Source organism: Eurosta solidaginis, chromosome 3 (assembly GCF_040869045.1).
Source record: "Eurosta solidaginis isolate ZX-2024a chromosome 3, ASM4086904v1, whole genome shotgun sequence".
Taxonomy (NCBI): Eukaryota; Metazoa; Arthropoda; class Insecta; order Diptera; family Tephritidae; genus Eurosta; species Eurosta solidaginis.
The window spans coordinates 81,170,525-81,242,613 of record NC_090321.1 but is presented as its reverse complement, the minus strand read 5'-3'; positions in this window follow the sequence as shown (position 1 = coordinate 81,242,613).

Genomic DNA, 72,089 nt, shown 5'->3' with positions numbered 1-72,089 from the left:
AAATAAAAAAAAAACTTTAACTGAAATTCGACATTTAACTTTCACAAAAAAATTGTTGAACGTGAGTTACTGCGCGAAATTAATTTTTAATTCCAAAAAAATTCAGCCAAAACCAAGGGAAAATTCCAACCAAGGCACTGTTGAAAGTCGTCGACTACTAAATTTCTAAATCGACTTAGAAGTCCCTTGAATACAGACTAAAAAGAATTTTCCACTTAACTCAAAATATTTGTAGATTTCAGTTTTTATATATATGCATGTATTTATATGAAAAATGTGTTTATATGTAAATATACGTGTATTCAAAAATGGATATGAATATATGTATATGTTTAACTACAGATACGTACAACAAAATTATATGATGAATAGAAATATGAAGAAAATATGTCTCCTTGTGGCTTCAAAAAAGAATTTTTAACTACTATTTCCTATCCCTCCAAAAAGGAAATGAAAAAAATTTAATTTCTAATTTCTTGAAAAAAAAATATATTTATTTGCTTTGGTGTGTAATGGGTGTTGCAATTGGTGAGGTCATTGTGGGAGTGATTCGTAAGTCCATATGTCTATAGCATCTAGTCAGTCTTCATGCAGTCCGTGGATGCCACATTTCCCTACTTCTCTCTTTCGTGGTGAGTGTGGATATAAGTATCTTTAATACAATGTATATTAAAAAGATTCCATATATATTAAAAAGGTTCTTGCAACAAAAAAAAAAATATCAGATTTAACTATCCTTCCTGGTTTACCTATAACTGTTTATATTATTACTATTGGTGCGTACGGTATAGCTCTGGGCTTAAGAGGGGACGTAGGGGTGATGGCCTAATAGGCTGGTAGACAGACAGACTTTAGTCAGGTTTGTGGGCGCCGTAAAATTAGAGGAGTCAGCACGGCGCCCATGGCTTCGCGTAAGATACGCAAAGAGGGTGGGTAGACTCCACCTGACTAGACAGGCCTCCACCTTTTTCCCTCTTTTTTTGCTTTCCCCCTCCTTTCTCTCTCTGTTATCCTTACGTCTATTTTATCTCTTTCAACTTTCCCATTTTTTTTAGCAATTAGGCATGAACTCTATTTTTTTTTGTTAGTGTAGTTGCTGGAAAGGCTGGTGCGCAAAACCCCACCCCATCCGACGAGCTAGCAGGGCTTGCCACCATGCCACACGCCACCCCTGTCTTACCACTGAAAGCCAGCTACATAACACAAAATAAAATAAAATAGAACCAAATAAAATGAAATAAAATGTAATTAAATTAAAAAAGTTAATTAAATAAAATTATATTAAATTCAATTTAAGTAAATCAATATAAAATCGACGAGCTATTCGTTTGCTATCGAAAGTATATCAATATGTACTTGCTAACTTTGCAATTTGTTATTGGCGTTCTATCGGAAACTTATCTATATCTTGTGGGAGTGTTACCAATTGCCATCAACATATTATCGATTTGTTAACGTGGACTCATTACTTTGTTATAAACCAAATACCTTCAAAGCTTCAATATGAAATCGATGACACACATATAACCCCTAGTCACATTAAATAGTTCAAAGATGGTCGGACTTGTACTTTAATGGTGCCTGTTACCGGAACGTACCGGATCTATATCCGGCAAAGGACCCTCAGCATCGATAATGCTCCCCAAAACCGTCGCGGAATGCTTCATCGCTACAACAACAGCTCACTCTTGAACAAGGAAGTTTACTCGTTCATCTTATCTATGACTTATATATTATTATGGAACGGAAGCCACGACAATATGGTACACTTTGGAAATTTTACCCCACATAAAACAGAAATTTCGCTTTTTCAACTCACCTTGATGCGCCCATGCTTATTACCTTTCATATTAGCTCACCACCTCTCACCACAACTTGTATGACTTGCAATTGCCTAGTAAATAGCTTTTACAGCACGTCGTTAAATCCTATTCATGTTCGATGTCATGGTGTTGTTGTTTCGATGAAAGGATGGATTGGTTGTTTGGGTTTGTATGTTTGTACAAATATTAAAAGCGTTGCTTTTGTTGTTTCAACAAAGGGTTACATCATTGGTGGCTTCATCCGGAGATTATTATATCAAAAAGTTATAAAAGTTATCGTCATCTAACAATCGCGGCCATGAAAGCAATCCGTACATTCACATTCAAACAATAAAAATATATCGAAAGCAAGAACAACAACAGCAACATCATCATCATTAATACTGTCAACGGTTTTCAACTACATATCACTGCCAATAACAACTACAAATTTCACACAATTTACACAAGCATGCCACGTTATGAATGTTTTTGTGTTGGCAGTAGTGATTATCAAGTTCTCCAGCGTGTAGGTTTAATTTTATATTTGTTTTATGAAAACTTTGATATCTGCTACTGGAATTCATTAATTGTCTATGCTCATATCAGACCGACTAAGAAAAATTAAATTTCTTCGTTATACTTCGTTATGGCCGCCTTTAGCAAAAGGTTTCCGTGTGCCTCGTAAACGCTCTTCAGAGTTGGCAGAATTTGTTTAGCTCAAAGTGGCATACCAAGATAAGCCAAGTCTAAATCTCCTCGATGGTATGTCACACCAAGTTGTTAATGTTGTTATTCCTGGAACATCAAGTGCATAAGCCGTGAGTTTTCCTGTTCTCAAATAGAACCACGTTAGAAGTTGGTTGATGACTAGGGGATAGTACGCCACTTTGTGGCATAACCATTGTGAACAAGTCTTCTTGCAGCTTAGCATGCTGCCGATTCAATATATTAGATTATCTAAGAAGACATCTGCGGTAAAAGCTCCAATATTTTAAAGCTTTTTTCGTGGTAGCTTCAGATTTTTCGAATTCTCTGCCATAAGAAAACTCTCAGCAAAAATTCATATGCTCACGCTTTTTAATTTGTTTATTCCATAAGAAAAATGGTCCTCTCTACCAATTATCTCCTTACGATTTCTCTTCCGAACAGCACTTTATCCCCTTCACAATCACTTGAACTAACCACTCCCGCTTGAGTGTCACACCTTCTTTTCGAAAATTACCGATAGCTTATTTAAAAAAGCTATTTAAAAAATATAAATACTTGGCGCGATTTACCTCCGATGAGATCTAGGCCGATCTCTTATAATTTTCTCATGCTCCCGTTTTATGCCGACTCCAAACGGCAGCTGCAAGGTAGATGAATTTTTACTGGGGTGTTTTAACCACATGACTGCCGAGGCTCGAGCGCGCTCAGAACAACCTTTTTTTATAATTTTTATTGTTTCTTTTCCCTAAACTTGAAACCAAGATCTTCAGTGTAATAAAAGGACCATGCTAATACCACACCACGACGCCCGCTTAACTTGTATGTTTTCTGTTAAAATTTTCCTAAATATCGTTTGAGCACTTTGAGCGTCTATAAGCAACCCTCAAACAAATACATATTTATTTATACGCACTATCGTACCCGGCAGACGTTGCCTTGTCTATAAATTGATTATATTAAGAAAGTGCCTCTCCAATCCTCTTTCCATCACCTTTCCCTTCCTCGGCTACTTTATATTCCATTTCGCCTACTTATTCCTGTCCTTCCATTATTACCCTTACTACATTCCCCTTCCGCAACTTCTCCCTTTCACTCTCACTAACATTTCCATTCCCACACTCAATCTCAATTCCACTTTCACTCCAACTACAACTCCCACTACCACTGTAGTTTCCTGTCACTCCCTCCACCTCCTCTACCGGTTGTCCACGTGAACTCAATGTGAAAAATTTCATCAGAATCGGCCAAGCGCTATGGACGAGCATAGGACACACACACATCCATCCGCTTTAGTCACCAAAATGCAGCCAATAAAAGACTACAGTGCCTAAAAGTATGCTTCAAGTCATGACAACGCATTCCTGCCGGATCTGATGTGAAACATTCCCAAACCAAAAAAGGTAAAAGGTATGACGGAACTTCGGTTATTGGACTTACCACAGCTTGTAAGCTAGCTAAAGTTCTACAAGCCAAAACACTATTGAATTGAGGATTTTCTAAACTCTTTTTTTTTGTTGTAAATGAACACTAAGTCCGGCCGAAAAAACGAAACCAAAAATTATTCAAATCAACAGTTTTTCAGAAAATATTAAAGAAAAATTTATGAAAATCGGTCTAACCGTGATTGAGTCGGCTAACGCGCCGAAACTCATTATTAATATATCATCATCATAAATTTTCGCGTAACCGCCTAAGCGATTTTAGCCATTTCGTAACAACCCACAACAGCCATTCCTGCTTCAAGATAACTGACGCCAATTGGGAGCATCAAATAAGGTCAAGTCTTCCTACACCTGCCTCTGCGGTGTCAACTGAAACAACTAATTTGCCGGAGCGTCTTTTTCCATTCGCCTTTGGGTTTTTAGTCGCCCGCACTATAGTCATATCTTCGTAAAGCTCTTACAGCACATCATTATACGTTCTTCGATGCTCACCGTCAGCACCACGGACGGGGCCATAAGTCTTCCGTTGAACTATTTTTTCGAACCGTCCATGATTACGGGCCATACACCAGGACAGGTATGATGAGCGACTTGTAGAGTGTGATTTTTGTTCTTCGAGAGAGCACTTTACTTTGAAATTACCCATTCATCCCAAAGAAGCACTTGTTGGCAAGGGTTATTATTCGTAGGATTTCTAAGTGATTTTTTCTGCTACTGTTGGTTTCCAAATAGAAAATTATTTATATATAGATGGATATACATATGTATTTTTAAACACCAGACACACGGAAGTACATACCGTACGAAAATAAAATAGTGCTGAAATAGCCTCAAAACGATCTCAAAATAATCCTGAATTAGAACCGGATTCATCCTGGAAATATACGAAATTACTTATATATAGATGTCTATTTTTTAGACTCCGACAGAGGTGTCGCTCAAAACGTTTCATGTTTTTAGCTATTATAAACTTTTAATCTTCCGTTACTTTTGCTTGTCTTTTGTGATCTGTCCAATTGTCAAATATAATAAGATGTGCCAACAGTCTCCGAGTTGATAACCCATTTTTATTTTGCGGTTATGTTTTTAGAAAACGTAGAAAACTTATGGCTCATATCCAAGAGACTACTTTTATTTGAAAGATATATTTCTATAGAAGTTTATAAAAGCTTTATTCATTTACATATGTAGTTTTTAAGTTTAGTTATCTGAATTAACGCACTCTATTTGTTATGTTAAGTGAGGTAAGCAGATAGACCAAAGTCATGCCGGACATATACCGCGGAATCACTCCTGTCAACAAATGCTTCTTTAAACTGAGTAGGCAAATAAAACTGCCGATATCAGACCAAATCGGATAGTCTCAACCACCACCAGCAATGTTGTTCTGATATGCGCTCCCTAATCGTTTCACAGTGTTACTCTGAGCATTCAGGTCATGGGTCTCAAAAAATTTGAAGTAATTGCCTCTTCGCATAGGCACGTTTGTGCTATGGAATGCATAACCCTAATGTAGGTCCATAGGATGCGATATTCTTATGGAAAGAAAATATAAATATTTTGAAATGTGACAGTCGGTAGTTAGTAAATTAAAGCTACCATACTTTTGTGCTAAGTAGAATAATTTGACTCTATACATCCAAACTTCAATTTAAGTATCAACGTAACTTGTAAGTTTTGCATAAACTTGAGCTAAAGTAAATATTTGTGATCATCTGTCACTTGTCGTCGGTTAAAATATTATCTTATAAGAGGTGGTTTCACTCGCTGCCCGCGCTGCGGTCTCTTTACACTCTCCATTTACCAGCAACTAATTTCACTTGTGCAGCACTCAAATCGGCACACACACACATGCAACAAAGCTTGTCGCCTACCACATTACATATCCTAAGAGCGTCCTTCTAGTGTTGGCGTTTGTGGTTGTGTTAGCGTTGTCGTTGGTGCTGGCTTAAGCTGACAACCAGCTTTGAGCAAGTCTTTGCTTTGTTAACACTTAAGTATTTTACAATTGTGTTCATATTCATAGAGTTATTCATGTTTTGCTTACCTTGAAGTGTGTAGTTCGTGCTTAGTTTTTAGCAAAATGTGTAATGTTGTTGTTAAATCCCGAAGATATTTGTCTTTGTTCCACTTTCTAATGCTTGTAACGAAACATAAACAATCCTTTATTGCTCCTGAAAATCGTTAGGTCTTGTAAGTTATTTTTTTTTTTTTTTATTCAAACTATGTATCATTATTTAACCTTAGGAATAGTTATATACTAGCTATTGCCCGGTGTTTTGCTGGAACGGAAAACCCGACATTTATTTATTAAATTCAGTTTATTTAGTTTTGGCCCCTAATTAATACTACCCTTCTTTCTTCAACTCCTTTCCTTATCCTTTTTCCTAGTTGTAATAATATACGTCTAACTACCGCTGTGCCTGGTCCTAACTCTCTTTTTTTTACATTCTGCATCTCTCCTCACTCATCCCTATCCCTATCACCTTTTTTGTTTTTACTCTTTCTCTTTCTTCTCTGTAAATTTGTCTTTCCCTTTACCTATCCGTTCCCCCCCCCCCCCCCCCCCTTTCCCTTTTCTGTCACTCTCGCCCTCGCTATTGAAACATATGTGTGAATTTGTCTAAAATATCCCTCCCTGATGATGGCTCAAATAATCCCGAGGTGGTCCCTTAACAGCCTTAAAATTATTTCGAAATAATCTCGAAATGATTCAGAAGCTATCTACAAATGTTGCTTCATGTTACCCCGAATTGATCCTCAAATTGTTTCAACTCGGTCTCGAAATAACCACAAGATTATTCCGAAAATAATTCAGAAGTGATTCTGAAATCTCTCCAAATTTTTACGGGAGTAGTCTCCAAATGATCTTTAAAAAAGTACTCAAGTGTTCTTAAAATCATCCCAGAATTCCAATGAAACAATCCAGGAATAGTCCCAAAATAGTGAATAGTGGCACTCACGTAGCTTCATTTTACTCCCTTTACTGAATATCATGACGTGTCCATTTTAAATTGCGGGATTTGGTAAATATCATGACGTGTCCATTTTTAATTGCGGGATTTGGTATGTTCTCTTTTTATGGAAATGTTGGGTCCCTGGTTCATTGTATGAATCGATGTGCCCTAGTTTGAATTGGAAAAAAGGTGAGACCCGTTTTTACTGGACCATCAGGGATATGTTTATAACTTTCCATTTTATTCACTATGAGAGAAACAGAAGTCCCGTTTTTACCGTCGACCGTTCATAGTAAAATTATCGACCCTCAGAAACTTTTTTCTGACAGAAATTTGGCACTCCTTTGTCCTCCTCCTCCTTTTTTCAGCTATTTGTGGGAGATACGAGCAGACCCGGTCTTTGGCATTCATGTTTCCCCTTTCTCCCAACTACTTCCATAATTCACCCTCACTGCGAGCGCCGTGGTGTAGTGGTTGTGTGCTCCACCTACCACACCGAAGATCCTGGTTTCAAGTCCCGGACAAACCGATATTCATAGATATAAGTAGAATTAGAAGAAAGTTTCCTAAGCGGAGTCGCCGGCAGTGATTTGGCAAAGATTTTGAGTGTGTTTGCACATTCTTTCGAAATCGACATAATTTGTCCGGGCCTACAAATTTAAAAGAAAGAAAGAAGAAGAATTAAAAGGAACACGACGCAAATTGGAGTAGAAGCTCAGTCCAAATCACTTCGGATATTATCGTGCCTTGCATTTTTTATTCCTTTCATATACCCATTCCCAAATCTAATATGAAACTTAAATCGTTTTTTCCCAAATTGCGCTAATCTAGATTTCATAAATTTTTAGCATAGAATGCTACACTTTATTAACAGATTTTTAAATTGTTAAAAGTTAGCACAGTTTTCTCATTTAATTCCAAAATTTATCTGCCATATAAATCCAAACTTCGTAAAAGAATCTTTTAACCGACAGATAAACCTTAAAATTTACTTGAGAGAACGTCCCTTAGTCTATTTCAACTAACGATATTTCCATATCGAGTACAATTCAATCTATCCGCACATTTCTCGTTTGGCTCCCAAAAAGATTTTTGTCTCATACTACCAATCTTTGATCTTGATAAGACAACTCGGATCAAGCCTTCTAATAATTTAAGACTAATAAAAGTTTTTCGGATTTCTTTACCATTGAGACCCCGTTTTCTTTAACCATTTCCTGTTTAGATCAAGTTTTTTGAAAGAGCCCCTAGGTGGCTGGATTATATAAATTTTATGAAAACCTTGAGGACATTGTAGTCGTTAAAAGTCGTTAACGACACGGCAAAATAGGGAATGATATTAAATACTTACGTCAAAGATATCTGACAAAAGGTGATGAGCAGCAATTACATGGTAGCGAATTTTAAGAAAATTCTTGATTATTGTTCGCCTTCTGTTACCGTTCCAATCACTGAACTGTCTCACTAAATAACTTAAATATTCAATATAGCAAAATCTTCTTTATTTGCAACACTACTATGGTAGTAGTACATCTCAGTGAAAATACTCACGTACTTCACTGGCAATGTTTTAACATCAAACTGATTGCTATTCCCTACCTTACGCTCCATTTGTACTCTCGGTTGCCTTGTTCGCCTATTTCGCCCAGGGACAGGATTTTTCGCGAATATCCTTCTCGACAAGTTTCTTGTTTATTTCTCGTTTCTCTCCTTATTCTCTGTTTTGCGCTCTTTACTGCTGTATACATGTATGTGTGGCTGTTTACTATGTCATCTGCTTGCCTTGCTGTTGTTGTCCCGATCAAACAAATCTCTCATTTCAAACTCTACTTGGCTTTTCAAATATACCTTGCATCATCAGTGTCAGTTTAATGCTTCACAACAGTAGTGAGTAGTGAGGGCTTGGAACCGTCCTTGCTTTCTTTTTGAGAGGTTATATCCTTATTTGCGACGCGTCTATTTTGGGTTTTGCCAATTTAGTGTTTTTCGCGCAGGTACATTCAGTTTTGATTTGTTTGTCCTATTATTTCCATTAATAGTTGCCTTTGACTTTTGTGGTCTTTTTCGAATCTCCTCCACCAGCACTCGCTTACAGCTAAGCCCCTTACCACAACCAAATTTTAGTGGCACATCCTTGCTCTTATTTACTACGCATAATCCTTCTTTGCATGTCTATCTGGATGCCATGGTCGACTAAGCAGCCCACTCCTAATATGAGTTCATCAACAATCTCAGCCACAACAAACTTTTGTAGAACCGTGACGTTTCCAGTTACGAGTTCACTTACCTGGTTGTATTCTTGCTCCATGCAATGGCCTTATCTTCCTTTTGACTAGTTCAGGTCGAATTATCAAACAAAATGAATCTACCCATATCTATTGTAAGTAAGCGCTCCTTTTTAATGACGAGAGCCAGTCCTCACGCCTTGCATCGGGATCGATCAAGCTCATCTCTTTCAACTTTGCATATAAGTCCACGTTGGGCTACTAAGTCCATTGTCACACTGACGTGCAATGGGCCCTGGCTTCCCACACTTGAAATATTCGATTACCCTGTCACTCTGCTGTTGCGATCCTTTTAGTGCTTCCAGTATTGCCTCCACCCTGTCTGGCCTTTCTACTTCCACTAGGTCGGATGTCAAACGCATAGTATAGGATGAGGTTCAAAATCGCTGTAAATACAAGTTTAAATAAATAAATAAAATTTATTGAAAGAAGGTGGGGCATATTGTCCTAGTAGTAGCGAAAGGGCTACGAAATATAAAATTAATTTATTTATAATAATCTGCAAGGAGTTCAATTACAATTACATACAGACCAACACATGGACGTACAATCATTACTTACGCGTAGAATTTACAAAGTTGCCAATTTTACGAGAAGCTATTTTGCACTTTACATGCATAAGAACTTTTAATATGTATGTATGTATTAAAAAGTTATATATATTTTTAGTTGAATATTACAAAAAAGTGGTTATATCTTTTACGCTCACTTTGACTTGAGCCAGCGCGTTGTGGTTTGTAACGCTGTTGGTTGAACGGTCTGTTGGCTCGGCGAACTGATGCGGACCGCGGCGCGGTTATGATAAGGCGCCTGAAGGATTTATGGGTACGCGGAAATAAATTAAGTTTTTTTATTATTATTTTTCTACCAACTTGTTTTACATCTTTCGTTGCTTTTATTCGTTATACTGTTTTGAGCTATTAATATTGGAGGTACACATTTACGAATGTAAATGCAGTGAAAGCTAGTCTTATGGACACATCTATTAAGACTATAACTTCTATAAGAGAAATTAAGTTTGCAAACCATGTATAATAGTCGGACTACCTGATATCCGTATGGTATTGTGGTAATGCACTGTGTCCAATACACTAGGTCCCAGATTCAAGTGACGAGACAACTTATATCAAAATATCTTAGCTGCATTCTGCGAGAAGGAGCTTCTTCGTGTGTGAGCTTCCCTTCTTTTGCTGATGCTCTACTTACCAAAACTTTACTTCCCACGATCCACGCATTTTCCGCGGATTTCTTTAGAATTGCTTTAAATACGAAGCACACTACGACAGCTCGTTGGCTATTCTTATGCTATTGAGCATAGCAATTGTCTCCCAGTTCCACGAGGAGTACGTTCCTCAAGGATTTGGTTATCATATCCCATCTGCCGTCAAAGCAGGCCATCGTACGTGCCTCTTCTGCCTTCCCTCGTTGATGCTTTAAGTAATTGCATTCAAAAAGAGTGTAGCGTGCCTCGACTATGAGTCCACAATTTGAGCAGCACGAATTTTCCACCTTGACAATTCAGTTGAGATATTTTCGAATGTAGCCGCATCGGCTGCTCCTTGTGGTGACTTAGTTACATTGTCCATTGCTGTTTCCACTGCCTTCACCTACTTCTACGCGAAGGTAGTAAATTGATTTGCGCAGCGAGATGGTGTGTTGGTATAGTCTCCGCAGTGACAGCTTCAGGGCCGCCGAGGGAAAATCCGGGCACGGGAGCAAAAAAAATGCGGGCCCCCATACTTAAATTAATGAATTCTCAAAATCAAAATTACCAAAAGATATCTGGTTTTTTTTCAAAAAACTGTCCAACGTTTTTACATACAACATTTATATCGCTGTATAAGAATTTGCATCATACCGAATTTTTCTGCTGGAACAGAAAACGAATTCAACTTTATGCTACAAAGCCAACGCCAAAAACCAACAACACCTTATCCGGGGTGCAGACACGTTAAGAGATTTTTAAAATTTGTTGAAATTTAAAATGATTGCTATATACGAAAGGTGTTTTGTTTATTTTCTGTAAGCAAAAAGTTTGGATAGCATTTTGAGATTCCCGGACCCCTCCAAAGCTCGGGCCCGGGGGTAATGACCCCCTCAGCCTCCCCTCTCGTCGGGCCAGGACAGCTTAATTCTCACCTCTCCAAGTGCCTCTTTTGCTGTAACGTCACTCGCTTCGGTATTATCGACTAACAGTAGGGCGCTTGCCATGGTGTGAAGATAGCGTACTCTCCTACCACACCGAAGGTCCTGGACACAAGGAAAAGTTACATCAAAATCTTGCAATTATTAAAATTTTTTCGAAGCGGTGCCTACCCTCGGCAGTCATTTTGCAAACATTCAGTGTATCGCATCCTTGAAAAGCTTTTTTGTGAAATCGGTCTCTATGTCATTTCCCTCCAATTTGTAGGAAAAATGAAAAGTAGCGTGATACAAATTGGAAGAGAAGCTCTGCCTTAATCTCTGCCTTAAAAACTGTATAGCCTTTTGTTTTTTTATACAGTCAGGCGCCGGGTTGTACAAAAGTGAAGATCCTCATAGTATATACCTGAGATGCATCCCTTCTTGTTTTACTGCACAGAGCTGACTGCCCTTTTGCATGTTATTAAGATGGAAGCTTACGCAGTTATATTCATTACCAGTAGGATCCGTCATCGCCCGCAATCCAACCAAATATCATGCAACCAAAGCCTGGCTCTCGAACTTTTTTTCTCATGATTTAAGTCTGCGACCTTTGTGTGTATCTATTAAGCATTTACTGGGATGCTTCCCATTGTACATATCTGGCGTGGAATTCTCGAGCTACGACCAGGTTACCTTTTTGGTTATACATATCATTTTTATGTAGCTCAAACATTTCTTTTAACCCTTGAAATGAATTATTCGTGGACAGATAACAGTAGGTAGGCGCTTCCATTCTTTTTTGTTTTTTTTTTTTTTGTTTCCTTGTGATAATGAAAAACTTCTCGTCCTTTACATCTCCATTTTTGTTTCTTTTACCCTTCTTGTGTACAGAAAAAGTGAATGGCGATTGTTTTAGTTATCACCTGTACAGCCGGTTCTGATACCCTGCGGAAAACAAAGTTGGTCTTAGAGATGCTACTCGCTGCGCAGATGTTAAGGCATTACGCTGTTCTTCAGCTGAAGAGTTTTCCCCAAGAGTTTGGAGTTATACTGTAGAGTGTAAAAGTAAAGTCCGACGGCAGTTTTCTTTCTTTTTTCCTCGGTGGTTAAAAACAAAGAGCCAAGCGTGCTGAAATGCAATACCTGCCGCATAGTGAAGTCATTACCAGCTGCCGGATTCTTAAGGAGTTCACTAGTCTTCCTGCGGATATCTGCTGTCAGTATTTAGTCTAAAAAATAACAATATCCAAATTAGAATTGTGGAACCTTCTGTGTCCGATTTTATGATGTTTCACTGTATTTCGAATCTGCTTTCTTTGTGGAATATGTCAAGATTATCTTTATTGGCCCTTAAAAAGTTTGTCCCTCTGCCGGACAGAGAATATATTCATATATTTAAAGATCGTTACACCGTGGACAGTGAAATGACGTCGTTTATAATAAAAAACAATAAAACGCAAATCATGAATGAAAAAGAATGGTTTTCAGAAATAAAATTAATATAATGTAAAAGAAACAAATGCGTTACTTCGAAAAATCATAATTCCTTTTGTTTTGGTGACCACGGAAAAACAGCTGGTACTACGAAGAATGTCGCCCAGCAACCGAATGAAAGGGCGCTGCTTACAGGGCTACTCTGAAAGCGAACGCAACAAGAAGAGCTTTTGAACGCTACTGCGAGTTGGAAAGGGAAGCGAGACTCTTTTACTAGAAAAAAAGGAAAACCAGAAAGGCAGCAGACAGATGGTTTTAAGCCTGAGACAAGCTCCTCCAAAAACGAAAACGGCCTGATAACCGATGTCCAAAAATTGTTTAGATTACCGAGGAAACCCTTCACTGTGCTCTTAAATGGAGAGGGCGATGAAACACTCAGGGAAGACGACGAATGCGAGTCCGCAATCGATGTTGATGGAATTAATGTTCTCCCCACCCGATTATGACGAAGTAATAATAGTAACTGGCGACGAAGGCTTTTCTCTTCACAATGTAAACCTTCTCCTGATCAGATTTTCCAGCAATTTCTCCTCGGAATACTACTCCACACAACATCTCAGCATAGAGAGTATGCGTTCTAGGATAAAACAGAAGTATAATCCAAACATTTTCTGCATTCTGCGTATGTACTGAGAAGCGTTAAAAATGCTTTATTTTCATTTCTTTCTAACAAGACTATATTCGGCCTGTTGTGGGGTATACTTCTGTCTGTAATACGGCCCATACATGACACAAAAGCCATGCGCAAATATAAACCGACGAAATTTGTTCAAGTGAGAATCGTATCAAAATCGTTTTGATTTTAGCGCAGTTCTCTGCGCAAATAGCGCAACCAGTGCACATACCGGGCAGATCCTTGTGCAAATTGGTAATTGGCACAAGGAGACTTGAGTCGTGTAATTGGCGTATAAGTATAGTGCGGTCCCCGCATATCATATATTCGCTACTTTCTAGCATTGTTAATTTCAGCACGTACAATTATCTACATAAACGAAACAATAATTGCGTCTACACATATGTAACATGTACGTATACGAGCAGCGGAGAGTCAATGCACAAGCACATGCATATATCTGAGATACTCCTATAAGTATGCAATGAGAAAAAAAACTATAAAATTGTGCAATTGTATTTACAGCTGAGAAGTTTGAGAGCTACTGGACTAGTAGATTCTGGAAGCACCTAGAAGATGCGAAGGTTGAAATCAAAGAGTATAAAAGGCGGCAATTGTAGAGGCGCTGGAATTCAATTTGATTTGAGTTGTCAAGCAGTTTCGACTAAGACGCTATCTGGCGAGCAAGAGCAGTATTATTTTGAATAGTAGAGTTTCATTTGAGCTATCAATCAGTTTGGTTATTAAGCAAGCTATTCGTTGCACAGTTTGAGTGTTATTGTGAAGTACTTTAATAAAGGCCATTTTGCATTATTACAAATTGGAGTTATTTATTGATTGTTTAGTGTTTCGAACTTAGCAGAGGATTGCAAATAAGAGGATTTGCAAGTAAATTCGTTACAATTAGTGTCAGAAGAGAATTGTTGAATAAATTCCGGAGGACAACAAGGACATGGCAAAGTTCAGTGAATTGAAGATCCAGCAACTGAAGAAGGAGTTGGAGAGCCGTGGATTGAATACAAGCGGCGTTAAACTCGAACTTCAGGCACGGCTACGAGAGGCAATGGAAGCAGAAGGAATTGATGTGGACGAGTATGTCTTTTATCCTGATGGGTACGAGACAACAACAAAAATTGAAGAGAAAAACGAAACATCGCAGACAGTTACGAGCACAGACTTGAACATGATATTGGCCGCAATAGCTGCTCAAACATCGACAGTAACATCAATGTCGTCGCAAATATCATCCCAACTAGAATCACAGGATGTACCCATGTCAGAAATGTCGTCACAAATGTCATCACAACTGTAAGAGCAGAAGACATATATGGCATCACAACTAGAATCGCAGGAGAACCGTATAACAGCGAAGATTGAATCACAGGAGACACGTATCTCAGAAATGTCATCGCAAATGTCATCTCAACTGGAGGAGCAGAAGACATATATGGCATCCCAGCTGGAATCACATGAGACACGTATTTCAGAAATGTCGACACAGATTACATCAAAGATGGAAACACAACTGAAAGGGCAAGAGGCGCGTATATCATCAAAACTCGAAGCGCGTATGGACGAGAAAATAACGAAGTTTGAGGAAAAAATCGAAGCCGAGGTGGATGCTTTGAGAGGTCGTATACAAGAGTTGCAATTAAATCGCCCAGCTGTTTCAGCAAGCAATCCAAAGGTAAAAAAACCATCCTTTGACGGTTCTGTTCCTTTCCAGGTCTTTAAGCTACAGTCTGAGAAGACCGCAGCAGTGAACAACTGGAATGCTTAAGATAAAGTCGCAGCTCTATTCGTAGCGTTAAAAGGACCAGCTGCGGAAATCTTACAGACCATCCCAGAGTACGAGCGGAACAACTACGAAACATTGATGAGCGCTTTAGAGAGACGTTACGGAAGCGAGCATAGAAGACAGATATACCAAATGGAGTTGCTGAACCGCTTCCAGAGGCCTGGTGAAACATTGCAAGAGTTTGCGTCGGATATTGAAAGTCTAGCACATTTAGCGAATGCGGACGCACCCGTGGAATACACTGAACGGGTAAAGATTCAGAGCTTTATAAATGGCATACGGGACGTCGGAACAAAGCGAGCTACATACGCAAACCCAAAGCCAACATTCGCAGAAACGGTGTCACAAGCTCTGATTCAGAAAACAGCGTCGCTTCTGTGTAAGCCAGCGTACAAAGCCCATCGCGTGGAAGTGGAAAAGCCAGACTGTGTAGACGCAATTTTGGAAGCATTGAAGGGTACGCAGCAGAAGAATAATGGTGCAGTCAAATGCTTTAAGTGTGGAAAGCCAGGGCATATTGCGCGTTATTGCAACACCAACCCTAACATTTCCAACAATGTGGGTGGCCGTAAACGCAAAGCTGGCGGAAATGAGCAAGAGCGTGTCGGATGTAAAGAACGTAAACTTGCCCCGGCTATTGAATGCCCTGTGACATCTGTGTTGCAAATTGGTAGAAAATCGAGCAGTCTTACTGTCAGAGGGAATGTGGATGGTAAAGAACGTGTACTGACTGTAGTTACGGGCGCATCTCATTCCTTGATACGATCTGACTTGGTCAACAGGAGAATAAAAACGTTACCTGGAGCAAGGTTGCTTTCGGTCACTGGCGAGTATAACCAAGTCCAAGGAGAAGTGATATGTGAGGTATTAATTGGAAAGGTCATGGTTTTACACAAATTCATTGTGGCGGAGATTGTTGATGAAGTCATATTAGGAGTGGACTTCTTAGATGACCATGACATCAGGATCGATATGCGGTGAAAGATTGTGCTCCAATAGAACCAGGATATACCACTAACTTCAGTTTGGAGAAAGGGTTCAGCAGTAATCAAGTGCTGGTGGAGGAGATTCGACAGAGACCACGAAAGTCAAGGAAAGTAGATCGAGCAAAGGTTGATGGATCGAATGGGCCAAATAACCGAAATCAAAGGTACCTGCGAGAAAAGAACTGGCATTGGCAAACCCTAGTGGAAGCACTAAAACGACTGAAAGTATTTTCCAGGAAGAATGCAAGTGTGATTTTAAGACAGCGCGCACTACTGTTGTGAAACGTGGGAACGATACTGATTATGCGAAGCCAATCCGTTAAGCGCAAGCTCTATGAAGTAGTTCATTGGCCAAGCAACAGAGTGCGAGGGAACGATCCAGGATAATGAGCAGTAAGATGAAACACAGGTACGACAAGGAAAATAATTTGGAAGGTTTCCGGGAGGGAGATTTGGTACTACTATACAACCCTCACCGGCGGAAAGGTGTTCCATCCAAATATCGATGCAGTTGGGAAGGCCCGTACAGAGTTGTGAAGACGATCAGTGATGTCGTCTACCGCATACAAGCAACTGGGAAAACGCGAAATAGAAGAGTGGTACATTTAGCGATGCTAGCAGTATATAGATCGAGAGATTTGTCTGATCGGGACGATCAGACTTAGGTGGGGGGCAGTGTTACGAATATTAGCAAAACTAAGGGGTGCTGCTATCTCTAAGCCGATGCTAAGCATTGACGCGAATTCACATCAATAACTCAATCATTATTTATCTACATAAAAGAAATAATAATTGCGTCTACACATATGTACCATGTACGTATACGAGCAGCGGAGAGTCAATGCACAAACACATGCATATATCTGAGATACTCCTATAAGTATGCAATGAGAAAAACTATAAAATTGTGCAATTGTAGTTACAGCTGAGAAGTTTGAGAGCTACTGGACTAGTAGATTCTGGAAGCGCCTAGAAGATGCGAATGTTGAAACCAAAGAGTATAAAAGGCGGCAATTGTAGAGGCGCTGGAATTCAGTTTGATTTGAGTTGTCAAGCAGTTTCGACTAAGACGCTATCTAGCGAGCAAGAGCAGTATTATTTTGAATAGTAGAGTTTCATTTGAGCTATCAATCAGTTTGGTTATTAAGCAAGCTATTCGTTGCACAGTTTGAGTGTTATTGTGAAGTACTTTAATAAAGGCCATTTTGCATTATTACAAATTGGAGTTATTTATTGATTGTTTAGTGATTCGAACTTAGCAGAGGATTGCAAATAAGAGGATTTGCAAGTAAATTCGTTACAATATCATAATGAATAGTCTCGTTTGTAAACACTTTGAACATCAGCAAAGAAAATTACACATTTACTCATGTATGCTGACTCTCGTGCTATACTTTCAACAAAACTATCATTGACGCATTTTTCGTTCATTCGTTCGCGAGATCAAATCTGAGTTCGTTTGCATGAGGCCCGCTGGGTTTTTCAAAACAGCAACATCAAACAGCTGATGCATTCATAGTGTGAGTGCAGATATTAATAATACGTATTTTTAATTGATAGTGGTACCATTTTTATACCCGCCGTGCTTTGCACACAGAGTATATTTACTTTGATTGGATAACGGTTGGTTGTACAGGTATAAAAGAATCGAGGTAGATATAGACTTACATATATCAAAATCATCAGAGCCGAAAAAAAATTTGATTGAGCCATGTCCGTCCGTCCGTCCGTCTGTCCGTTAACACGATAACTTGAGTAAATATTGAGATACCTTCACCAATTTTGGTGCACGAGCTTATCTGGATCCAGAATAGATTGATATTGAAGATGAGAGAAATCAGATGATAACCACGCCCTCTTTTTATTTATATAACATTTTGGAAAACACAAAAAACCTGATTATTTAGTAAATAATACACCTAGAATATTGAAATTTGACGTGTTGACAGATATTGAGACCCTTGATAAAAATTTGAAAAAAATCTTTAAAAATGGGCGTGGCACCGCCCACTTGTGATAAAATCAATTTTAAAAATATTATTAATTATAAATAAACAATCGTTAAACCTATCGTAACAAAATTCAGCAGAGAGGTGGCCCTTACTATAACGAATGCTTTGAAGAAAAATTAACGAAATCGTTTAAGGACCACGCCCACTTTTATATAAAATATTTTTAAAATTGTCGTGGACGAAATAAATAAGCTATATCTTTGCAAAAAAGCTTTATATTAATGGTATTTCATATCCCAAGTGGATTTATAACAATAAATAGGAAAAACTTCAAATTTTAAAAAATGGGAGTGGCGCGGCCCCTTTTATGACTAAGCAATTTTTTATGTTTCGGATCGTAATAAAATTGGGTACACAGATTTTCCTCTAGCAGGAAATATTTCTAGAAAAAATGGACGAGAACCGTTAAGGGCCACGCCCACTTTTATATAAAAGATTTCTAAAAGGGTCGTAGACGAAAATAACAAGCTATATCTTAGCGAAAAAGTGCTTTGTATAAATAAAATTTTACTTTTTAAATTGAATTATAACATTAAATTAGAAAACACTAAAATTTTTGAAAATAGGTGTGGCACCGCCCCTTTTATGACTAAGCAATCTTCTATGTTTCGGGAGCCATAACTCGAAGAAAAATTTACGGATCGTAATAAAATTGGATACACAAATTTAAACTTAAAAGGGTCGTAGACTAGAATAATAACTTATAGCTTAGCAAAAAATAGTTTTGAATCAATGATATTTCACTTATCAAGTTTTATTGTAAGAGGAAATGGGGAGAAATTTTTTTTTAAGGGCGGTGCCACGTTATATGTAGAAAAGTAATTTATCTGAAATGAAATGTGCAACTGAAGCTCACGCTGAGTATATAATGTACGGTTACACCCGAACATAGACACCTTTACTTTTTATACTCAGTTGAGCAGAGCTCACAGAGTATATTAACTTTGATTGGATAACGGTTGGTTGTACAGGTATAAAGGAATTGAGATAGATATAGACTTCCATATATCAAAATCATCAGGATCGAAAAAAAATTTGATTGAGCCATGTCCGTCCGTCCGTCTGTCCCTTAACACGATAACTTGAGTAAATTTTGAGGTTTCTTGATGAAATTTGGTATGTAGGTTCCTGAGCACTCATCTCAGATCGCTATTTAAAATGAACAATATCGGACTATAACCACGCCCACTTTTTCGATATCGAAAATTTCGAAAAACGGAAAAAGTGCGATAATTCATTACCAAGACGAATAAAGCGATGAAACTTGGTAGGTGAGTTGAACTTATGACGCAGAATAGAAAATAAGTAAAATTTTGGACAATAGGCGTGGCACCGCCCACTTTTAAAAGAAGGTAATTTAAAAGCTTTACAAGCTGTAATTAGGCAATCGTTGAAGATATCATGATGAAATTTGGCAGGAACGTTACTCCTATTACTATATATATGCTTAATAAAAATTAGCCACGCCCAGTTTAAAAAAAAAATTTTTTTAAGTCAAATTTTAACAAAAAATGTTATATCTTTACAGTATATAAGTAAATTATGTAAAAATTCAACTCCAGTAATGATATGGTGAAACAAAATGCAAAAATAAAAGAAAATTTCAAAATGGGCGTGGCTCCGCCCTTTGTCATTTAATTTGTCTAGGATACTTTTAATGCCATAAGACGAACCAAAATGCACCAATCCTTGTGAAATTTGATAGGGGCTTAGATTCTGGGGCGATAACTTATTTATGTGAAAAGGGGCAAAATCGGTTGAAGCCACGCCCAGTTTTGATACACAGTCGATCGTCTGTCCTTCCGCTCGGCCTTTAACACGATAACTTGAGCAAAAATCGATATATCTTTTCTAAACTCAGTTCACGTACTTATCTGAACTCACTCTGTATTGGTATAAAAAATGACCGAAATCGGACTATGACCACGCCCACTTTTTCGATATCGAAAATTACGAAAAACGAAAAAATGCCATAATTCTATACCAAATACGAAAAAAGGGATGAAACATGGTATTTGGATTAGTTTATTGACGCAAAATATAACTTTAGAAAAAAACTTTGTAAAATGGGTGTGACACCTACCATATTAAGTAGAATGAAATGAAAAAGTTCTGCAGGGCGAAATAAAAAACCATTGAAATCTTGGCAGGAATACTGTTCGTGGTATTACATATATAAATAAATTAGCGGTATTCCACAGATGATGTTCTGGGTCACCTTGGTCCACATTTTGGTCGATATCTGGAAAACGACTTCACATATATAACTACCACCACTCCCTTTTAAAACCCTCATTAATACCTTTAATTTGATACCCATATTGTAGAAACGCATTCTAGAGTCACCCCTGGTCCACCTTTTTGGCGATATCTCGAAAAGGCGTCCAACTATAGAACTAAGGCCCACTCCCTTTTAAAATGTTCATTAACCCCTTTCGTTTGATACCCATATCGTACAAACAAATTCTAGGGTCACCCCTGGTCCACCTTTATGGCGATATCTCGAAACGGCGTCCACCTATGGAAATAAGGATCACTCCCTTTTAAAATACTCATTAACACCTTTCATTTGATACCCGTATCGTACAAACAAATTCTAGAGTCAACCCTGATCCACATTTATGGTGATATCCCTAAATGGCGTCCACCTATAGAACTATGGCCCACTCCCTCTTAAAATACTCTTTAATACCTTTCATTTGATACACGTGTCATACAAACACATTCCAGGGTTACCCTCGGTTCATTTTCCTACATGGTTATTTTCCTTTATGTTGCCACCATAGCTCTCAAATGAGTATGTAATGTTCGGTTACACCCGAACTTAACCTTCCTTACTTGTTTAATTAATATTTTAGCACTGTATTCAACTTTTTTGAAAAGTTTTTAATTTCCGATACTTATAGTATTGTTTATACTTTAGAATTATAGCTTGGCCGTGAAAGACAAGTGAAATTTTCCACTTGTCTATTCATATGTAGAGAAAAAATTTTAATTTTTGAGATATTATCAGCATTCCCTCAATTTCTCTCTACAGAGCTACGAAAAATTATGCATTCAATGGGAGTTGAATAAATTTATTCACCCATGTAATTTCTGCTATGATAACCAGAGGAAGGGGAACAAAACAAATTATGGGGTCCATTAGAGCCCAATATATTAGCAAAAGAAATTGTAACAGATAAAATGTTTCGCCGTTTGAAATACTTTCAAAAATTAACTTTGCATAATTTCATGCGCCCAAATCACTCACACAAATGGACAGCACCCACAAAGTGGCATGTAAAAAATAAAATGGAAATGAGTAAAAAGCAAAACAAACAACTCAAATAACCGCAAATAAAAGCAGTAGGTAAACAATCTGACGCAAAAATGGACAAAAACAAAAAACCGAGTAACAAAACAAAAGCAAAAACAAAGAAATAAACCACGCATAAATAGCCAACCTTCGACTGTCGTGTACTAAGGTCCTCTTCATTCATTATTTGCTTCCTTTATTTTTATTTATTTTTTTTATTTTTTTTTTGCTTCCACTACAATGTGCGGCGCGGAATTTCAATGTACAAAAAACATGGGAGCTGTTTACCTATCTACATAGCTTTCACCTTCACGAGACGCATTGTTTCCTATTTGTGAGTTTCAATTAAAACAACAACAACAACCGTAAGCAAAAATAACTGAAATCAGAAAATTGTGTACATGAAATACATACAAATTCGTTGTGCGCTATAAAAAAAGTTGAGAGTAGCCCTTTCCTATATTTGCAATGGTCCAAGCACAGGTGACCACCAAAAATAAATACCAAAGTAAACAAATAATATTTTCTGTTAACAGCATTGGGCTTTTTATTCCAGCGAAATCCTATTTCAATGACGCGTACTTGAATTTAAGCACATACCACTGCAGTGCTGCCACACATAGGCATTTTTTTTTACCAAAACTGGTAGTTTTTCCGACACATTTAGTTGGTTTGCTACAGGACAGGTGCTTTTAAAGATTTGTTAGCAACAATATGGAAGGAGGCTAGCAGGCTAAGCAAAGTCCTTTCAAGGAATCCTATCACGCCTTCGATATAGAGTAGCCCAATATCCAACGGATAACGAAAAGTTGGAAGTTTGATTGGAAACGCACCACCTTAGAACCACCGACAGCTGACAGCCCTGTTCAACTACTATTCCATTCACCATATTGTAACGAATTTACTGCAATTCCTCTTATTTCAAATCTTCTACTAAGGTTCGAATCACTAAACTGTTGAATAAATAACTCCAATATTCGATAATGCAAAATGGTCTTTATTAGACTGCTTTTCAAAATAACACTGTTGCTGCTTTTATAATGTGTGATTTCCTCGTTGCATCTTCTAGGCGCTTCCAGTTACTGGTACTACTTAGTTACTGGTATATAATTATAACTACAGATGCACTTGTGTAGCTCTCATATGCGCGTGTATTAGTGGGCGACACTTCCACAGTTACAATTGCATACTTTTGGGAGCATCTCAGATAAGATATCTGCATGTGTTTGCGCGTTGCTACTCCGCTGCGTGTACGTACATATGTGTAGACATAATGATGGATTCGTTTATGTAGATACATAATGATTGATTTATGGATGTGCATACAAGTCACTCTTAGCATCGGCTTAGAGATGATAGTATCCCTTAGTGTTGCTAATATTCGTCTCAATATAATCCCCCCATATAATTTCGAATGCGGGCTTCAAACACAAAGCCGAACAACCTTACGTCCTTTCACTCGAAAAGCCTGGGGAGACTGCTGAATGTGCACATTAGGAATAATATGCAAATGAAAAATCTTTCTAGTTCGCAACACGAATACTCCAACCGCAAATCCATCGGGAGAACTATCTACGCTAGGATAGAGAAACCGACTGCCTTCAAGGACTTCACTTTAGGCTTCTTTCTCTACAAATCATAATTGAGCCCTTACTACATGTGGGGTTTGATTGACCATTTGTGAAATTCGTGCATTAGCTTCTAATGAGAACAACTATCTTATCCAGTCTGACAGACTTCTTCATACTACGATAATGGCTAGCCTAACTGCAGACACTTTACTATTGCAACTATAGGGATGTGGTTGTCAAGTATTTGAGCATGCTCATATCATACTCTAGGCAAGTCATGGTCAGCGGGATAACAAAATCGTGGTGGTTAACCTTGATTCTTCTAAAAAATGCGCTAAAATCCACACCCACAAGAGCTTTGAAGGTTAAGCTCAACTTTTTATTGATGGTCCCATATGTAAAAGGCAACGAGAGTTGACATGGCCACACCATTCTAGGTATCAGTCCCGAAAACTTTCGTCAACTAAATTATACCACTCCATATCTCTCACTTGGCATTGATAGTACGATACCTCTACTTTGGTAATATCATGGTAGCTCAAATCTCAGTGGAAATGGTATCTGTCTAGAAGGTCTTCTTTCCCCTTTCTTTAACGAGCCATTGCAGTGTCATTCAGGCAAGACTAAGAGCCATAAAAGAGGCTGCTTGATGGTTTATATCTTATAATCCCACATCCATTGCAGTTTATCCTGATAGCCGCGATCAAAACATTTCAGGGCAGGAACACTTAATCCAAGCTAGCAAACGATTTCAATTCCAAATGAAAAGCTTTACATCTCGACTATTTTTTCTTGTGGCAAGGTAGCGTTGTGTAAAACTAGCTATGCTTTGGTTGATTTTTGTAAGCTTCGGTACGAAAATATTTTACTCATGGCAACACTGATCTCGTATGTGCTTGATATTTTAATGTTAAGCAGCCAGAGAAGTCTGTTGTATGTATTTATTACTTTTATATACTTTAAATGAAGTTTCAGAATGTTTCCATTTCTGCAAAAAAAGGCTCAACTCTTCTTTTATTTGCATACGGATTTAAATAAAGTCAGGAGATCATATGAATGGTAGGGAAGTGCTGTTACCGATCTGGCTACGAATGTAAAACGAACAGAGACATTAAGCATTCCTCGAGTCGACGGTTCCAAAATACCAGGACAGTTGTCAAACTTAGAGAACAAAATTAGGAGTGAGCTAATACACGTCACTAAGGTCTATAGGTCAATGTTTGTCTTACTGGTGATTGCGCGATGTTTTTAGAAACTTTTGTAATCGACCATCTTAAAAACTGTATAGAAAATACGTCCGGCTATGTTTTGTATAGGAGTTGACGCACGCTTATAAGACTGGGTCGCTAAATAACAAAGTTACTACATTTTTCAAATAACCTCAGCATAATTTAGGTACAGACTTTTCCAACTTTTTTATTTCGTTTGAGAACCAAAAAATTATAATGCTCACCAACCCCCTATCTCCATGTTTGGAAAGCTGTTTTAGAAAATAAGTATTTCACGAGGCTTTCTTATTTTCCCTAAAGATTCTTCCTGTTCTTACTTATTTGGAGCGCTGAGTTCGTTATCTTGATTGGTATTAAAGAAGCAAAGAGATACTTCCCCCGAAATTTCCTTTTGTTTGGCAAAATTCTTGGTAACATCTCCGCTCATTTCCAGTTAGCCATTCGAATTCCTCGCCGTGTGGCCAAAGTACAGATTAAACTCGAGTAAACTAAATCATTTCGCAATGTGGACGACGTTGAGAATGAATTGTTGTCGTTGGATCAATAGTCGCATAAAGAGATCGATCTGATGCCATTTTGATAGTTATAGGTGTTGGTTTCGTTCGGCTAAACCCTCACACCATCGAAAAGGCCTATCCTAGTAAGCAAGTAATAAAAGATAGAAAAAAGTATGTTTCGACAAATTGAAGTCAATAATATGATACAATTTTCCACATATTTTATATGATGCCTACTTTTGAAGACTACCAGCTGAGAGATGGAGTTTTTTCAAGTAGAGTTTAGGAGTTAGTATAATAATAGTTTGATAGACTGTTTGCACTAAATGGACTTACTAACTTGATTTACGCTCAACCGTTTAAACGGCTACGGCCGTCCAACAAGGCCGCCAGTCGCTTTTTGCTGGATTAACTGGCGCCGATTGATCACACCAATCGTTTTCCGCCTGGTCGTGGAGTGTTAATGTCTGCGCAAAGCTCATCGAGCTCATCATTAAATCTTCACTGTAAATCTTTCGAAGAACTTTTCCCTCGAACACTTCCAGAGCCGTTTCATCTGGTATTTTTATGGTCCACACTTCTGTCCCATACAGTAAGAGGGGCACGGTAAGTGACGCTTAGAGCATGATGCTCATTTGCTGAAAGACGACTTTTCAATTGCCTGGCAAACGTGAGCTAGATTTCAGAGCTGATGTTGCTGTTTGTGTTAATGCTGGTCCCAAATAAACGAAGTGTTTTACTATCTTTTCCAAAATTGCTAAAAATGTAGAGTACATACCGGTTACATAAAGGTTAAACGTAGCATCATCTCCTCTTCGAAGCTATATTAAAAGGATCTTACAATAGAACTTTACTATGTCCGATACTAAAATTCTTGAAAGCGGACATCACTAAAGAAAAGGGATATGTTTCTGGTTGAGGAATGCATAAAGTGACTCAAGGGCACGTCTCCTCAACAAAGACAATAAGATTAAGTTGGCTTCATGCTCTGAATTGTGTTATCCGAAATCAGGAGGGTGCTCCATCATTAAAACTTAATTTCAATTTGCTCAAACCAGTGAATCAAAATGCAAAATTATATTTAATAAAATAATTTATCTATCTACTTTCATAATAAGTTCTTATGATTTCGAACATGACCTACATATTTGCATATTTTCATATGCATTTGCATTTCTCAGAAATTACAAGAGAAAATTTGATGGAATCAATCATATGAAACTCAAATGCATAGCAAATTTACTTAGGTAAAGTGCAAATGAGAAAAGCCAAGCCACTCATATTTGGCAATTTCCTCCAAAGCCAAATTTTATCCAAGTACATAGAGAAAATTGCAAAAAAAACCCGCAGGTTCTTGCCAGTAGTGACCATGTATGCAGAAAGTGGAATAACTATTGAAAATAAGGCCAAATGAGTGCAAGACCCATAACCAGTTGTAGGCAAAGAAGGAGAATATGAAACACGAATTATGCCGATGGGGCAGAGACGAACGGATGCAATGCAATGCACTCATCTTGTTTGCAATTGTATTAACTGGTAGTGCAACTATTTGAAAATTCCATTTTATTCAGGCAACAGAAAGGTTTTGCATACAAATTCTAATTCATACTCATACTCAAAATTCGATATATATGTGTGTATACATATATACACATACATATATCCGCTCTCAATAGTACTTTCGACCAAGTTAACCAGCTTAATGCCCGCACTTTAAGTACTGAAGCATCGCCCCCTCATTCATACTTCCTAAACGCTATTGAGTTGAGAAAACTTTCGATTACTCACTAGTTTTTCATACAGACAGTTTTATGTTTTGAAATTACTTTAAGCTGCGAGGCACAGTGAATCGACTTGGTCTTTGATTGCTGATTTTGGGATAAAGGCATTGCCTTCGGTTGTTATTTTAAATATTTTTTCCAATTTTTTTAGTGTTCTATTGGCCTTTGAGTTGTAGGATCATAGATTTGAATCGAGCTCAATGCATTTATAATAATATCTTTTTTTATTACTACCCTGCATATAAAACTAGCAGACCCGGCAGACGTTGTTCTGCCCTAACTTTGGTCTATTTTCGAGAAGTTTCTACCTCTCACTCTCCCTCCCCCTCTCTACCCTTTTTATTTATCCTTCTATTTACTCCTCTCTTTCTGTCTGTTTCTCCCTCTCCGCCTTTTCCATCCCCTATTTTCTCTCTAGCTCCCACTCCTTCTCCCTTTCACGCTCTATCTGTCCCTATTTCTTTATGTTCGCCTAACTATATCTCATCCTAAGTCTCGTTTACCTTCCCTCGTTTTTCTTCTCTCCAGTTCTTTTTATTTTTTTCCATCCCTTATTCCCAGAAAGTTGCACCTACATATGTATATTTGAATGCTATTTCATAAAACAAACAAAAAATTTGTTTGTCTAAAAAAAAGTTAACAGAAGGACCACCCTTACCAATTTTTATTATGAATAATAGATTATATCCGATCCTCAAACCTTTTCAATATGCTCACAAAATTTAAAGAGAATCTGTCAAGTCATTTCGGAGGAGTTCAACCATATATACCGACGCCAGAATTTTATATATAAGATTCCCGCGTCACAGTGCTTGTGGTTAAACACTTTTGTAACGGCTTAACCGATTCGCATGAAACTGTGTGAGCATCTTGATTAGTTATGAGAAAAGGATATTATCCATTATATCAGCAAAGCCATTTTTTTCGGTACTCGCCTACGGAAGCAGAGGAAGAACCTGGTGGAAAACGAATTAAATTTCCTTGGTGTTACCAACTGGCGCCAGTTAGCACAGCAAAGAAGCAACTGGCCCGCCCTATTGCACGGCCATAACCGTTTCAACGGTTAGGCACCAGTGAAGTAACTAAGAAACTCTTGGTTCAGGGGAAACCGGACATTTTATACTCAGCAAGTGCTCTCATATATATTGTGGCGAATATTAGCAGTTTCGATACGTCGCTATGCCGCTGAAAGAGAAAACAGCCACACATATACATATGTACACAGCAATAAACAGCGCATATAACTTAGCTAGTATCTGGGCGACCGAGCTTTGCCCGGCAATCTTCGAGTATGCCGCATAACATACTTTGTTTATATGTCATCATTAATCAAACTCTACTTTTTTTATATGTACATATGTATATTATATATTTTTACTTACCAATATTTGATTTTCTTAAAAATAGATTTCACAAACGTATCAAACACTAACCGCAAACTGAACTGGAATAAAAAATTTTAAATGGGTAATTCCAGCCTATAGTATAAGGGAATGTTATGATAATTAGTGAAATCGAGAACTAAGTTATTTAGGTCAAGTATCTTCATGCGCCGAATTATTAATTTCAAACATTTTTTTAGTTGTACACTTTGAAAGTCTCACAATTTTATTACATTCCAAAAACTTGTAAATTTCACGAATGACAACTATCAGTTATGACAAATATCAGTTAGTTTAATTAAATGTCAACTTACTTTCCTAAGCGCCATCTGTTGGTAAGTAGTTAAATGGTTAGATGTCATTTTCAAATTGAACATATGGCCATAGTGCTCAACGGTAGCAAATTACCATGGTGAGATATCTTTTTGCTATGGTGAGAAATCTTTCTAAATGTAATCTGTGAGAAATTGCAATTATTCATTTCATATTTGCCAAAAATATGCATTTAAACATATTTTGCTAGAATTTTCCACGGTGTCTTGATATTGCATTTCAATTTTATTAGCGTGTGTGAAACGTGCGTCGTTTTAATTTTGCTCTCAGTCTCCCACAATCGTAAAGAGAGAACATACTCATTCTCAGTTTTCTCAGCTATCATTACCAGCTTTTCAGTGGGGGTGTTTTTCAGTAGTAACTTTTTTTGTTTGCTGAAATATATACGATTGTTTTTTAAAAATACGTCTAAGAGACGTATCGTTATCTTTTATGTGACTACGTGACATTACTAATTTTATATATAATTTTTGCCGAAAATGGTAATATTAGCTAATATTTTTTTATGTATAATTTAAAACAGTTAATTCATTCAATTGAAGTGCAAAAATATGTATTTTATTTTACTTTTTTAGCTATAAACTGATGTCCTTCGAAAAAAATGATTTTTGTAAGGACAAGTGAAAGACAAGTCAAACTTAATTTTTAATATATTAAAAAAATAATATTTTTCTTTAAAAAACATTCAAAACAAGTGAATATATTTCAAATAAATGATTAAAAAAAAAAACCAAAAAAATTTTAGTTTTTTTATATCTTTAGGGTCCTTAAACTAGAACACGTCTCTCAGACGTACGTTATCTTTCTAGGGTTAAGAAAATTAAGTCGAATCGTGTGTAAGACTTTTTTACGAAGATTTTTAACTTTAATGTTCTTCTTTAAAGCTTTAATAGAATATGAGTAAGTAGGGCACTATTTCGTCTAACTACCCCAACCCTAAATGCAACCCTACTAAAAAATATCCCTATTGTAATGCGGAGTGAAATACCTTTCCTTCGATACCCATACCGGCATATCTCATGCAATTTTTTTTTTTTTATTTCGAATAGATGGTAACCCTAAATGGCAACCCTACTCAAAAAAAATGTCCCTATTGTAATGCGGAGTGAAATACCTTTCCTTTGATACCCATACCGGCATATCTCATCCATTTTTTTTTTATTTCGAATAGGTGGCAACCTTGTGAAACATTCTGAGTAGCAACACCTAGGTAGAAAGTGTTAGAAGGTGGTAAGTTGTCTCTGCGCTAAATTTCATTTAAATCGTTTGAGCCGTTCCCGAGATCGTACGGCTATACAAATATACAAATATAGAAGAATTGCTCGTTTAAAGTTATAAAAATAAAATACACACACATATGCATAGAAGGTAACAGTGAGAACGCATAAGAACTTAGACATTATTACAGATGCATCTAAACAGCAGCTAAAATCACAGACATTATTACTTACACATATACCCAGAATGCAACAGTAAATATGAGATAAATAAATAACTATTCGAGAAGGCTTTTCACAAAAAGTCTGGACCCTGGTAGAAAAGGCCGAACGAGGCTATTGACAGTGTAAGAACAGAGTAAACTGAGAAATAATGAATCAGTTGATTTTAGAACGTTGAAGTGAAGTACGTGAGTAATTTAATTGTGAAGTACTTCTACCATAGGGTGTGGTAAATAAAGAACATTTTGCTATACTGAATATTTGAGTTATTTATGCGACAGTACAGCGATTCGAACGATAACAGAAGAAGCGGAGTAATCAAGAATTTGGCGCTACAATATATATTATATGCAAATAAAGTCTTCTGTTAGCAGCTTTAAAACATCTGCTTACAGTTACAGCTTAACTAAGAGGAGACCACCAGAATCATTTAAATTTTTTTTCCATTCTTCCATTTTCTCTACTTTTCACAATTTGCGATATCGTAAAATTTGGCGTGGCGTGGCTATTATCACATTTCGACCATTTTCAATACAAATATATATATTTCGACCATATTTTCAAAACTATTCATCGGTTTACACAGTTTTTTAAACTTTCTTGAAAAAAATTTCTAACCATGAAAAGTACTACGGCTATTTTGAATAAGAATTCGCTTAATTTTTAAACCAAAATGAAAAAATTTAAGGAGAAGCAAATGCTTTTTAATGTCAGTTTAATGTTAAGACCAAGGTATAAGTATATGAGGTAAAATCGCTCTTTGACGGAGGTAGCCATTTTAACCGGTTGACTTTAGCTCGAATGATGACATTTCATTCCCCCAAAGTGAATATCATCAATACATTAATTTGGTGTTAGTGGCAGAACAATAAAAAATTAATATTGTTATTATAATTGGCTCTTGTTTCCCAGGCCTTTGTAGCGGTATGACGGTCGCCGTTGACAATTTTTGCAGGGATGACGAAGATGCGCAGAGAGATATTGAATATAAGCAATAGGACTGAGTACCTCACTTGGAAGATCGATTAGCATATACATTGCAAGCCCGTTCGGACCTATGGGTGTTAATGGTTTAGCATGTTTTATGGCTTTTTTTTTTATTTTTGGCGGTCTTTGATTATGTCTATGTGCGAGTTTGTTGGACTGCCGTGTACATTTTTCAACCGAGAATGCATTACGTATTGACGACAGAAATCGCTCTCGCATTACTCCCTGGATTGAGTGAATGAAGGACAGTCCCTCCCCAAGGAGCTACTCCAGAAAGTTTTTGAACGATGTGCGAGACTTTGAGGCAAAAACCCCGAATCTTTACGAAATGACCAAAACGTTAAGTTTCTTCTTAAATACATATGAACAAAACCTTTCCTAAATACAATTTTTTATAAATAGAAAAATCAAGCTTTTTAAAATAACAACGCTGTCGAACTCCGTCACGCCGGCCACGCCGCGCCGGTATATAATGATCGGCGTAAAACACAGATAGATCCATTTCGAAGGTTGTCGTCATGACATTTTTATATACTTAGCTGCTTAAAAGTGTTGATAAAAATAAAGAATGTTTAAAAAGATACGAATATGCAAAGAACGTATAACCATAGAGAACCGCCAACAGAACGAATAGTGGGAAACAGTAAATCATCAAATCGCGGGTAGGTAATTCACCATGGGGAAATGTGGCATGAAATTCGTCAATTGCAACGCTAGAAAAATATTATTTTGATATAATAACCACAATTTAGCTATTTTTTAACGTTTTCAATAACGCGTTTGCGAAATTTCACAAAAACACCGCGTTTTTTGCTAGTCTTCAAGTAGGTAATGTGGTGAATTGCTTACCGCCAGTTTGACAATTTCTATTGTTGTCCGTAGCTTAGCGATTATTCTCTATAGTTTTTCGTCTCTGCGCATATGGTTTTATATATACAGTCAATTTCAAAATATACACGTGGAAATTAAGAAAATTATTTCTAGATAAGTGTTTCCTGGGATATAAACATAATACTGTCTTACTTAATTAAAAAACAAAACTCTACAAATACTAAATTACATCAAAATAGCGGATTTGAGTATACCTTACTAATTGTCCTTTTTCTGATTTTTCTGTCTGATGGGTTGAGGGCAATAACTGCGGAGGGTGATCTAATTGCCTGCGACGTGAATGACCATTGTCCTGATAAAGCACCCATGATTGATCCAAAATCAATTTGTTGGCAATCAGTTCATCAATAATATGTTCAGATAATGTAATTCATTCACTTTGTATGAAAACCAAGGTTCCAACATTACCTTAAATCAAACAAAGACGTAAAGTCACTCACGGCTTTCAACTCTATTCTGAGGCCCAGATAAACCGGTCTACCAAACTTCGTAAATATATTTTAATTTTATTTCATTTATTACATTCGTAAGCTTAATGAGTTTGAGACGTATTCACAATAATTTCCCCTATTAAATTATTGTATTTTTATTACGATATTTTATTTTTACTCAAGCTCTCGAGTTTACGGACGGAAGCGCAAGCCCCAGTCAAAATATTTTTCAATGATAATAATTTTGGTATAAAGAAGTCTATATCTATCTGGTTTGGCTCAGAGGGCCACCGTGCACCATTTTACTATGAATATAGTCACTATAAATTTTTATATATGTAGCTATCTAGTTGATAGCCCTTTGCACAAACTTAACATACGCTTAATTTTTTCTTCTTGACTCACTTTTAACCCGAACAAAACAACAAAGTATGTATATGCCTATGTTTATATGTTGAGGTTAGAAATATGTATGTGTTGAATGAATTCTTTCATTTTGTTCGTTTAACTGAAGTTGTTTGCATAAAATTGTAATATTATTTAAATTGCCAAAAATCCATTATGATCTCAAATATTATTCAAGTAAAATGCTAAAAATATCCTATTTCCCTTTTACTGCATCTTTCATTTTGCAGTCGTGCATTGTTTGCTTCATACTTGAATTCGTAGATAGAGTATCTACTTATGAAGTTAAGTACATTTATTGCCGTCATCCGGTGGCAAAATCCTGAGCCAGATAAATAATTTTGCATGTAAATGCAACAACAACGATTTGAGCCAGATAAATCCAGATAGAAATCTGGTTCAGTTTGTGAGCCAGATAATTTTGTAATTACTTATTTTTTGGTTGGCAACGCGGCCTTTAATAAACCTACTTTTTCAAAAATAGATGTCGCTGCTTATCCTTTCGCCGTATGAGTTAAATGAAAAACAGCGGCGACATCTGCCTATCACATTTCACGTGTGCGAGAATTTCACAACATCTGCTTTTCAAGTCCCTCTATGATCCAGAGCATTCCCGTGAGAAGTCAGCGTGAACATGAGCTGTAAAACTCACTGAAAGACGGCATATATTACAGTAAAACAGTGTTGCCAATGGCTGAATTTACGCTCTAATCGGCAAACTGAAAATATTATTTCGAAATTTTTTAAATTATTTTCTAGCATAATGAGTCCAACGTTTTTCATTCCTTCAATTCATTTGGCTTCGAGGCACTCTTACCGACTAGTAGACAAATGAAATCAAGAGGAATATTCTTCTTACTACGGAAGAATGAGCAGAGCGTCATTAATACTTTTCTGCCAACACTTATAGAATCGAGTTGGTTTTATGAAGATGTTGAAGGTAGCGATACAGATGGGCATCCATTGAAGAAATCTGAGCGTAGATCACAAGACCAACCAAAATATGTTGTCTGCATTAAGGTAACTGTAAGAACTGTAACCTCTCTGCATCAAATATATGTCGGACTTTAAGAAATGCTCGAGCGCTTTTTTCCGGTAAAATCGTAATGCATACTTCAGAAGACAAGGATAGACATAGCGCAATCAGACGGACACATAAACACAACCACCACGTGCCGCTGATTGCCATCATCCCCACAGATGCTAAAGAAGCCATTAAAAAGGCCAAGCTTTCTAAACCAATTGGTCCAGACGGCATAGCCATTCCAGTGCTAAAACTCCATAGCTATGAATGAGTAAGCTACCGGAGGTACATTCTCAACTCGTCGGTGAAAATCTTTGCCATTCCCGAAAAATAGAAAATGGCAGAGATAATTTCACTACTAAAGCCCGGAAAACCAGCAATCAAAGATAAGTCATATCGACGGATATCACCCCTCTCGCCTGTGGTAAAGACGTTGGAAACCATCTGCTCCCTCACTTAACTGCGGATCTTCTCTTAGTCACCCATCAGCATGGCTTCCGCAAAATGCATAGCACTACCACCGCGCTAAACGCCATAAACAAGCAGATTATATGCGGACTGAACCAGCGAAACCCCCATCGAAGGACGGTACCCGTAGCACATGTCAAATGCTTTTGACACAGTCAAGAGAATAAAGCAGGGGTGCCACAGGGTGGTATCTTATCCCCACTTATGTGTAATTTCTACATATCAAAGATCCCTTTCCCACCAGCAGGAGTTATTATAATTGTCGACGACTGCACGATGGAGGCAACGGGACTTTTCTCTCCAGATAAACATAAGAATACCACAAGCCTAAACCGCACAGAAGCGGTAAACATCTCTGCTAAGTCGTGCACGGTGAACCCAGTTATCAATATATGCTTTGCAACCCTTACAAAAGAAGAAAGCAGACTACCCCACTGTGACCCAACTTCGTTCTGCTAAACTTTTACTTCTCCAGAATCAACTCCGACGTACGGCAGGTATGATTGTCCTGCTTGCGACATGACACCAACCATCTTTTCAATTATAATGTGGAATCTACGCCTCTAACAGCAACTCTCCAATGGTCCTGTTGCTACTGCTAGTTTTCTTGGACTCCCTTTAAAGCACTTTCATGATCATTTCTGACTGATGTCGTCTATTGAATGAGGCGAATTAGTGTTAGACAACACAACAAAAACAAGAAACTTTAGTAATTTTCCTTCTTCAGAAGACACACTACTAGAGTTATTCAACTTCTTTGTGTGAGCGCGATAATATAGAATGTAGGCGCTTGTTGTTTAAAAAATAGGAGTCAATGCATCACCTTTGGCCTATGTATTATATCTTGCGATTAAACTATCCATTATGGCAACGCTCCCGATATAGCTATTGTACTTCGGAATTATGTGAAGGCAATCGACTTCAATGGTCAACTTCTTCTTTCTATCATATTGTTCAGCGTTAGCTTTCTGCTCATCCGGATTGCGCCGAGCAATTTTATCGATAAAATAGGTCGAAACCATCCACAGATGCATTATGCCCATTCCACATACTATTGAAAAACTCTTTCATTGCTACATTACTATCCAAACCCAAGTATGCTACGAACTGGCAAAAGGACCTGCAATAGAAAGACATGAAGATATTCACGAAGTTGCTTAAGTTGTCAACAGTTTGGAACAAACAAACGACAACCGACATATCTGGATCTGGACAATTTTTAGAAATATATTATCGCCAGCACAATTGTAAATATCAAACCTATGTGGAATCGCATGATGCTAACAATTTCATCCATTGTTTGTGTAGATTGTTTGCAATATATTGTCGAAAATGTTTCCACTCTCCGGCTCTCTTCCTGGGAAGTAGAGCGGAAGTCAATGTAATGTATGTCGATGAAACCACATCTGTTGGTGAAGTGATTCTATGTCTAGCTGCAGCAGAGCTCACAGAGTACATTAATTTTGATCCCATAACGATACCCCGTAACGGCATAAACTAATCGAGATAGATATAGACTTCTATATATCAAAATGATTTGGGCGAAAAAAGAAATTCATTTAGCCATGTCCGTCCCTCCGTCTGTCCGTAAACACGATAACTTGATTAAATTTTGAGGTATCTTAATGAAATTTGGTATTAAAGTTCCTGGGCAGTCATCTCAGATCACTATTTAAAATGAACGAAATCGGACCATAACCACGCCCACTTTTTCGATATCGAAAATTTCTAAACACAGAAAATGTGCGATAATTCATTACCAAAGACAGATAAAGTGATGAAACTTGGTAGGTGGGTTGAACTTATGACGCAGAATTGAAAATTAGTAAAATTTTGGACAGTGGGCGTGGCATCGCCCACTTTTAAATGAAGGTAATTTAAAAGTTTTGCAAGCTGTAATTTGGCAGCTGAGTATGTAGTGTTCTGTTACAGCCGAACTTAGCCTTCATTACTTGTTATCAATAGAGTTGTTTTCCCAATTTAACTCCTTTTAATAGAATAAACTGCTGAAGTTGGGAAGACGCACTACAAGTAAAGCACTATTAAAAAATTTGTAGAGTAAAAAATTTGCACCAACCAGAAAGAGTGCCCCTAAGACACATTTGGTTTTATTTCACTATAAAACATAAAGTCTAAGTACATATTCTTCAAAGGTATTTTAAAAAAGGGCATATATATATTTGAGAAAAGGGCAAATTTATTCCAGAAAAGGTTAAATGAATGAAAAGGCTTGAGAAGTGCGCAAATGAAAAAGATAAATAGAGGACAGATGTACTTGAGAAATGGACGAATGTATTTGAAAAATCGCCGAATGTATTTGAGAAAATTGTTGTTTTGAAATACGTTTGTCCATGTCTCAAAAACATTTTCCTTTTTCTCCTATTACATTTGCCCATTCCTCAAATACACTTTCCCGTTTCTCAAATACCTGTGCCCTTTTCTCAAAAACATTTACCCGTTGGAAAAGGTATAGTTTTTTACTCTTGATATAAAAGAACCAAATATTTGTGTTAAATGAAAAAAAAAATGTATGTTCGATACTGAAACTCAGAAATTTTACTGATTACAGAAGTTGAAGGGTATGGACTAAATTTTTAGTTGAGAACGAAATATCACCAAATAAGTAAATAGCAAAGAGTATGGAACCTACTTTCGAAAAAAAAAATACATTTTGTGTATTATTTTTGAGATACTTGTTCAAAGGCAGCTTTACCGATTAAAGGATTCAGAATTTATAATGGCATCTGTGTATTATAATAGCTTGCACTGATATAGCCTAAAAGATATTAAGCCCGAGTAACTATTTTTGTTGTTCTTTTCAAAGATAGTTGATGTATATTGCAAGAATTTTTTCTAAAGCTATCATTGGAGATGCCACATACACTGAAACCAGAACATCATTCGTATACACATCAATACGGCCCGATATAATCTTCCACGTTGTGGTGTGCTGCTTTTAAATGTTTCAAGCAAAGTGGATTCCGAAGGATATCTCAGTAGAAAGAGCGGCAACCCCGTTTAGACTAAAGTAAGTTTGATTTAAGTTTCTCCCTCACTTGAATATTGGACCTTCGGTAAGGTGGGGCATTGAAATATAGATGACAATCTGGTAAAAACACTCCGACATATTCTCTTTAAGAACACTTGATGCGGCGTTTTACTTGAATTAAGCGGATCGCTATTCAAACGAGTACCATGCCATTATCGCCGGGACCCACTACATTAAGCCACGCTTGACGATTACCGAAAATGGTAAGCTGTTTAAGCTTTACGCAGACACTGACACATCTCAACGTAACAAGTGCCAGCAGCTGCTTTGGCTATGCCGTATTTTGCGAATGGATGAACATGCTCCGTCCCAGAAGGTATGCTTATCGGAAATCGCCTATAGAAGCAACAGTTTTTTTTTGAATTTGTTATCAAAGTGTCGTTCACTTTTTTAGACAATAAACCACAGAAAAAGTGGGGAAACCCAGCAAACCGGCAACACTGCTGCACAGCCAGAAATGCAAGTGAATAGATTGTAGCTTTTGAAATGCATTTATGATAATGCGGATACATGCATATGTTTATTTGCAAATATGTTCATTTGTATACATAAATGGGTATGTTTATATACCGTACAATGTTAAAGAACTCATAATTCCCACTGTGTCGGCTACCCATCTTAAGAGAGTTTCGAAAAATTACAGAAAAAAACAACCGGAAACTAAAACGAGCAAGCAGCTTCAAAATAATTTCAAATTATTGACTATTTAAACGCCGTTCTGGAGAACCATGATCTTATACGATAAATCGAATACAATTTGTAGTTTCATCTTCTGAGCAATATTGGAAAAATAAAAATGTTGGTAGTTTCCTATATTTTTCATAAAATAGTAAAGAAAAATATATAGTGCACAATTCCTCTTATTGGGATCTAGCTCTTTGGTTTTTTGCATTTGGTAGTACATATCCACCATGAGTAAATGAAAGTTAAGTTTGACGAGGAAATTAAATGCTGTTGTAAACAGTGCAAGTAGTGGGACAAGTGGTGATGGTGGCAGTTGTTTGAGAACCCTACGAACATATTTATGTTATAGAAAGCTTCCAGGGAAACAATCCATACGCAGATGGCTTTATTTAACTTTCTTCTATTTTTATACTCAGCGTGCTTTGCAAACAGAGTATATTAACGTATGTTTGTTTAAGGGTGTGTTCAGTTTATACTTATATTTAAGAATTCATGAGCTTAACAATGATAACATTACAAAATTGCCTGATGATGATTACGTTGGTGGTTTTCGAAATGGGTCCATCGCAATATGCCAGTAAATGTTTCTTTCTTTTCAGTTTCTCTTAGAAAACATAATAATTGAAATTCAATTATTATAAGCCGGTGTTAAGCTCATGAATTCTTAAATATAAGAGTATATTAACTTTGATTGGATAACAGCTGGGTGTACAGGTATAAAGGAATCAAGATAGATATAGACTTCCATATATCGAAATCATCAGTGTCGAACAAAAATTTGATTGAGCCATGTCCGTCCGTCCGTCCGTCTGTCCGTTAACACGATAACTTGAGTAAATATTGAGATATCTTCACGAAATTTGGTACACGAGGTTATCTGGACCCAGAATAGAATGGTTTGAAAACGAGCAAAATCGGATGATAACCACGCCCACTTTTTATATATATAACATTTCGGAAAACATAAAAAACCTGATTATTTAGTAAATAATACATAAATTTTTTTTAAAATGGGCGTGGAACCCCCAATTGTGATGAAATCAATTTTGCAAATATTATTAATCATAAATCTAAAATCGTTAAACCTGTCGTAACAAAATTCGGCAGAGAGGTTGCCTTTACTATAAGGAATGCTCTGAAGAAAAATTCACGAAATCGGTTAAGGACAACGCCCACTTTTGTATAAAAGATTTTTAAAAGGGTCGTGGACGAATAAAATAAGTTATATCTTTGCAAAAAAGAGCTTTATATCAATGGTGTTTTATTTCTCAAGTGGATTTATAACAATAAATAGGAAAAATTTCAAATTTAAAAAAATGGGTGTGGCACCGCCCTTTGTATGACTAAGCAATTTTCTATGCTTCGGTAGCCATAACTCGAAGAAAAACTAACGCATCGTAATAAAATTGGGTACAAAAATTTTCCCTATTGTAGAAAATATTTCTAGTAAAAATGTACGGGATCGGTTAAAGACCACGGCAACTTAGATATAAAACAAGTTTATAAGGGTCGTAGACTGGAATAATAAGTTACAACTAAGCGAAAAATAGTTTCAAATCAATGATATTTCACTTAACGAGTTTTATTGTAATAGGAAATGGGGAGACATTTTTTTTTTAAAGTGGTGGTGCCACGTGTTATGTAGAAAAGTTATTTATCTGAAATGAAATGTACAATTGAAGCTCACGCTGAGTATATAATGTTCGGTTACACACGAACTTAGATACCTTTAATTGTTTTATTTGATTTTACTTTTTTATTTTCTCTTTTCTTCTTATTTTATTTTACTTTATTTGATTTTAGTTTATTTTATTTTGTTTTACTTTCATTTATTTTATTTTATTTTATTTTGTCTTATTTTATTTTGTTTTATTTGATTTTATTTTATTATATTTTATTTCATTTTATTTTGCTTTATTTTAATTTGTTTTATTTTAATTTATTTTATTTTACTTATTTTATTTTATTTTATTTTATTTTATTTTCTGTTGTCTTATTAAATTTTATTTTTTAAATCTTTTATGTATATATTATTTTATTCCATTTTTTAATATATTTTATTTAATGTTATTTTACTTAATTTCGTTTTATATTTTTTAATTATATTTTTCTTTATTTTATTTTATTTTATTTTATTTTATTTTATTTAGCTGAATCAAATTTATCATAAACCTGAATACCCAATCTCGTGCTTTGTTTTTGTAAACAATTTCTTGCTCTTTATTTTCAACAAGAAAGCAGTGTATACATTTCATCCTGCACTCGCATGCATAAAAATTGTGTATGTACTCAGAGACTTTTGTTTATGTGTAGGTCACGTGTTTTCCTTTACTTGCTGTGTGATTTCGCTCATATCAACACTACCGCGTACCATGTATCCACATTACGCTACAGTGTAGTGACTACATTTACGGTCTCATTCTTTGTTACTCGTTACACCTTACCAATTAGAGATATACGCCGCCGATAGTCGTCGTTTTTTGCACGCCGAATGTCAAAAATATCGGCGCGGCGGTGGCGTCCGGAGCGGCACTATATTTTCTACTCATTTGAGACTGTTTAGGCCATTTATTGTTCATGTCGAAAATTTGACGGATATGGTCCAAAGGGGTGTCAACGGATGCGCATCACTTCCAGTTATAAGAATCTAATTGCGAAACGTAACTCTTTCTACGCGTTCAACATAATTAAAAAAAAACAGGTGCTTTCAATGCCAGCTTCACACGAATTGTGCATTACCCAATTCACGAAGTTATTAAAACAAAGGATTTAAAGAAAAATTATACAAACATTTTTAATGCTCAATTTGCATAATTAAAAAAAAATTAAGAAGGAACAATGAATTCAAATAAAATGACCCACGGCGAAAATGTTTTCAAATTGTCATTAAATTGTTAAAAAGCAAGTTACCCGAAAAAAATGCCGATTTTTTCAAAAATTCTGTATTCCTTTTGGCTTAAATAATTAAAGAAATCAGTTATGCAAAATCCTTTAGTAGGTCCCAGGGGTTTAAACTCACCTTTGAAATGATTCTCACCTCATACTTAAGTTGAAGATAGAAGGGCTTGAAATATCACTTGGCCTTATACTCAAACATCTGCTGTTTATTTGCGAAACTTTATAATAGCGTCTGATGAGTTAATTTTGATTTTCATACTTCATCATTCAACACCCAAGTCTCCCGTTTTGACATTTCCTAAAGTTGGCGGTTAGGAAGTCTTCGGAGATATACATAGAGCTTCTAGTGACATTGACGAAGTTATGAGTTCGAAGTCGCAGTGCTAAAGCTTCTGTGCTGGTATGTTGTATGAGGGCCAGGAGGCGTGGTAGCGACTGGTGGTGGACAGGATTGCTACTGTTCGCACTTCGGGAATTGTAGCTCTAAAAACAGCCAAAAAAACTAGATGCCCCCTTTGGCGCCATTAACAATAGGCCAGCGTTGGTGCTCATCGTTAAAACTGTGCCATGAGAGCCATGAGTATTAAAAGACCATTAATATCAACCGTAAGTCGACTTTGAGCGTGACCAGCAAGGGGTCACAAATAATTTAAAGGAATCTTGTCGATAAAGAGTATTAGAAGTTAGACCAGAACATCTCATTCGATGAAACTACGCTTTGTACGAGACATACAGACAAAAGTGGGACCATTTTTAGTACTTCAGTTTTTTTCGGCAGACGCAGCAGTACCAGTCCCTTAAACCGGGCTAGGTTCGAATCCTCCCTGGAGTAAGTGAATGAAGGACAGTCCCTCCGCAAGGAGCTGCCCTTGAAATTTGTTGAACGATCCGCGAGACTTTGACGCAAAAACCCTGGGTCTTTCCGAAATCGCCAAACGCCAAAAACCCCCGGAGCTCGGGTTTCTGAAGGGGCTCGCGATTTAAAAGTACTAAGAAATTTGTTTTTAATTCAGTCTTTAGTTGTTCCATGTGCAATTTTTAAGCCGAATTTCAAAAGCAACGAATATCTGCATTTCGTTTTAATATTATAGCGAAGTGTGAAAAATAAAAATCTATATAATATAAAAGGAAAGGCTAAAATGTGTGTTAGTTGGTCGCCGGTGTTTGAAGAGATGCGTCGGTCGGTTTTGTTCAAACGTGGACCCGGGTACCCCTGGAATATGTTTATAGAATATGGATAACAAATGAAAGCTGTTGATGAGTGCTTTAGTACAGAGTAATATGTGACCCGGCCTATGGAAAGGCGGCTTATGACTCAAAAAATAAACAGATGGTAAAGATAAACAATGCATTTCTTCAGTTTCTTAGTAGATTTTCTTTTGCATTATTTTTTTTTTTTTTTTTTTTTTGTTGTGAGCCATAAGCCACTTTTCATAGGCCTGGTCACATATATTATTCCGCTGGGTGACTAGGGTCTCGAGATAGAGGCCAGAATGTGAATCCGGATACCCCTAGAATATGTGGATAATATGAATATCAAATGAAAGCTGTTGCTGAGAGCTCTAAAGTAATTTTCATTGTCCTATTCGATTTGCCTGCAATTTGGTATATAAATTTACCTATATTAGTATTTACGATCCTTTTTTCCGAGAAGTAGACCATAGACGGACTTGGACTGAGACTCGGAGTGGGACTGGGACTGAGACTCGGAGTGGGACTGGGACTGAGACTCGGAGTGGGACTGGGACTGGGACTGGAACAAAAGAGATAGACTGAGAGATGGATAGAATGAGACGAAGATGGAGATAAATGAAGCGAAAAAGACGGAGGGAGAAGTGAATAAAAGGATTAGGAAAAAGTGAAGAGGGCGAGGGCGGAGTTAGACAGAAAAAGCTTTTTAAAATGTATGCAGAGAGGCCAAATTTAGGGCAGAATAACGTCTGCCAGGTCTGTTAGTAGCGAATATAATATTTCACATCTGATGTAGACTTATGCACATGGTCTCACATATCTCATGTATAACAATACTTCAAACTTGTAAACGAAAGCTTCTAGAATATACTCTCTTATCAAAGGAAACTTATTTAGTGAACTTAGATTGATATCAACCAAATTTTTATTCTTAAGAAGTTAATATAAACGCTTGCATGTTAAATTACTTAAGCAAGAATTTGCCATTAGATACATACAGAAGTACATACTTATGTATATATATTTGATGCAAAATCAGATTTGGAAATTTACAAATTGGACTCGGATGAATAAATATTTATGCCCCACAGTAGAAATTTAGTGTTACGTTATTTGTTTACAACACACTTACACATATAAACATATATCTATATATGAGATGACATATGTTTTTCAGGAGTACTCTTAGCTCATAAAGTTTATTTATCTTAACAAATATAAATAAAATCTTTGAACGATGCAACTAAATAAACTTCCGTTCACTCTTCGTTTACTCGGGTGCCACTGTGTATGCTTACGACAAAAATTTTCCTGTTAAAAGATAAACGTATACAAATTTGAATGCAAATTTTTGGGGTGAAATGCATTTACTATAAATACATTTTCAATTAAGAAAATGAAGATTTTTGGAGAGTTGAACGATTTATGGGTTTTACATTTTTATTATTTTCATTTCAGTATTACCATGATATTTATTAGAAGATTAAGCCGATTTCTCTTTGAGTGGCTACAGGGGAGAAAGGATCGTGTAGTTTTTCTCCCAAAGGCGGTGAAGATCGCTGAATCCCGTCAGCCAAAGACTACAGGCCCATTGCACAGTGGAATCCGTGAGGCACCTTTTGCTGTGGACGATGGTCATAAACCAACTGCTCACGCTGTTCGATGTACAACCAGTCAAAATTATGGCGTAGGATGTTGAACTTTCCATAAGTGCAAAGTTCCTTTCAACAATTAGCCTTTTGATGGAACGGGCACTCTGGGATAAACATACATTTATTAGGAATCGAAATAGGGAGAAGAATGCATCCCAAGTCCCAAGCCATATGGGAATATAAGTGAATAAAAAAGCTAATGAGCTATTCAAAAAGGACACATCCCTCGCAGCTTCCTTCCTAGAAATCCCAATCAATAAGGAAGGTCTATGTAAATATACAGTAAATTAGTGTATTGATTTCGAACCGACGCACACAACGCGGCTCTTAAACCAGAATCCTCACAACCTTAAGTCCAATTAATATAGAGAGAGAGAGAGAGAGAGAGAGTAGAGGGGGGCTTTTCGAAGTTAATATCGCCGAGTATGTAACGATTCAAGGACGTTGACGGGTCTCTACAGAGAGAGGAATAGTACTAGTCAACTGTGGTTTTAGTAAAGGTGATGCTCGAAGAGTAATGATGAAGTACTATAACTAACGATGGCGCTTGGAGAGAGGATATACCGACGTTCATCCTCACTGAAAATCGACGGCAGACGGAATTAGCAACGGTAGTATTCCGGGGAGCAATGCCGAACATTCGGAAAGAGAATATTTACGACGTTGGTCTTCACCAGAGAGTTATGACGACGGTGAAGCTCGGAGAAAGGATGAAATGCCCCTAGCTCTCACCAGAGTGGGATGATGTCTAGGCTCAGGAATCAAAAGTCCAAGTATCGGGAAGGCGGTATTTGTTGTACCTAAGAGGAAGTGTTATTAGGGATGTACGCTACAGGCTAATTATACAAGACTATCTACAAACATGTAGCTCGATGGTTTGAAACGGGTAGTGGTAGTACCGGTCATATGTCAATGGCGTCTTGGTAAGTAGACCCTCTTACCTATGCGCACTTTCATCTCTCTCAAACAAGAAGGGAAACCGGTTGAACGAAGCCAACATTGGTAAACAATTCCCGCCCGTTCAAGAGAGATTCTAAACTAAATGCGTTGGCTATATCATTATACCAGGCTAGTAGGGGAGTCCGCCCTGCTATAGGCATTTGAATGTGTTCTGTGAACTACTATCTTTCTTCTATCTAGGGGAGCCAAATCTCTTCCAAATCAGAGGAAATATGGGTGAAAGTGGGGTTTCCCTATGTGCAGTGGGGAAGACGTGTCCGACGGATCAGACGTGGTAAATAACTCCCCTGTGTACCAAAGGGAATGCCTTGCCAGCCACCATAGCAGATGGCAGCCACGTCACCCACCAAAGAGAAAATGTCCCTATTGAGTTTCAGCTTGATGTCTTGTTCATTGCCGCCTAAGAACAAGCCCTGAATTGCTTCCTTTTTCTTGAAAGCGAATGAAATACCCAACCTTTTGATTGTGCATGATCGCCAGAATGCAAAGCGCTTGCACGGTGGTTGTTGTGTAGATATATATGCGGTGGATATATATATGTCTTGGAATGTATGCACGGTAGTTAGTGTGCCCATAGTGTAAGGGATGGGTATGTGAAGTTGTGGTGTAGCATTTACTACGTCAAGAAAAGGTAGATATTGATGTACACCATGGACGCCAGTGAGGCTCGACACCACCACACGATATTTAACTTTGCTTTGCTTGCACCTTCCCAATTATCTGTTGATTTTTCCTATTGTCCAGCGCCATCCACCAAAAATGAGCTCCAATCGTTAGAATCGTCGACTGTGTCGTACATACTATGGATGATAAGCGGTGACAGTCTTCTTGCTCCCACGACATTCAGACCAGGTTGCTGGTATCATTGTATAGACCTATAAGTATCTCACAAATAATCTTATCCAGGTTATTTTGTAAACAGCTGACTATGAAAACGAGTTTTAAAGACCCAAACAAGTTTCTCGCTGTTTAAAACTTTACTGACGTCGTTAGCTAGCAAAGCTAATGTTAGTTAACCGCCCCTACATAAAAATGAATTTACTTCTTTGCCAAAAATCGCCATTCTAAGCACTGCAGCGCACTGTCATTAACACTTTGTGTGCCACATTTTGCAGCATATTGAGCAATGTTTTGATATTCTTCTAACATTTTCACGACACTAAAGTAACAAACTTCTCTTGCTGCTCTTAAAATTGCATCGCACTTTCTAACTTGGCTTTTTATGATAGATCATTGAATAATTAAGTATGAAAGTGCCCTGTATCACAGATCCTACTTACCTACCATTAATACCAACCCGACCTTTTCGTACACATTCATAGAATGTACTTTTATTACTCTACTTGTTTGGCTTGTTGTTGATATTTTTGCTTTGGTTTTTCGCATACTTCCACCTACATTTTCTTTTACTGATTTTGAATCTGCATTTTATGCCACCAGTGACACCTGCCTTTAATTACGTGAATATGTGACATCAAGAGAGAAGAATAAGGAGGCTACAGTAATAAATACGTAAGTACGGTTATATTAATTAGGGTGGTCCCTGTTAACCAAATAAATTATTTTTTCCTGCTTGGTTCAGAACTATATCTATCTATCTATAGAGACACAATAGCGGTCAAAAGTTGGCTCAAGAACGCTCAAATGGCAAACGAGGCAATATACGTGTACACCGTTTGTTCCCAAGTAACGGAAGGAGTAAGGTCAGCGGCATGATTCAATTACTAGAGGTTTGTTCTCCAATAATGACAGTGCTTTGACACTCCCAAGTTTAAAAATCTGGACGGGTTGCTTTTACTAAGTAAGGAAAAAGGGGAATAATTCAATCCCCATCAGCGAAAACTGTAGTAGAAAAGTAGGGTAGAAAGGGGCACATTCGCCACTTTTGTTTTGAATTGCTGTGGAGATCAAACCACTAATTGTTTTTGCTTGAAATTTGCTTCCCAGGAAACATACGCATTTCAGATTTCGTTTTTGTATCTGCATGTCTGCTTTTTTTAATTTCTTCGTATTTTTTTAACGATTATATGAACTTACCCAATTTGGCGAAACTGCCCCATCCATGGGGCACATACGCCGAGGGGGTGGGGTACAATCGCCACCACCTATGAAATTATTTTAAGAGAATCAAGTATACTGTTCATCCGAAGGTTTACGCTTTTTAAAATTCAGGCTCCTTTTAGCCCTTTTGCGGGGTGGTATTTTCTTCAATGCAGTACTTTCTTTCTCTTCCTTCGACGGAGTGGATGTAAGAATTTTAGATGAGCCCTTTCTTGGATTTGAAGGGTTATGAATTATTCTGAGTTTAGGTAACGGGCGAACTTCCTCTGGAGTTTTTTAGGTGGTGGTATAGATAGAAATTCGCAGGCCATGTCAGGTTCAGCGTCATCATTGTCATCAGCAGTTGCGTGACCTGTAGCTATATCCACAAAGTCTGATTCGGGGAATACTTGCCTCTTAAATGGACATATCCCGGCTGCAGCAAAACCCTTGCAATATTCTCAGATACAAATGCCTTTTGGAAAAGAATTTTGGACAGCTGAGGTATATCGTATATTGTTATATCCCGGCCAGGATTAGATAAAAGAAAATCATTGTACGAGGTCGTCAAATATTTTTTAAATGTCCCGAATACACATATGTCCAACGGCTGCAACTTGTGCGAAGAATGTGGCGGGAGGCTTATCACATGTTCACCATTATCTCTGCAATACATTATTGAAGCCAAGCTGCAGTGTGACACATGATTGTCCAAAAATAACAAAATCGGACTTTCTGTCGAGCAACGGGTATTTTTTTGGATATGCTTCAAAACTTCACAAAAACCTTTCGTAGACATCCATCCACTTTTAGCGGCAATTCCAATGCAGCCATTCGGACCCCCGTTAACAAAGTGTTCTTTATAGTTCACCCGTGGAAACACGTATACTGGTGGCAGAGAGTTTCCAGCAGCATTTATAATGCCTACCATTGTGACTAAAGAACCTCTTTCGGCGGAGGACACCTGGGAAACTGTGGGCTTTCCTTTTGTTTATATAACCTAACCATTAAATTAAAAAACATTAAAAAATATACATATGTACCCTTACATATGTGGGCAAAGGAAACAAAGGAAAATTCTGAAATACCTTCGGCGGGGGCAATACTGTGGTAATACCAGTTACATCCAAATTATATATGTCTACAGGGTTGAACGTATATTTACTATACAAAATATCTATATTGTCGAAAAATGCCATTACAGCTGCTTTTGTGAAAGATGAATAACGACGTAGGCTAGTATTTTCAGGCTTTCTTAAGCTTAAGTCTTTGTTTCTTTTCATGAAGCTTGCATCCTATCAACTCCTGCTGTTTTGGTAGTTGTCGAAGTTACAGGAGTTTTTATATCGTTCACATGGGCATAATCGAAAAGAAATTTCCGCGCAGCGCTGTACATGAATCCATGTTGGAGATTAAAGCACAACTTGAAGTACTCTGCTATCTCGTTTTCCTGTTTTTTTGTGAATACTTGCGTTGCGCTGTATTTTGAAGAGAAAAGAATGGTTCGTCGTCCGGGGAATTTCCCGAGTCATCAAGTGCTTTATTATTATTATTATTATTATTACTATTAGCTCTTTTTTAGCTAATTTTTGTTATTCTGTCTCTTAATGTTGTGCGACTTAAGCCATATGTTCGAGCAGACGCACTTATGTTTAACTTTTTAGAAAGAACGTCCTTGATTGCAAGTTTAAATTTTCCCTCATCCAAATTGCACCGGTCAGTTTTTTTCTTATAGTTGCGAACCATATTTATACTAATAACCCAAATATAAAACTTAATTCCAGCATCTAGTCTTTTTATTTAGTGCATATACATTTTCATGGGGCACATGCGCCAGCGAAACTGCCCCCCATGGGGCACATACGCCGGCGAACCTACCCCACTTTTGAGCTGGCGTATGTGCCCCAGGTGCACCCACTCTTACAAAAGTTAATTTAACTTTGAACTTCACAGCACTTTTGTAAAACTAGTTTTAGATCTGATTTACAGAAATATAGCCCATATCACACTTATGAAAAGCTTTTTCAAATCACAAAAATTAACAGAGTTATTACAAAATATGCTTACATGTAAAAATGGCCTCTACCAAGGTAAACAAGTGAATATGCGCGACTGTTTACAAACCCTTGTGAATGACAAGCCTACTTAAACCAGGGGTGGTCAACTGCAGTAAATTGTATCGATTATTAAAGTTCGACAGCGCTGATGGATTTAGAGAAAACACGGTTTGGCGTATGTGACCCAGTGGCGAATGTGCCCCCTTCTACCCTACCTTTAGCGGTATATTAATAGTGATAATAAATTTGTAAATGCCAACAGATTTTTGGGGAAATAATTCATTTTCTACTAAATATTTCGTGAATTGATTTAGATTTATGTTGGTTCGGTCATTCTGAAGAATGCCGTACTTCAAATTTGTTTCAAAAACTCCCTATCTGGGCATGAGCTCAATACATTTTGGCATTAGAGAGAGTTAAGGAAAATCACTCTGAGATAGGTGTTCTTCAACCTAATTCCTATATGTGGCGTTTTTGTGACAATCCCTGAAATGGGAAAGTTTTGAAAAGTATTTTGAGATCGGACGATTGACGGCTGTTAGCATGGGATGATACTCTACTCAACAGCCGCAATGAACTGACAAATAAAAGAAAATGGTTTATTGTTTAGAACTTTATATTCCGGCCTTGACTTTGACAGAAGAGTTAAGCTTTTGTGCGGTCCTGGTATACAGGAAGTATTCTGAAATTTCGGGAAGCTCTTTTCCGTTTAAGTATTCATGGAAGCGTTCCGGATAAACCTTTAATTTAGAATACTCACGAGGTCCGAATATTCCAAATTTAAAACGATTCCACAAATTCTTAAATGGAGACGAATGTTCAGAACATACGGAATGAATAAGTTAACATGCTCAATGAGTAAATTTCGTTATGGCATCTCCATTATTTACTAATGACATTTTTACGTGAATCGATTTGCTAGTCGAGTTTTTGACGTTGAACGATGAACCTTAAATTGGTTTAGGTTTCGTATATTCATAGGTTTACGAAAGTGCATGATTTCTTGGGGTCTTCACTTTTCATAAGATTATCACTGCTGAGCCACACTAATGGCATGGTTAATAAATCCAACAAAAAATTTTAAAACAAATTTTTTTGAGTAAATATGCATTCCAGTATTTATCGGGTATTTGTAAACTAATAGCTTTCTATTCCTACTACTAATATTTTTCGAAAAATCACAAAAAAAATAAAACCTTTAACGCAAGTCAATTCGATTTGGAAGCAAAATAGCTGCAATTGTCAAAAAATTTGTCAGCCGAGCAAACCTCTTGTGATTGAATCATGGGTCAGCGGTATACTACGGAGATTCGGAAATAAACAAATCCTGCAATCTGCCAATTCACTGTAGTGTTGTTTAAGCGGTAGTGACCTGGACTAAGGCAGAAGAAACACTGGAGAAAAATAGCTTAAACTGCAGTCGCGTCAACTGGGACTCATTCAGTCTATTTGAAGCGCTCACGGACCAGCCAGTTCAACCTAACCAAAACTTTCGTCCTGATCGAAAACAGTTAAGGAGTGTCGCACAGAGGACTCAAAAAATTTAAATTGAGTTTTTTGTTTTCAAATATTCAAAATCAACCATGACTTCAAGTCTAAATTGCGCTACATAAATATATTAAAAAATTAACTTTAACCACTACACCCTTAAGCCAGTTGCGATCGCAACCAAAATTTATTTATGATTCCGCCCACTATAATAATACCGATTTATGGTATTGAAAACAAAAAATTCATTTTTCAAAAATAATTATTTGAGTCTCCGCATATAAATCTTCTTCTGCAATCGGGACAAAAATGTTTCGTTTAAAATCCTGTCCTTGGTATTACCGCTAGAATAGGTCATTTGATTTGTAACGATCACCCTAATATACAAGTACGAAATATTTCTCAGTTATATCATACATATAAGGATTTTCTGATTTTTATGCCTCACTGTTAAGAGTGAAAGCTTTATATATATTCCGATTGGTTCTTCTTTAATATTAAATATATGTGTAAGTAGGCTTTCCAATCTATATTTTATGTGCGAATAAAACTAAATTATTCCACTGTTTTCCCAACGTTTCGCTAATATTTTTATTTTTAGCATCATCAGGGGAATACTTATTAATTTATCTGTTACAAACAATATATAAAAATTATGAAAATTAAGCTTTATTTTCCAATATTTATTTACCACTCTTGATTCTATTTTGAAATTGTAAACTTTAATGCGTTGATTTTCACTAAACAGTAAAAAAGAAACACAAGCCGCGACACATCTCTGTTCCAATTTACGACGTGCTGCTTTTAACTTTTCCTACAAATTGACTTCTCAAGCGTCGGATTTCTTTATAGTGCTTACGGAGTTGCCTTCTTAAGTTCCTGGTTTGTTCAATCATATATCTGTGGGGTGCCGAAGTATTTGGCTATTCAGCAAGAACTGGCCGGTCCACAAGGACCTGGCATAGACTGAATGAGTCTGTAGTGTTACCAGAAGTTTATTTAATGACCAAACTGAAGAACCCTATCAAAAACCAGGACCTATGTTATAAAACAACTCCGTTCTCTTGGCAAATACTAGACGATTTCTAGGACTTAAGCCACCAGCTGCTTCTAGATCTAACAGCTGCATCACTCTTAATAGCTGGGGCTTAGTCTGACGATCGCAGGGCACGACACAAAACGCGCTCGATCGTTTTCTCCTCCAACCCGCACTTCCTACATCTGCTATCACTGACCAAGCCTAATTTAAATGCATGTGACGCCAGGAGGCTGTGTCCAGTCAGAATACCCGTAATGAGTCTAGAGTCCTCTCTTTTTGATGATAAAACCAACTTTGTTAGTCTAAGGTTGTAAGACCTACACATAATCTTCGACACTTTACAGCCCACGCTTGGATCCACGCCTTTTCCGCTTGGTCCATCATGTGCACCTCTCGCCTCCTCTAAATCTCACCTAATCTAATTGGGACGTGAAGGGATGCGCCCTTTTTAGCTAGCTCATCTGCTTTTGCATTCCCATCTATTCCCATGTTCCCTGGGACCCAATATAGATGTATGCTTCTCCCTGTCCCGATTCTTTCCAGATACTGCTTACACTCTAACACACTTTAAGATGCTTTACAATGCGATATTGTTGCTCTAATTGCTACTTGGCTGTCAATATAAAAGTTAACCCGGTTGTAGTTTAAGCTACTCTCTTCAAGTGTTTCTACCGCTTTGGTTACGGCTAATATTTCCGCTTGGAAAACGCTCTAGTAATCAAGCATCTTGTAGGATCTGTTTATTTCCGGATCAGCACAGTATACCGCAGACCCTACTCCTCCCACTAATTTGGAATTATCTGTGTACACATGCTTCGCCTCGCCCGCCATTTGAACACACTTGCGCCAACCGTCCACCTGTTTTGTGGCCTTAAGATCTCCCTCGAAGTACAGTTAAGGAATCAGGTAGTCTGTTCGTCCTGTAATTGATGACGCTATACTACTATGGCCGAATGATCGGCGCTTAAGCCGGCTTAACGAGGCACTGAGCCTGGTTGCAGTTGTTTACGCTTTGTTCTTTGTTACCAGGTCTACAGGTGGAATGTGCAGGATGCCATACAGTGCAGCCATTGGGGTTGTTTTCAGGGCTCCCGTAATGCTAAGCATTGATAGTCTGCATACTCCATCTAATTTTTGAGGTAGGTTGATTTTTGTGTGGCTTTCCTCCAAAAACTACTTTATCAACATGGCATTTCTCTCGCCTCACTGTGTAGATGATGTTGTGAAGACATAAGAAGACATTCCGTGGCAGCTCTGAGAGCGATGTTTTGACAGGCTTGCAGTTTCCCCCATTGTGTTTCTCTTAAGATCGGCCGACATATTCTTCTCATTATCGAACGTCAAAACCAGTTCTTTTGGGGGTAGGACAGTATATAGCTTAATATTATCGACGTGGATATCCAATATTATTGACATTAGCTTTGTTCACGTTTTAAATAAGGTCGTCTAGGATTTCGACGGTGACGTTGTCAGATTTTGCGAGGTTTCGTCACTCCCCTTTCTTCTTTTCTGACATCGCCTCCCTGTTTTTCCTCCATTGTCCTTTCATTTTCCATTCCATGTCTCTTTTATTTGAGTTCTCACTCTCTTTTGGTTTTTGTCTCTTTTCCTTTTAATTTCCATTTCCCTTTGCTTGAGCAGCGTGCAATTCTTTACGAAAGTAGTAAAAAAGTAATAAACTAGCGCTTAAAATGTCTTCTTCGCACTAACGTACAATTTATTGTAATTTGTGTTGTTGTATCACTCATTTGCCCTGTTTGTTTATAACATCATGATGAAAATAATTTATTTGTCCAGCGAATCCGACATGCCCCGCTCAAACAGCCTTGTGAATTACTGGGCAAAGGTGCGGACGTCATCATCCAATATTGGCACCAAAGAGAGGTTACATTGGACATCACCCTCACCGGAGTTCTAGTTCTAGATCCAGTATGGTGAACCATTTGATCTTGGTGTCATGGTGTCGGGAATGAAGGCACTTTGCTTAGAAAACCGGACCAAGGCAAAGTCTTCGAAGTGACGAGAAAGACTACATGATTTAATTATTTTCTCCGATGTGGAGAATTCACCCATATTTGCGACTGGCGCTTTGTACACAGGAAATGCCTAAATATGCTGCCGCTGAACGCCACATAGAGGTGACTGATAGACGCGGATAAGCGGTTTGGGAGAATTTGCCTCATGTACTTAAACATTTCGCTCCACACTCCTCGTCCCGACAGCGGCGCAAGAACAATGTCCAAGGCAGACTGGTCAGAGCTCTGTTATGTCCCGGGAACAAGAGGGTAAACAGAGCAGTAGAAGGCTCCCATTTTATTAAAGAAAGGAGTGGAGTCCTCTAAGTGTGCTCCGCAACAAAAGCTAGAAAAATACCAGTTTCTAACTGACCAGCTAACACCACGCACAAGCAGCGCGCTAAATGCCATTAGCACCCAGATACATTGCGGTTTAAATTAAAACCCCCACCATAGAACAGTACTCGTTGCGCTAGACCTATCAAAAGCTTTTCATACGGTCAACCATGGCACGTTACTGCAAGACCTGGAAGGGTTTACCCTTCCCCCAAGTCTTAAAAGGGGCCGCAAATTATCTGGGTAGTCGGCAATTTAGAAACGCAATACCACAGGGTGGTGTCCTATCCCCACTTTTGTTTAACTTCTACATATCAAAGCTACCAGCGCCACCCAGAAGGCACCACTATCGTTTCCTACGCCGATAACTGCACAGTAATGGCCACAGACCCAGGCCCACAGATCGATGAGCTTTGCAAAAAAATAAACAAATACCTCTCTGATTTCTACAGTTTCTTCACCTCGCGAAACCTGACATTATCATCGTCCACCTTATTTAAAACGTGGACGTCCCGAATGTCGACTATTTTGAACATCCACGTCAATTGCACTACGCTACCGACTATCTTACACCCCAAAATTTTGGGTGTGACGTTTGAACAGGATCTACATTTTGGTGAGCATGCAGCCGCAATTGTACCGAAAATCCAGAGCCGCAATAAAATCCCCTAATCTCTTGCCGGCGTCACTTGGGGTAAAGATAAAGAAACGCTCATTACCACTTACAAAGCAATTGGCCAGCCGATTGCATGCTACGCGTCCCCGATATGGCCGCCAAGCCTAAAGACTACTCACTGGAAGAAGCTACAGGCCTGCCAAAATACTGACCTCAGAACCGCCACGGGTTTTCTTCTTATGTCTCCAGAACACTATCTACATAATGAGGCGAGAATATTCCCCATTAGGGAGAGAAATGAAATGGTAACCAAACAGTTCCTGTTGAATACACAGAAACATGGACATCCCAACAGACATCTGATTGATGAGCTAACACCGCCCAGGGGCTTAAGGAGTCATGTCCGTAAGCATTATGAGGAAATACAGCACCTGTGGACACAGCCGTGTGAAGCCAAATAAAAATATGATACAAAATTTTAAGGACTACCTTTATATAAATGGACCAAAAAATAGAAGGCAATTTTTCCTCTAACACAGACGTAGTATTGTTGAATTTTGACTAAAAAACTTTAACAAAATCTCTTGTAAAAGAATTTTGTGACTTAAAACTATAAAGGTGGATCTGTCACCGAGTTTTAAACTATATTTCAGGTTTCAAGTCTCTAGATATCCAGGAAGTTGGTTAAAAATCGATTGAAGATTCCCAACTTAAAACTAGTTTTCTCAATATCTCGATCCATGCGCCACCTAGCGGATTTTTTTGATAAAATGTTGCATTGTCACCGGGTTCTGACTTACGGCTCAAGTTTCATATCTCCAGCTCAGCGGGAAGTTACTCAAAAATCGATTGCAAGATTCCCCCCGTTTTTCAATGATTTGTAGTTATCTCACTTACCGCGCCTCCCAGCGGGATCTTGTTTTCTTTAAATTGTATTGTCACCAGGTCTCGAACTATGTGCTAAGTTACAAGTCTCTAGGTAACCGCGAAGTTAGTTAAAAATGGATTGAAAAATACCCAAATCAAAATTAATTTTCCTAATATCTCGATCCATGCGCCACCTAGCGGAATTTTTTTGATCAAGTGTTGCATTGCCACCGGGTTCTGACCCACGGCTCAAGTTTCAAACCCATCACCCGGCAAGTAACTCAAAAATCGATCGCAAGATTCCCCTCGTTTTTCATGGATTTATAGTTATCTCACTTAACGCGCCACCTAGCGGAATTTTGTTTTCTGTAGGTTGTGTTCTCACCAAGCCTCGAACTGTGTGCCAAGTTTCAAGTCCCTAGGTCACAGGAAAGTTAGTTCAAAATGGATTGAAAGATTACCAAATCAAAACTAATTTTCTTAATATCTCGACCCGTGAAATTTTTTTGATCAGGTATTGCATTGTCATCGGGTTCTGCCTCACGGCCTAAGTTTAAAGTCTCTCGCTCACCTGCAAGTTACATAAAAGTCGATCGCAAGATTCCCCGTGTTTTTTCAGGGATTTTCTTTTATCTCGATTCGTCTGCCACCTGGCAGCATTTTGTTTTCCACGAATTGTGGTGCCATCGACTCGCAAATTATGTACTAAGTTTCAAGTCTCAGGATCACCGAGAAGTTAGTTAAAAGTCGATAACAAAATTTCCATTTTAAAATTAATTTTCTGTATATATCGATCCGTGCGCCACCTAGCGGATTTTTTTTTCACTTGCATTGTAATGTCCCCCAGATCTGAACTATGTTCTAAGCATCAAGTGTCTAGCTCAACGGGAAGTTACCGAAAAAGACTTTTCCGTGGGTCAAAAATTCGTATAGAAATGAGGGGACAAACATGAAAGGGACTTAATATAAAGGTGATAAAAACACAAGGAGGTCCTCAGTGAACTCCACAAACAGGCGTCGGACCTCTATGCCAAGAATTACCCGGTGAATCCTGTACTCAAAGAACAATACCCAAAACTTGCAGAAGAGGAACGCACACTCCCTGGGGAAACGCGAGTCACTCTAGCTCCACTTCGATCTGGGTACTGTAACAGGTTAAACTCTTACCTATCCAGAATCAACTCCGACACACAAAACATATGTCCTGTGTGCAATGTGTCCCCACATGACACCAAATATCTGTGGAACCAACGCCTCTAACACCCCTCTCATTATGCTCAACCCCCGTTGAAACAGCAAGTTTCCTTCGACTCCCGGTAAAGGATATTGATGAAAATTTGTGATCGGTCGCACCTATTGGATGGGGCGAAGCACTGCTACAACAACAAAAACAACGGTACTGCTGGCAGTTCAAGACCTGATCTACGTGGCCATTCCATTTAAGAAATAAGTGGAATTCTTCAAGAAGTCTCAGCAGCAGAATCTAGGAAAATATCAGCCTCTAGCTGATCAGCTGACAATCAGTTAGCTTCGGTGTCAGGGTGGAGGCATTGGGGAGGTCTGGGCTGTTGAGAATCTGCAGAAAAACGGGCCATAAAGCCCCTCAAAATCTCGCGATACTATGCGAGCATCATTCGGAGATTCATGAGAAGCGATACCATCTGCTGGGCGCCGGAAATATATGTACATGGAACCCTTAAGCGGCACTAGACAGTTTAGCGCCACATCCACATTAAAAGGCACAACTCATGATATGCAGCCACTCAATGTTTAGTTGTGTCCTGTCTGGACTGTTATTTTTTGTGAATGGTAAACATCTTGAATCGTTGAGAAAGAAACTAAACAATTTGACCTTCACTATTCGGAAGGAAGTATTAAGTTGAAAAAATTTTTAGTGATAATATTTTTGCACGGGAGACCAAATGGGTCAGTCCATCAAGCCCATTGATGTTGTGAGCCAATTTACCCCATATGGTTTAAAAATTTTCGTTGTTCTTCCTTGTTAGCGTTAGAGTAAGGAAGGAGTCGCCAACGTCGATTATCAACACCAGTCATTTACAGATAAGCATTGCGCCTCCAGCCTTTTCTTTGGAGAAAAGGCGGGTAAAGAAAGCAACTTCATAGGTAATGTGTTCAACGCGATAGGAACTGAAGCGCGTTTTACTGTACTATTCTTAAGCAAATGCAACCAGCTTCACACGAAAGCTTGCCGCAGACATGTCTTTTTGTGGGTTTGTTGATCTTTAGGCGTTAATATGTATGATGTACGTGTTTTACATCTTATTTAACAAAATTTTCTTGGAAACAATTTCATTGCGAAATGATAAAATTAAATTTTGCTTTGCGCTAATGAGGATTAAGTGTTGTATCTTAGGTCTTAGCGACTCTTCATTCAAATACTTAACGCTTGCTTTAGCTGTGCACTTCGCGGTCACATTAATCTAATTCATCACTTAAAAATGTTGCGTGCCAACAAAACCATTTTACATTCCAAGTGCTCGAGGATGTCATATAAATAAATTTTTTGGGTATAAGGGCCATTGCTTATGGTATATATGTACATACATATTTACATCCAACTGCATATACCAGCTTTCGCGAATTGAGCTTCGGTACTTTTATATAGGTTTGATTGTATATATTTTTCAGGCATGCTTTACCAACGAACCGATATCATTTCGTTACTATAATTAACGTTAATAAACGAAACAAAGTCATTTCGTTTCGTTTATTAACGTTAAGAACGTCAAATTAACGAAATGATTTTGTTTCGTTTTCTGCCATATCAAAACGAAATCAAATCGTTTATGTTGATTATTAATTTCAAACTATGCTGGCAAAGCTGATTGATGGCGGAGTCATTAAAGGTGAAAGCATTAGCCAAGCTGATTGCAACTTTTCTCATGAAGTTTGACAGTACGAACATTTCTCAGAGTATTTTTGACATTACCACCAACGAATTACACAAACAAATTACATGGAGTTTGTGTGTGCATGTCCGCTCGCTGTTACCACCTTACGGCTTCACCATGGCTATAGCATTGCCAGCACAATCCAAACACAAAGTATCACGTTTTTGTTAACGTTTTTAACGTTAACGAAAGCTTTTAGTTTCGGTTAAAAACGAGATACAATTTATTTTGATAATTTCTTTATCGATAATATTTCGAAGTGTTTCAACGGAAACGGTGGAAATTTTTTGATAAACGATTAGCTTAACGTTAAGGTGCATCCCTGATATTTTTTATTGCTTTTGAAAAGCGGGCGAACAACTTTCATAAAATAGATTTGGTGGCTTGGCAAGCCCTTCGATTGTTTTTCTGCCATGAAAAATTCGACTGTTTCCTATTTCAGTCCTTATTGAACCGAAAAGGGACTAGTCTTCATAAGTTCCCATATGTCACAAAGGGGATTGGTCCTATCGATCCCTTTCGGGTATTAATGGGGTACAATTAGTCTCTTCATAGGACATGCTCAAACAAAAGGGAACAGTTCAACTCATATAAAGAGATCAAAACTGGCATTAGTCGCATACTCCTTTGCGACTCAACCCGGATTGATCCTAGACTAATCGCATTTTTTGCAGGGTATTTACTCAACGCATTATCACTCTCAAGTCTACCATAGGCGCATTCCTGGTAGGAACTTACATATGTGTGTGTATGGATGTATGTGTTCCACTTATTTATGCCTGCCATGCACATTTAATGAAACGTTCTACGAATTTTTAATAAACTCAATTGCAATTCATGTCGGAAAAATAACTGGCAAATACTTACATACACACATGCATATGTATTAACAGAAAAAATGTTCACCTACGCGTAAACAAATTTTTAAGAACTTTGCGGTTGAGCGTTAAAAATGGCCCTAGAGATTTGGCATTAAGTTATGATGGGAGTATGGGTTGGAGTACACATTTTTTAAGCAGAACAAATAAAATGAACGTAAATTTTAATTTTTTTAATATGCAGGATAGGAAAACACGTAGTCAAATTACCTGCACAGCTAAAACTTTGTCTTATATTATCGTAAGTTCGAAATGCAAAGCAAAAGTATGCCGCCCTACATTTACAGCGTTTGAACAAAGTGTGCAGATATTTTATTACTCACTTTATAACAAATCCGATTCATATCGGTCCGCAAATTTCAGTACAATATTGGAGTAGCCTTCCGTGGGGCTAGAGTCTTCAAACAAACTTCATATTTTGATGGCAATGTAACGTGGGGGGAAAAATGTCGCTAGCTATACATCACTGGAGGCGTCCCACAGGGATCTGTTGTCGGTGCAATGTTTTGGAATGCAATTTATGACGGAGTGCTAAAGATTTATCTACCAGGAAAATGCAAATTGTGGGATATGCTGATGATATTGCAGTGGTAGTAGTGGCCAAGGAACTGGAGTAGCTTCAAGCATTATGTTATGATGCCGTAGGAAGCATAAAAGAATGGCTGACCAATACGGGACTGCAGTTGGCTAGCCAAAAGACAGAAGTGGTGTTAGTAAGCTCCAAATGGTCGGCGAACGACTTAGTCTTAACTGTTGGGGATCATCAACTCACTTCAAAGGATTCTCCAAAATACGTAGGAGTGCACGCTAACTCTAAGTTAACTTTCAAAGAGCACTTCAGAGCGGTGGGAGAAAAAATTACCAAAGTTAATGGAGCACTTAAGCGAATAATGCCTGACATTGGTTGTCCGAGCGAAGCTACCCGTAAGCTGTTATCCACAGTAACCAGCTTGATAATAATTTACGCAGCCCCAGTGTGGTACAGATCTAAACGGAACCATCAGAAAGATGTATTAACAGCATACCGACTTGCAGCTTTAAGAACAGCAAGTGCTTATCGGAAGGCATACGACGACGCGGTCCTGGTCCTAACCCGGAAAATCCCAGTGGACTTACTGGCAAGTATAATGGCTGATCTGTATAACACTTATATCGAACGACCATCTGAATAAGCCAAGGGCACAAACAATAGCTAAGTGGCAAGAACGGTGGGAGGCCTCGAGTAAAGGGCGTTGGACCTTCACGTTAGTTTGGGACGTAGCCCAATGAGATGAGCTGTAGCACGGTGAACTGAGCTACCATCTCACGAAGATACTGAGTGGGCATATCGGTTTCAAAGAGTATTTTTGTATGCGTAGGATAGAGGAAGATGCTCTTTTTCCAATGTGTACCACGCAGTTAGAAAACGCAGAATACGCCATGTTCTACTGCCCCCGTTTTCACGACGAAATACTCACCTTGCATAGAGTTTTTGGGGAGGAACCTACCACGAGAAATTTGGTATCACAAATGTGCAACAGGAAGGAATGCTGGATTGCAGTGAGTAAAATAGCATTTATAGTCATGACACGCCTGATGGATGTTGAGAGGAAGCGCGGAGAAATGCGCAGGCGAAGCAGTGGCGATTAAATCGACACTCAGAAGAAATAGCGGGAAGCTGCACGCAGAGACAACAGTATGCTCTTAAAAAACGAGAAATAAGGAACGCCACCATGAAGTGGGTGACAGTTCTAAAACGGGGCCGTTTTTTAGTCTACGGGCACACGGTTGCTGCGACGGCAGCAATTATGGTGCATTAGGCATTTTTCAGCCCTCCGGCAAAAAAAAATATTTTCAAATCTCCCCCGTCTTCGGAAATTTTGTGGTCGAGTTTTAAGTTACTTCCCCGTGAGCTAGGGACTTGAAACTTTGAACTTAGCTTAAAGTCTTTTACAATTAAATATCTACTACTTAGGATAAATCGTCATCCGTTATCAAATTTGTTTTACTGATGACGCGGTTTCGGCATTGCGCCATCTTCAGTGTCATTTAATGTTCTCTTTCGTCTTCAAGCTAAATTTTGTAACGGACGACAGAAAATACCTCGAACATTCACCAAATATCCTCTCTGTCGGAAAACTAAGTAAGCAAAATGAATCTATGAAAGAAACGGAGCAGTTATCGAGTTATTTGCAGATTTTATAAAAATCTCTCCATTTCAACTTTCGCTAGAAACTTAAAACACTTTGATCGGACTACCTCGACAATGCATGCTAGGTTAAGTTGGGTTTCAGATGTGCAGTTAAAGAACAATTTATTTGGACACTTTTATGTAGGTCCGTTGTTTTATTCTAACGGTGAAACTGGCTTCCAATGATTTGTCTTATCCCGGCGTTGCTATAATAAAACTATACATCAATATTTCAAATTTTCTCTGTTAAATACGTGCCAATCGAGACATTGACGCCACATCCTCTCAAAGTCTGGAGCTATGCCGAGCACTGGGAGTGAACAATGGGCCAGAAAATACTCTACAAACGGCAAGATATGGTATCAGCCCAGCATATGCTAAGCTGGCTCGAGGCCCGTATATCCAGATACAGATAGCAAGTGGCCAGCGAAATTCCAAAATCTCAAAATAAATGCGTGCTCAATTTGTCAGTGCTAGACGGGGCCAAAATATCAGCCTGATAGTTGCAAGGGGTATCCTTTTGCCCCTACACCCAGAAGTTTTTATACTCAGCTGAGCAGAGCTCACAGCGGTACCGGTACCCCGAACGACATAAACTAATTGAGATAGATATAGACTTCTATAAATCAAAATTATGGATAGAAAATTAGTAAAATTTTGGACAATGGGCTTGGCATCGCCCACTTTTAAAAGAAGGTAATTTAAAAGTTTTGCAAACTGTAATTTGGCAGCTGAGTATGTAATGTTCGGTTACACCCGAACTTAGCCTTCCTTACTTGTTTTTCAAAAAATATTTAGGTCAAGTAATCCCTCATAGCTCTCGTCGTCACGGTGGCAGGGCTATACCTTTATATAGCCGCCAGACATGCCTGAAAGACGCTGCATTGACCGGTCAGCCCAATTTTCCGGCTAACGCCGTTGCCATGGCAGAATACTTTACAACCCAACCACCCCGTGCAGTCTAGATCAATCCGTCAATAGGCTCACCAGAAAACATATGAATAGTGAATGTAGGAAAAGGAGCGAAAGCCATGGCTGTGCAACAAAATGAAAAAAAAAATCCGCTACTAGGTGCACAGTCAAGATAATTGAGAAACTTATGCCAGATAAGGAGTCTTGTAAACGGTTTTTAAGTGCCTTCCCAGTAAGCTAGAGACTTCAAACTTTGACCATAGCCCATCAGATTTGACAGGAATCGATATATGTAGAGACCTTTGGAAAATCTATACAGAGTTCAAATAATTGAGCTAGAAACTTGAGTTCTTACACTTACACTTAGGCCATGGCACCATGACAATGCAATTAAAGAATAAAAAAAAGTTGATACAAAAATTTTAAGGACTACCTTTATATAAATGGACCAAAAAATAGAAGGCAAGTTTTCCTTTAATACAGACATAGTCTTGTTGAATTTTGACTAAAAAACTTTAACAATAGCTCTTGTAAAAGTATTGAGGGATTTAAAACGTATTGGTCCATTTATATAAAGGTAGCAATTAAAATTTTTTTATCATCTTTTTATTATCAATTTTTTAGTACTGCCTACAAAAAGGCAATTGCAACTTTGATTAGTAATTTAACTAATTCCTAAGTGAAAATTCTTATCTTTATTTATTTGTTCAAAATGGCAGATTTAATAGAATTAGTGGAATTTTCGCTGACAACACTGGCGAAAACAACAGAATTCCGCGTCGCATCATAAAAAGAAAATTCCACTTCCTTTGTCATCTACTTAATTTGCACAGCTGAAAATCGTGGTGAAATTCGCATACGCCTGAAAGTCTAAAAAATCGTGGTGAAAGTCGCGTACGCCTAAAAGTATGCAAGGAGGTGCATTGAGTTGGGCCTTCAACGAGGTGGAATTCTACAACGCCTGCAACATTCAAGAGGCTTGCCATGAATGTATGGCGTAATCTTCTAAATAGTTCGACTTGTACGTTACGTAGCTCAAATGTTTTGATCAAGCATTGCACTGTCATCGAGTTTGAAATTATATTTCAGGTTTCAAGTCTCTAGATATCCACGAAGTTAGTTAAAAATCGATTGCAAGATTCCCAATTTAATACTAGTTTTCTCAATATCTCGATCCATGCGCCACCTAGCGGATTTTTTTTGATAAAATAATGCATTGTCACCGGGTTCTGACTTACGGCCCAAGTTTCATGTATCTAGCTCATCGGGAAGTTACTCGAAAGTCGATCGCAAGATTCCTCCGTTTTTAAAGGATTTGCAGTTATCTTGACTAGCGCACCACCTAGCGGACCTTTCTTTTCTATAAGTTGTATTGTCACCAGGCCTCTAACAAAGTTCCAAGTTACAAGTGTCTAGGTAACCGGGAAGTTAGTTAAAAATGGATTGACAGATTCCCAAATTAAAATTAATTTTCCTAATATCTCGGTCCATGCGCCACCTAGCGGATTTTTTATTTTTTTTTTGATAAAATATTTCTTTGTCACCGGGTTCTGACTTACGGCTCAGGTTTAATATCTCCAGCTCACTGGGAAGTTACTCAAAAATTGATTGCAAGATTCCTTGCATTTTTTTAGGGATTTTCAGGGATTTTCGTTTATCTCGATTCGTCTGCAACTGGCGACATTTTGTTTTCCACCAGTTGTAGTGCCATCGACTCGTAAGCTATGTGCTAAGTTTCAAGTATCTGGATCACCGAGAAGTTAGTTAAAAGTCGACTGCAAAATTTCCATTTTAAAATAAATTTTCTGTATATCTCTATCCGTGCGCCACCTAGCGGATTTTTTTTTCACTTGCATTGTAATTTCTCTCAGATTTCATCTATGTTCTATGTATCAAGTGTCTAGCTGAACGGGAAGTTACCGAAAAAGAATTTTCCGTGGGTCAAAAATTTGTATGGAAATGAGGGGCAAACATGAAAGCGACTTAATATAAAGACAAAAATTTAAAAAACCCACAAGGTGGCCCACGGGCCTGAATAATACCAAATTGTATGCGAAATTTGGAATCATTCTATCGATTTTTAGGTAACTCCAGGAAAAAGGGGTGAAATTCCTTCAGCAAAAAGTTCCGCTAAGTGGCGCGCCCGGATGCATTTCGGCGCACCGATCGAACTATTAAGAAATCGTAGGGAAGGGGTAAATCGTGCGATCAAATTTTAGAGACGTGCCATTGAGCTACAATCTTGAACTCACAAAAAGCTCAAAGTACCAAGACAGTTAAAAGGAAAAGAAGGTCCGCTAGGTGGCGCCCAGGTTGAAAAAATTGGAAAATTCGTTACTTAGTATCTTACGATCGATCTTTTCCTGGTAAGCTGGAGATTTGAAACTTTAAACATATTTCAGAGGCCAAAGGGAAATAGAAGGAGAACAAGTAAGGAAGGCTAAATTCTGGTGTAACCCAACATTACATACTCAGATGCCAAATTACAGCTTGCAAAATTTTTAAATTACCTTATTTTAAAAGTGGGCGGTGCAACGTCCATTGTGCAAAATCTTACTACCTACCATCTACCAAGTTGCATCACTTTATCCGTCTTTGCTAATGAACTATCGCACTTTTTCAGTTTTTCGAAATTTTCGATATCGAAAAAGTGGGCGTGGTTATAGTCCGATTTCGTTCGGTTTAAATAGCTATCTGAGATGAGTGCCAAGGAAATTACGTACCAAATTTCATTTAGATACCTCAAAATTTACTCAAGTTATTGTGTTTACGGAGAGACGGACGGACAGGCGGACGGACGGACATCGCTAAATGAATTATTTTTTCGCCCAGATCATTTTGATATATAGAAGCTATATCTCGATTAGTTTATGCCGTTACGGGGTACCGTTATGCGAAAAAAATTAATATACTCTGTGAGGTCTGCTCAGCTGAGTATAAACACAAAGGGAGTGATACAAGAAGAAAAACAAAGGGAGTGAAACTCCCCTCACAAAAATTTATTGAAAGACTCATACGGGAGTGGAGAAATAATGTGATCAATCACTAAAAGTTGCCATTGCGCTACAAACTTGAAACTTCATCATAGTTCCGAGCACCGAAACAATGGCACAAAAGAGGGAAAATAGAAAGAATATACAACAACTTTAAGCACTTCGTTTTTACAATTGGATCAAAACGAAGCGGAAAATGTGTAAGTGAACACAGTCTATATAAAGGCCTCGAGTCAGTTAGGCAAATGCTGGGTGGATACTACCTATTATATGGTAGCGATATCCCTTTGTCCGGAAGTGCATAGCTAACGATCTGCTGAATTTATTAGATTTACCAAGGCTGCTCTATCAGTTTGTTCGATGATTTCTGTTTTGATGGTTCATTGTCCAAAAGGAGTCAATATGGTACGTCTCAACGTACAGGGAAACCCCTCTTGCTGCATCTTTACGGAAGATAACGAGGTGGAATCATCGAGATACTTCATGCTTGACTCACCAGGGATTGCCAGAGCCATATCAAAGGATCTCCGAAGGACTTATACTGGGTCAGTTTAATTCGAAACTATATCGTCGCCATGCAATGGGCCTGTTAATAGCTATAGCTTATGTCACCGTTATCTTATGTGATATCAAAACGGACCTTCGTGTTGCCCTTTGTTGAGCTTTCCCTTCCGGAGTGGCTACCATTAAACTCAACCAAGCCTAACCTAATGCCAGAAAAAAAGTGATGTCGTCGTACGTTAAGTGTACTTACAATTAAAGAGGGCATTTTTTTTTAAGAATATATCATTAAATACCTGCAGTTTAGGCATGTGGCAATAAATTACAACAACTTGGTAGCCATGCAATTTTGTATGATTACGTACGTAACAGTAACTACCGCGTACTCGTATACCATAAATGCTCCCTTGTGCACATCTCCAGCGCAGACAAAAATACATTGATTTTTTCCTTTCAGACCCGTTTTTGCTTACGGTCGGCTTGTGTGAATAAGTTACCTTTCATAAAGCTTTGTCTTTCATTCTCTTGCGTACCTGACGAAGTTGTCCATGAAAGTTCCACAGAAGTCGGTGGGTGCTGTGGGGGGTCATAATTGTCATATTTAATTGAATTTCTGCATTTTATAATTTATACTAAAAAGTTTTTTCACATTAGGGAGGATCTTAAGTTTTCCTATTTTTAGTGTAATGGAAAATCATTCATTTTGGCCGACTTTCTATATGCTTTTAGCACCAATATATTTGAAATATTCCAAAAGGAAGAGGAATTTGTTATACAAAGGAAAAACAAGTAAGGAAGTCTTAGTTCGGGCAAACCCTAATATCTTATACTCAGCGTGATATCTCTAATTTAGATATGTATATATAAAGAATACCAGCATCATTCTGTTTGGCGAACGAGACGTTTAACGAACGATACCTGCGCTGGCGATATCGTCTGCCAAAGCTTACGTTTTCATTTTCGTTTATCTACGAGCTTTAGAGCCTCCTACGATTTACAACCAGATTGACTTAATTTTGTGTGTGTTAGTTCAGTCGGGTGACTTCGTGACGCACGTATTTATTGTTGGCTACACGTTGATGAAAATCAAAAATGTTTGATTATTTCACTTGACGCTTGCTTATTTGATAGTCGCGGGATGTGATTGACAAAACAGCAGTGTTGTATTAAGTTTGTGTCGACATTCAAAATGTGCGCGGAAGAACAGCAATTTATTGAAAATTACAGCAAATTTATTGAAACTTATCAATGTTTACAAGCCTTATGGAATGTAAAGCTTTTAATATCTATCTATCTATCTATAAATCTTATAAAATAAAGTCGCTAAATGCCATGTATGCACATAACTTCACACAGAATGCTCCGATTTTAAAACGGTTTTTTGCATTTGAAAGCTTAGCTACGTGAGATGGTACTGTTAATATAATTTGAAGGTATATATTATAGGGGCGTGGCAAATTGCCAAAATGTAGTAAAAAAATCATAGAATTTTTGTTTACACAGCTATAACTCATAAACGGATGGATGGATTTAAAAAATTCTACTTTTCAGTAAAACTTTGAAATATTTACCTTCGATCTGCATCAAAAAAAATACTTGATTCTTTTCTTATATCAGCCAAATTGTTTAAACAAAAGTAACATTTTTATCAAAAAATGCGTATGTGTGTTTGTTCGCTGTGAACTGTCCGCGCTAATTGCTTTTGAGTGAGGCTTGATTCGACACATACATACATATATAGCATTCGCTGCGTTATTTAACTTCGGGCATAGGTATGTATGGATGTACATATGTATGTATTTTCATATCATATCAGCTTGACATAGGTATGTACATACATATTAATGCAACATAAATGGTTAAGAATGAGATTGAGGCCAAAACCTGGACCCGGATACCCCTAGAAAGAGTTTATACAAGAAGGATAACAAATGAAAGCTGTTGATGAGTGCTTTAGTACAGCGTAATTTTCATATCTATTTGTGACTAGGGTCTTGAGATATAGGCCAAAACGTGGATTAGGGTAACACTAGGATGTGTTTTTACATTATGGGTATCAAATTGTAGCTGTTGATGAGTGCTTTAGTACAGGGTAGTTTTCATACCTATAGGTGAGTAGGGTCTCGAGATATAGGCCAAAACGTGGACCAGGGTAACACTAGGATGTGTTTTTACATTTTGGTTATCAAATTGAAGCTGTTGATGTGTGATTTAGTACAGAGTAATTTATACCGCTGGGTGACTAGGGTCTCTAGATATAGGCCAAAATGTGGACCCGAATACCCCTAGAATGTCTGTGTAATATGGATATCAAATGAAAGCTGTTGCTCAGAGATTTAAAGTAATTTTCATTGTGATATTCGATTTAGTCGCATCAACCTGGCAAAACTGATAAATATGCATGCGAAGCCGAAAAAAAGCATGAATTGATAATACCCACATACCTATTTACATACGTCCTATTCGATTTGCCTAAAATTTGGTACATAAATTTGCATATATTAGTATTCACGATTCTCTTTTCGGTGAAGTAGACCAGAGACGGGCTGGGAATGAGATTAGGACTAGGATAGGGACTGAGACTCGGAGTGGGACTGGAACTCGGAATGGGACTGGAACAAAACACATACCACCCTCTGGGACTAGCAATAAAGGATGAAGAAGGATGGGAAAAAATTGAGAGAAGAGAAAAGAGGGAAGGATAAGGAGACTGAGAAAGAGATATGAAAATAGAGATAGATGAAACGAAAAAGACGGAGGGAGGAGTGAATAAAATGATTAAGAAGAAGTAAAGAGGGGAGGGCAGAGTTAGAGAGAAAAAGCTTATTAAAATATATGGAGATAGACCAAATTTAGGGCAGAACAACGTCTGACAGGTCTGCTAGTTATTAAATAAAATTTTTATTATTTAATAAAGCTCCTGTAGTTGCAAGTAAAAAAAAAATCATCATCCGATGACGACATATTCATGTCCGAACGCTACGATTTTTCAATGCAAATGTTGATTGATGGCTTTTTATTTGATAGTTGCGGGGCAAGCGTCAAATACCCGACACGCACACATACAAAAATGCTGTCAATCTCGTTGTAAATCGCAGGAGGCTCTTATGTTATTCGTCAACTGCACGAAAGCAATTGTCAAATTTGTTTTCATCCTTTGCTTCTGACACTTCGCTTTCACAGCAGCTGTTCGTGATAGAGAATGCGAGATAACGTAAGAGTCGGCTGCTATCGTTTTGCCTGTCGTACCACTTACCGTGCTACAAATAGACTACTGACGATCGTTTTGTGCACTATAGCGTCAAAGGTAGTGACACTGCACATTTAAAGAAGAATGCCACGAACATTAAATGATATGACACTGAAGTATATATATATACCACACTTACACACATACAAATATCGCCTGCCGTAAGCAGCTCTAAACGAGTTACTGTCATAGAAACAATGTTCTTAAAAAAAAATCACTTTAAAATGTGTCGCTTTTTATCGACTTTGATATTGAAAGTGTCGTGTGCGTGCCAGAACCATTTACAATATTTTTTGAATATTAGTACTTGGCGCTAACATATCTGTATTGAGAATGTAGTTAAAAAGTGGGCGTGGTCATTAACGAATTTTCCTCAGATCTAAATATAATACTAAGAGCAATGGTTCTGCAAAATTTAAAAGTGATACTTACGGCTTCTGCTTTCCGATCTACGTTGCCACGGCCATTTTCAAAAATTTTCCAAATATTGAATTTTAAAATTTTAGTGCTTTGGTACACCATATCACAGCTGAGGTGAAATATTAGTATAATTTAGTTACATACCGCAAGTGTTTTGAATATTTTGTTACCATAAGAGTTTGAAAAAACTTCTTTTTTTTTTTAATTGGGCGTGGTTGTTACTCAATTTTGTTAGTTTAGCAAGGTGTATATATAATAGCAAGGACAACCTCCATGCCAAATTTAAAATTTTATTTTCCAAGTAGCGGCCACCGTGGTGTGATGGTAGCGTGCTCTGCCTGCCACACCGTATGCCCTGGGTTCGCACCCCGGGCAAAGCAACATCAAAATTTTAGAAATAAGGTTTTTCAATTAGAAGAAAATTTTTCTAAGCGGGGTCGCCCCTCGGCAGTGTTTGGCAAGGGCTCCGGCTGTATTTCTGCCATGAAAAGCTCTCAGTGAAAACTCATCTGCCTTGCAGATGCCGTTCGGAGTCCGCATAAAACATGTAGGCCCCGTCCGGCCAATTTGTAGGGAAAATCAAGAGGAGCACGACGCAAATTGGAAGCGAAGCTCGGCCTTAGATCTCTTCGGAGGTTATCGCGCCTTACATTTATTTATTTTATTTTTATTTTCCAAGTATGGGAGTAAACACGCCCATTTCCCAAAATTTTACTATCTCTATTTTTCGTCATAAGATCAACCCACATAATAAGTTTCACCAATATATCGGCCTTTAGTAATGCAATATAATTATGTAGGGGATCCGCCAGCTTGTAGAAAAAAATCAAAAGGAGGACGACTCAAATCGGAAGAGAAGCTCGGTCCCAAATTTCTTCGAAGGCACGCCCGTGTGATAAAGTTAATTCAAATATTAAGCTTCATCAGTGTGCCTGCCTTTGATAATGAATTATAGCATTTTTTTTATTTTTTGAAAATTTCGATATTGAAAAAGTGGGCCTTTCGCCGATTTTCAATATAGCTCTATTCTATCCCAGGTAAGTCGGTATACCAAATTTTCTAAAGATATTTCAGTTTTTACTTTAGTTATTGTGTTAACAGACAGACGGACATTGGTTATCCTAATTTTTTTTCAATACTTTATGACTTTACTTTCTACCATTATCCAATCAAAGTTATAATACCCCCTGCGTACAAGTACACGTTGGGTATAAAAAATTGGCACACAAACAAACGTGGTCTGTACAGGTGACTGGACCCATGTAGCCAGATGTATTTCGGGAAGCTGGTTCTGATTTTTTAGTTAGATTTGTAAAAAACAAGAACCGCCAAAACTCGAGATATTGACAAAAAAGGCATAAGTACAAAAGTTTCGGTTATAAAATTAAAAAATAAAATTTCCAGTTAAATTAAAGATAAAGATTAACGATTCGGAATCAGTGCCCCGAAATAAGTACACATAGTACGTACTTTGGCTTAATCGAATGTATGGACCACTTTTTTTCTGTGTCTTAGTGTTATGATTCAGGGATCTTGCGAATGTGAGTGTTTAACAGTTCAAGTCAAGTCCAAATGACTCACTGTCAAATCATTCATCCTCTTATTTACACAAACTAAACCAAAAACCATTTGCTTAAGTAAATTTCATTTCCAAATGATCATTAACTTCCATTTGCATCTATTTGTATAGTCATTAGCCAAAGAGCTGCGTAATTGCAACACATTTTCTAATATCCCCTCGATTTTGTGCTCAAGGCATCTCATCGTTGCACTTAATGAATAGTTTTTTTTGATTGTTCTTCTTCTCTCAAGTGGAAAATATAAGCGCATTTCTCTCTAACAGTACAATTTTTTGCATTGCCAAATTGTGTTTCTACAATCCAATACAAAGTGCAAAAGTACTATAAAAAGATAAAAATACAAAGCCAAAAAAAGGTCAAAGTCGTCAACGGAAGTTTAAAACGAAAATTTTATTTTGAGGCATTGTTTCAACTTTGTTCTTATTGTTTTTGTTTGTAGCTACTCATCGCATAACTTCAGATAATTTTTTGCATACAACAACAACTTACAATGAGCACCTCAATTTGCTTCCTTGATTTAATAAAACTCATTATTTAGCGTAGTTGTTGTTGTTGTCATATGTAGCTTTTCTTTTTCAGTTAATATTTAACTATTCTCTGATTCTTAATTCTGATTTAAAACTCATGGCCTCACTTCCCTTTGACCATTTTACTTTAATTTCAACTGAGTTTATTATATCCTGTCCTCCCGCTTCCTGCATTAAGTTGTTTCGTTATCTCTGCTTGAGCGCATGGCTTTTGTTGTTATTGTAACTAACTTAATGAGTTTTTATTTGTTTTATTGTTCTTTATTCTGTGAAGGTACATTCATTTTTTTCGGGATTTTGTTCTTTCGAAATTTGATTTCATTTAATTTTCTTCATTTAAGCTTAATGATGTTCCTAATGTCCTTTAATTTAGCAGCGCTTTAAAATCATTTGAAATCGGAAAATTGTACATATACAATTCCACTGTCACATGGGCAATAGAGTAATATTATTTTGGTGTTGTTGCTCTCAGTTTCCGGTTGTAATGAAGTATATTGTTGGAGCTTGTTTCTTATTAATTTTATTAAAGTCCAAGGAAGTTGGTATTTGAGTTGAAGAAATTGGACATTTCTTTTGATATTATGTTGTGGATATTAAATTGTGTTACAGGTAAAGTCTATCCTGTAAAGGGAGTGAATTTTATTTTCAAATTTGAGCGTAGTTCAGCATATAGTAAGTTTGGACGGAACGGTCTTCGGCTGTGCCAAAGTTGTTATGCTTTTCATGGATGTACTCTGAAGGGAAGTCAATAACTAGCGATACAAAATTTCTTGTTCGCAACTAGACTCAAGTGCAAATAAGTACTAACTTGTTGGCAACTATATTTTCTGGAGTTATAAAATCGAAGAATACCCGGCAGACGTTGTCCTGCCCTAAATTTGGCCTATCTGGATATATTTTAATAAGCTTTTTCCGTCTGACATTGCCCTCCCCCTCTTCATTTTTTCCTAATCCTTTTATTCACTCCTCCCTCCGTCTTTTTCGCTTCATCTATCTCCATCTTCGTATCATTCTATCTCTTTCTCAATCTCCTTCTCTCTTTTCACTTCTCTCAATTTCTTCTCATTCTTCTGCATTCCCTATTGCCTGTCCCA